The 72,089-nt window shown below is 32.9% G+C and overlaps 4 protein-coding genes and 1 long non-coding RNA gene across 19 annotated transcripts; 1 reads left to right on the top strand and 4 right to left on the bottom strand.

The window, feature by feature from the left end:
* Positions 1 to 10,705: 10,705 nt before the first annotated feature.
* Positions 10,706 to 16,237, bottom strand: LOC125418371 (uncharacterized). Of its 12 annotated transcripts, none has more exons than XR_009634291.1 (8): positions 15,766 to 16,235; positions 15,506 to 15,637; positions 15,257 to 15,332; positions 15,054 to 15,113; positions 14,465 to 14,626; positions 13,289 to 13,350; positions 12,803 to 12,871; positions 11,913 to 12,110 (listed from the first exon to the last, which is right to left on the bottom strand). XR_009634291.1 is itself a non-coding variant. In XM_060811675.1 (6 exons), exons 2-6 carry the CDS (start codon positions 15,616 to 15,618, stop codon positions 12,077 to 12,079), a joined length of 432 nt encoding a protein of 143 aa, XP_060667658.1. In that variant the 5' UTR covers positions 15,619 to 15,637; positions 15,766 to 16,237; the 3' UTR covers positions 11,913 to 12,076. The 12 variants fall into 12 exon arrangements, 2 of the variants coding, with proteins under 2 accessions (XP_060667658.1, XP_060667659.1); XR_009634292.1 differs by lacking the exon at positions 14,465 to 14,626 and having other exon boundaries at positions 15,766 to 15,899; positions 16,029 to 16,234; XR_009634289.1 differs by lacking the exons at positions 11,913 to 12,110; positions 14,465 to 14,626 and adding an exon at positions 10,706 to 11,071 and having other exon boundaries at positions 15,419 to 15,637; positions 15,766 to 16,237.
* A 5,390-nt stretch (positions 16,238 to 21,627) lies between these two features.
* On the bottom strand, positions 21,628 to 22,461 carry LOC125424194 (uncharacterized). Its single transcript, XM_048481007.1, has one exon. It carries the CDS (start codon positions 22,459 to 22,461, stop codon positions 21,628 to 21,630), a length of 834 nt encoding a protein of 277 aa, XP_048336964.1.
* Positions 22,462 to 31,623: 9,162 nt separating this feature from the next.
* On the bottom strand, positions 31,624 to 32,319 carry LOC125424193 (uncharacterized). The gene has a single exon (XM_060811225.1). It carries the CDS (start codon positions 32,317 to 32,319, stop codon positions 31,624 to 31,626), a length of 696 nt encoding a protein of 231 aa, XP_060667208.1.
* Positions 32,320 to 61,797: 29,478 nt separating this feature from the next.
* On the bottom strand, positions 61,798 to 65,019 carry LOC107427263 (G-type lectin S-receptor-like serine/threonine-protein kinase RKS1). 4 transcript variants are annotated; one of them, XM_025077139.3, is made up of 7 exons: positions 63,589 to 65,019; positions 63,391 to 63,507; positions 62,823 to 63,007; positions 62,367 to 62,577; positions 62,166 to 62,231; positions 61,994 to 62,090; positions 61,798 to 61,892 (listed from the first exon to the last, which is right to left on the bottom strand). In XM_025077139.3, the coding sequence occupies exons 1-7, from the start codon at positions 64,973 to 64,975 to the stop codon at positions 61,808 to 61,810; spliced, it is 2,148 nt and encodes a 715-aa protein (XP_024932907.3). In that variant the 5' UTR covers positions 64,976 to 65,019; the 3' UTR covers positions 61,798 to 61,807. The 4 variants fall into 4 exon arrangements, 3 of the variants coding, with proteins under 3 accessions (XP_024932907.3, XP_015893127.4, XP_060676217.1); XR_009640814.1 differs by lacking the exon at positions 62,367 to 62,577; XM_016037641.4 differs by having other exon boundaries at positions 61,994 to 62,231.
* Positions 65,020 to 65,851: 832 nt separating this feature from the next.
* On the top strand, positions 65,852 to 66,669 carry LOC132799524 (uncharacterized). The gene is made up of 2 exons (XR_009634242.1): positions 65,852 to 65,926; positions 66,234 to 66,669. It is a non-coding gene; the product is annotated as an uncharacterized LOC132799524 (long non-coding RNA).
* Positions 66,670 to 72,089: the final 5,420 nt, after the last annotated feature.

Here is a 72,089-nt window from a genome sequence, read left to right as displayed (position 1 = left end):
ACTTTTGAATTCTTGTCTAATGGTTAAGGATATTGAGAAGGGAAACTCTGGTTTTTAGCATACCCCTAAACAAACTCTCAACACATTCTTCAAGATCTTGAACGCACAACTCCAATTTTTCAAAATGGTTTGTGCATTTCCTAAATGAAAGTTATCATATTTCTTCGTCTTGTGAGCCATGAGAAAGTCCAAAGCAGCATCTATCATTGCAAATTCATTCAACTGGGATTCTTCCTCTAGTCTCTTTGGCTGCATCATGAGAGAAATCAATGACCAACCACTTGATTTTGGCCCTGAAATGAAAGACAACAATGGTTCCATTACGCCAAGAGTGATTACTTCAACCTCCCTCATCACCTTAACAATTTCAAGGGTCTCTTGATCTTTGTTGCATTTGCTTGAAATGCATTTCAGATTGGCGATTGCCTTGTGAATTGCTTTCTTTACCGCTCTCCTGGATGTTAAGAATTTCTTAACCTCGCTTGAAAGATCACTTGCACCCCGTCTTTTACGGAGAACAGATTGAAGTTGTTGTGCGGATTCCTTTGTTTGCAAGAGGACATCTTTATCAATGTTGTACACATCCAAGATTCTGAGAGATCCATCCAAGATCTGATCAGCACATTTCTGATGTTGAGATATGGCTCGTTGGTTGAGTGTTAACAAAAGTAACCTATCGACACAATCATGTAGATCTTGAAGTCCGCTTAATCTGCGGCCAAGTGATGTTGATGCTGATGAAGAGGCAGCTTCAGAAGTCCCAAATCTGCACAATTGCTCATCAAATTCGGGAATGAGAGGCTGTGGCCTCGAGGGCAAGCTATTAGAACGAGTGTAATAAGCTGCCATTTTTGGTTTTATTTCCTACAAAAAGGAAGGAGAAAAGCTTTTTGAATGCTGAATTGGGAATCTAGAATTTGCCTACTCTCTGTTGGGATGTACTCTCTATATATATTGGTAAGGGAGACAAAAGGAATCCCATCCTCTTCAAAATCCGAAGAGAGTAACATGATTTTGATTTAGAAATAAAAACGATGTTTATAGTTTGTCTCCCCACCAAAGTACCATCATCTAAGTCACTCAAAGCCATAACATATAAAATATTTATTACAGAAACATAGAAATTTTGTAACCCGCGAGTGGCATTAAATTAACGGACCTAGATTGGAGCAAGGAAGGCAATCCAGATCGGCTTGTCTTCGGATGAGACAAGAATGGTACTGGGATACTCTTTCATTTGCACATGTATGTTTACATAAAGAAATTTCTGGGTTTTGTTTAGCATACAACATCCAACACATTTTACATACACTAGATGCATATATATAAACAACGAGGTTCTTTGATATTGCTTATATATTTATTTTTTTCATTAATTTAATACAAATCTTATTCTCTTGAATAATATTGGGAAATGTTAACAGTACATCATTAATCTCGTCTCGAAATAATCTACTTAAAGTGTAGATGATATATCGACACCAAGAACAAACAAAAAACAAAAACAAAAACAAGAAAAACAAAAAAATAAATAAATAAATAAAAGGAAAAAAAAAAAAGATATTTGACATACAAAAGATTTGTTTGGCTGTAGAATGATTAACGTATTACTCATTCTACTCCATATGTTTCAGAAATAAGGAAGAATATATATTATTTTTTGCTTAAGAAACTTGGGGCAAAATACGGGGCCTAAAAATATATATAATTTAATTCCGAAAATGAATAGACTAATATTTGCATGAAACTTGTCTTGAAAATTTGCAATTAGATGTGAAACTTGATAATTTTAAGTTTGTTAATACAAAACATGTATATTTTGTGAATGTGTGAAACCACTAAATTTTCATGACACACCTTTTTTTAGTAGTAATAATAAGCCATGTTATTTTTCCCATTATAGTCTTGGTTATTACTGTGCTATGTTGAAATTACAATTAAAATAGACTTAAACAAATTGAAAATGCAGGGCTCACATTAACGCCCAAAAAATAAAATAAAAAGGCATTGGCAGCACGGCTCACTTTGATATTGGGCGGCAAAAAAGAGGGCTAAAATTATAGTTAGCCCATCATGTATATAGGACTCGCCCATTATGTATGTAGGACTCGCATGTCATCATCTTAGTATTAGGATCTCCTGTATTAGTTTTTTCAAATCACTTCAGTGTTTAAAATGTAAAAATATACAATAGTCACTTGGTTCACATAAACTTTTATTTTATTTTATTTTTTTCCAAATATTAGTTTCTTTTAGCATTAGTGGTCTGGCACAGTGAAATACTAAACCTTATTTTGGTTAAAGAAAACTCTGCGTATATATATATATATATATGAATTTAAGAATCATTAATTCATTTTTAAATTTCAAATAGTAAAGCAATTCGGGAATTCAAGTGAGCTTGGATATAGATATTATCTACTCGGCGCACTCTGTCAACTAGAGCTAATAATGGCTCCGTAATGATTATTGATAATCGATTTTTAAGTACCCAATAAACTGTCTATAAAGCCAATTGATGATTTCAGTATACATAAAATTTATATTATTAACAAAATACTATATATATTAGAAGACAAGTAACAAGTGGTTTAAGTTCCATTTCACCATATAGATTTTTTGTTTTAATCCGTATTAAATTACCGACATCATTAATCTAAAGTGTCTAAGTAAATATGTCTTCAATTATAATTAAATAGCTAATTTATGCAATAGAATATTCATTATTAATTTCAATATATTAATGAAAATATAGTTAGTAATAATATGCACATTGATATTATCTTCGGATAACTCTGTCCCTTAGAACAGCCCAATTGATATTGACCATCCAGTAATAACCCGTCAAGTTTTGAGTTGAAGGGTCTGGTGATGAAATTTCTCTTTCTAATTTATTTTTTTTTTTAAAAAAGGCTGGGACAACTAACTATTCTAAGTCTAACATCATATATGAATCTTCTATCCTTAAAATTTTTTTATTAATTCTGTCCCATCAATAAAAAATAGACATTTTATTTAAACTGCCAACTAATATATTTTCGTACACTTTCTCTTTCACGTTTTTACATCTTTAACTGTTACTTTCCATTAAGTATACTAATGGAGCCCCACCTCATTAAATTTTTTAAAAAAAAATCCTATGCCATTCTTCTTCCTCTTCTTCTTCTTTTTTTTTTTTTTAATTTCTTGTGCAATTTCTTTGCCATTTTTCTCTCCTACAACCCATAACTTTTTATTTTTTCTTTGATTATTATTATTTTTCTTTCTATTGTGCGGCAGTACTACAACAACCATCAAAGCTTCTTCTCTATTTATCTTTCTACTGTGCGGCATTGCAGTAACCATCAAAGCTCCTTTCTCCTCTTATGTTTAGCCAAGTTGCTATCATCCTATCTATTACCCAAAAAAAAAAAAGTGCCTTCTCTATTTATTATAACTTCGATACTTTATCAGTAGCTTTTGATTTCAAGTAATTATTACTCTCTTCATCAACATTCTTGGCCACATGTGCTAAGTAAATTTATGTAATTATTATATTAAGTTTTGATATGAATTTTATTTATATAGTATTCAATCTCTGCAGTAGAAAAGACATATAAAATACAATTATATTCTTTTTCATTTATATGCTTTGTTTCTATTAATAGAGGGTTTAGAATATGGTATTACATTCTTGCTATATTCTAATATTTTATAATAAATTAAAATATATGAGGGTTCAAAATATTATTCTTTTTTTTTCTTCTGCTTTGATATTATATTTTCTTTTAATATGATTAAGCTTGTCATATAAAATATATATATATATATATGTATAGAGTTATCTTTAATTTTTATGATTTTTATTTTTTTTTTATAATATTTAATTATAGTGCTGAAGATCATGGATAATAATAGTTGTGTAGGTAAAGATATTAATATGTCATTGGAAGATGAAGATAAAAAAGATGAAGAAAACATAACTAGTAAAGAAAAAATAGAAGTGATTCATTCTAAAATTTTGGATGAAATGATACCAAAACTTGGAATGGAATTTGAAAGTGAAGATGAAGCTTATAAGGTTTATAATGCTTATGCTTACAAGGTCGGTTTTGGCATTCGAAGGAGTAAGGGACATAAAGATCAAATTGGAAAGATGAAAACTAGAACTTTTTGTTGTTGTTGTGAAGGCTTTCGGGGAAAGGATAAATGAAATATTAATGCTAAATCTCATCATTTTGAAACAAAATTTGGTTGTTTAGCTAGAATGAAAATAAATTTAGATCAGACTAGTAAATATCGTATTACTGATTTCATTGCCTAACATACAGATGTAAAATCAACTCCCAGTAAAAGTCATTTGTATAGGCCTCAAAGAAAATTAACTTTTGTCCGAGAAGCTGAAATAGATATAGCTGATACTTAGGAACTGCTCCTAAAGCAAGTTTGGAGTTAATGGCTAAGTGAGTAGGCGGATATGAAAATCTTGGATTTATTCGTGATGATTACAAGAATTACTTGAAAACTAAAAGAACAATTCAAATGAAGGTAGGAGAGACAGGTGGTGTTTTGGAATATTTACAATCTATGCAATTGGAATAGCCTAATTTTATTTTATTTTTTATGCAATACAAGTGGATCAAGACAATTTGGTAAGTAATATTTTATGGGCAGATGCAAAAATGATGATTGCCTACTCTCATTTTGGTTATGTAGTTAGGTTCGATACAAATTATAGGAAAAATCAATGTAGTCAACCTTTTGCTATGTTTCTAGGTGTGATCCACCATAAGCAAACTACTATATTTGGAGCTGCGATATTGTATGATGAAAGTGTTGAGACATTTATTTGGTTGTTTGATACTTTTGTAGAAGCAATGCTAGGTAAAAAACCAAAAACTACTCTTACTGATCAAGATCCAGCAATGACAAAAGCATTAACTTCTCAATGGCCATAAACATATCACTGATTGTGTATATGGCACTTGTATCAAAATGCAGCAAAATATCTTAATAGAGTTTTTGAGAAATTTTGAGAGTTTGCCAAAGATTTCAATAGCTGCATATATGATTATGAAGAAGAACAAGAATTTTTTCTATCTTGGAATGCAATGCTTGAGAAATATGATCTTAAAGATAATGATTAGCTTATACGAATCTTTGATTTGAGAAAGAAATGGGCATTGGTTTATGGGAGAGAAACTTTTATGCAGATATGTCTACTACTCAACGAAGTGAGAGTATGAATAATGTGATTACAAACTATGTCGGCTATCAACATAATTTACTGAGGTTCTTTGAGCATTTTTAGAGATTAATTGAAGATCGTCATTATGAAGAATTAAAGGCTGATTTCAAAGCGACTCAAAGTACTCCATCATTATCATTTTGAGTTGAAATTCTAAAAGATGCAGCAAATATTTACACCCCAATAATATTTAAGGTATTCCAAGATGAGTTATGTAAGGCTTTTGATTGTGCCATGCAAATTTTTGGTGACATTGGGACAGTGATGAAGTACAAACTTACCAATCATAAAAAATAATTTCACATACTGTTAAATATGATTTTTCTAATAACATAGTAATTTGCAATTGTAGAAAATTTGAGTCTACAAGAATTTTGTGCTCCCATGCTCTTAAAGTTCTTTCTTCAAAGGATATAAAGAAAATTCATGTACAATATATAGTGAAACGATGGACAAAATCTGCAAAGTTAGGAAATTCTGAATTTGTATTTCCGAATACAATAAATGAAGACCCTAATGCAAGTTTGGCAAGATGTTATAAGGATCTGTGTAGATTGCAGACTCAAGCGGCATTTGTAACACCCCATCCCGAAGTACACCGAAATTTTCTCAAGTTGATCAGGTTTGACAGTCGTTGACCGAGAGGTATCAAACTTTGACTTTTTGTTCCGAATGGAATTCTAGGTTGATCGAGGCACCGTTGTGAAGCACAGATTGACTCGAGTCCGTAGACTAGTAGCACATCATAAACAGAGCTATGGTTTGAGAGTTATGAGCAAAACAAGTTGAGGTCCTAACTATCCAAGGGTGTCAGAGTTGACTTTTTATTCTTGTGAAATTTGGGTTTGAATTCTATATGGTTGAAAAGTATTCATCGATACGAGTTCATAGACTAGTGGCATGCCTGATTTGGACATTTGGTTTGAAAGTTACGAATCCGTGAAGTTTTTCTGAGATAGTAGTTACTATTTATCGATCTGTGAGTGTGTGTGAACAGTATCATCACATGTCAAAATCTAGCCAACCCATGAGTGCACAGTGGCACCATAGGAGGCATTTTGATTGGGTGAAGGGGGGCTAAGGTGGAGGAGAAGAGAGGAGAGAGAAGGAGAAGGAAGAGAGAGGAGGAGAGAGAACTGACCACTGCCGAACAACCCTTTTCTGGCCACCAAAACAGTACACGCACCGGGCCACCGTGATGCCGACCTGAAAACTAGCTGGCTAGCCAAAAATCACGCCAACACACCTGGATCGAGGCATTTTTTGGCAACGGCCCATTTTTCTTCTCCGATCAATTTCTCCCAAACTAGACCTCTGTTTGCTTCACCGGTGGTCCCATTGGCTTACCCATTACTAGATCTACCTCCCCACCAAATTTTACGGCCAATGGTAGCTGGACACATCGCTGGCAATGGCGGATTCCGGTGACCACAGCAGCTCACTAGAAAACCCAATTCGAATGAGTTTCTGATTTTCCCACTTACCCTTCCCCACTTATTTGACCTCCCTGAATCCAAATCCGAGATCGTTTTCCTCCAACTCCCAATGGTTTGTGAGATCCGAGGATATTAAATTCAAAACATTTCCGATGAGATTCCGATCACCTCAGGTCCGATCTCCAGAAGGTAAGACTCAATTCTTAATCCTTGTGTCATAAGCTTCGATTTGGTATATCGTTTGTGAATTTTGGTTAACGTTTGTATTAAATCTCCCGGTACACTTATATAAATTATCCTATTAAAATATTAATTTAATCAGTTTTGGTGTAATATTGATATTTTACGAGCACATGTGAATTGTGGAATCGATCCTGTGGAAGATCTTGATTTAATTGCATGCTCAAGGTGAGTAATCCACCTTCAAAAATTATTTTGGGTGATTAATTATATATATTATGAGTTTAATTGATTAATTGGAAAAATATGTTTTATGTGTTGGAGATTTAATAAACTTGCTATCTAAATTTATATTGCCAATTTATGATAATTTTTAATATATGTTTTGGTGGCCAAAAAAAAAAATATATATATATATATATATTTGGGAATTTAAAGGAATTGTGGTTTTAAATTCTTATTAATTATTGTTATGTTTATTATTGAATTTATGATTCATAATAAATGTATTTATATGGATTTATGCATTGATGATTTTTATTGCGATTTTAATGCAATTTTATTTAAATTGATTTTTGAGAATTTGTGAAAATATTGTTTTAAATTATTATGTTCAAAAATATTTTATGCATTGATTATTGGTGGATTTGATCTGCTATGGTGAAATTGGTGGAGTTTCAATCACGGATTTTAAGTGATGAGATTATGATGATGGTTTAAAGGTGATGTGGACCAATGGATTTGAAAAATGGTAATTTATGAGATTGTTATATTTGGAAAATTATGATTTTGATTTTAGACACACTCATACAGTATTGGTGGTCTGTACTATATTTGTTGATAAGTGTGCAAGTTGGTATACTCTCCTGTAAGATGCTATGGACCTGAAGGCAAACAAATTTTATATAGTACACATAAGCTGACGCCTCCCTCATAACTAGGATGATGGTTATAAGCAGCAGCGTTGTTGGGACGCCAGGCGATCGTATGCAAGTTTCTTTTTTTACAAATTATGTATTGAATTTCACTTTTATACCACATGTCTGTAATGCAAATGTTCTAAATTATTTTATTGTATATTATTTGTGTCTTAACTATTTATTTAATTACCTATTTAATTATTCTCCCGATTTTGGAGTTACAAATATTCGTTTTGTGAAAATGTTTTTGAAAGGAGAACATTTCAAAATAAGTAAACTGTGAGGGTTTTGAGAGAAAACATTATTTTCAACTACTTATTATTTATTTGATTATTTATTATTAATTAATCAAGTTTATTTTATTATTATTATATTATTATTATTATTATTATTATTATTGTATAGAAGATTGGGTCACTCATTGAAATGATTAGCATATCATTTTTTTTTTTAATCTGTTCCCCCAGATCCAGATTAGTAGACGTTGATCGTCTGGGGTGAGCTCAATGTGTTGGTTTGCTGTCGAAGTCCAAGAAGCTTTCCCTTCTTTTCCTCTCTATCTCGTATTATTTCTTTTATCTTTTGTTGTATCAAATTTCATACTTAGTTGTATCTTTATACTGTTCAGTATACTGCTTTGGACATTTTATTATTATATATTGCACTAGTTTCCTGTAAATTTTGAAGTGCTACAATTTGTGAAAATAATTTGTAGTAAGGTGTGAAGAATAAGGAGATATTGTTAGAAGAGTGCTTTCTGTGCAGGAAAATTTGTGGTAAATCCTACTCTTAGAGGCAATGCTGTCGGATTTTCCATTGGAAGATTCAGTGGTGTTCTTCTGGGATCAAGCTTGTTTAGGGTTTCGATGAAGGATCTTGAACGGATCCTGACAATAAAGTTAGCAGAAATAGATGAAACATATAAAATTGCAAGGACTACTCTTGGTAAGATTTTAGAAGATGTGGATGCATATTTTAAAAGACAATTATACTCGGAAATCCATTTCTAATATCACAAAGGCTACAACCGTACCAAGTACTAGTGAGAAAATTAAAGGAATTAAAATAGGGAAAGAGTACGTGGAAAATATACAAGGCCAAGAAATGCTCTTGAAAGAGTTTGAAAGAAGAAAAACGTTGCACTTGGAGAACCATCTCCGTAATAGTCATGTGCTAGTGAAATAGAACAAAATGATGTAAGAATTGAAGTTCAATTCAACAAACTTTATTATTTCAATATTCCAATCTATGCAGGTATAATTATTATCAACCAAAATTTTGTCTGTGTTAACAACATTAGTATTTAATATTCACATATATTTTCACTTTTAGGTTTCATCTAATTTTAATAGATAAAATCTATTAAACTTGCCATTCAACATGGCACCTGGATATCATGGTGATCAAGTAATACTATATTTTTTATTGCATTTTAACTTTATGATTCATATTTGATGTTTCTTTGATGGTAAAAATTATTAATATTATTTTATTTTCTTACCATATATTTTTATCCCTTTATATATATATTAAAATTATATTTACTAGGTTCATAGTCATGTTGCTTCAACAAATTTGATTCAGAATACAAGTATATTGAATATATTAGAACAAGTATTGCAAAAGATTATTAAATATATTTGTTTTTTATTTTTTATTTTAAAGTTTGCACTATTTTTATAGGAAATGACATGTATTTCTATGTCTTTTATAGGAAAAAATCTTCAGTGCAACGGTGGTACCAGGTCAGCTGGTACCACTTCAAGTCAGTACATGACACCTGTTAAAATTCAATGTCAGTTTATCTTCCCAATTTATTATATTCATTATTATTTTTTTTAATTTTTTTTTTTAAGTTTTAAAACCTTTTACAGGAGAAAAGCATGGCCCCTTATTGATGGGTTTATGGTTTATTCCTTCTCTATCACCATTGTGATTAAGGGTTTAAATGAAAACGTAATAATTAAAACAAAGATAAATAAAAGCATCCTCCATGTAAAGCTACATAACTCTCCAAAAACTACATTCCAAAAGCATTAGAACTCTCCAAAATCTTCATTCGGAAGCATTAGAGAGAGAAAGCTGGCCTTCAAAGAGAGCTCCAAAGCTCTTTCTTTTTTTTTCTTTTTTTGTTTTTTGTATGTGTGTTAAAATCATCATGGAAATCTTAGATCCAAATCAAATGGGCACTGACGAATGGAGATAAAGAGATATATTATTCTAATAGACTCACTTATGCAAGATCTCATGTGTTACAGTGCTCGAATGCATTGTCTATCCATCCAATATAAATCAAAAACAATTTGAAAATGAAGGAGTCCTGTGGATGGATCAATTTAAAAGAAAAAAAAATTATAGTTTTGAAGATCTAAAATTGCAGATAAAGAAAAGGACCGTTCATTTACGCCAAGGAAGGGAAGAAAAAGAATCTTTTGAAAAAGGAAAAATTGCCTGCAAAAGTTCTTATGTTTTCAAGAAAAAAAAATAAAATAATGAGTTAAAATGATGAGATGATGTGGCATTTTTAACAGGTGTCAAATATTGACTTGAAGTGGTACAAGCTGATCTGGTACCACCGTTGCACTGAAGATTTTCTCCTTTTATAGGCGCGTGCAATCCCCACGAATATCAAGGATTTGGATTCAATGGCAATCATATCATTGATAATAACAAGAATATATAGAAGTTTGACACAAAGGTATAGAAACATTGAGAAGTTTTATATAATTTGTTTTTACTATTTAATGTACTTTTAGGAACATCTTTTATGTTTCTTTAGAGATAAAAAGATAAAAAGGCATTCTTTTATATTTGGTGATAGATGTGTTGTGTTGAAATTATAAATTAATGTTTCATTATATATAATATACTACACCACTCGTAACAAACCATAAAAGTTTGTGTGGTGCATTTCGTTGTACATATACAGAGCCTTAAAAGGATTGTACTGTTGGAATGACCTTCATTATGGAGTTTCAAATATACACATTGAGTTTATCAAATTAATAAAAGACCAACTTTGCATAGCAAAGGTCTCCAGACTTGGAATTAGCATAAAAATCCATGAGCCTGCTCAATGAAATAATATCTTTTGTAATTGATGAAGAGATCATTAAAGAGTGTAGTTGTTTCAGCTGAACTTAACCGTCAATTTGCAATTTTCCAAGAGATGGAGGAAGGTATGGCAGTGTTTCTTCATGAGTTGTTTTGGGTGACTAAACCCAAAAAACACCACATTGGGTGGACTTTTGAAAAGTCATTCTTTAACGGAGGGTTTAGAGACTAAAAAATGACTACTCCATAATCGCCTAACAAATGGCAAAATTAAATTACATATCAATATAAGAAAAACTAAGACAAATTGATCACGAGTGAAGCATTATTTATTCATTGCATTTGATGAGAAAAACAATATCATTCATTGCACCAAAAAAAAAAAAAAAAATTGACAAATTTATGTTTCTACAGCATTCTCTTATAATGCTATTCCACTTGTTCTTTTACATCTTCCTTTCAATCTCTTTCATAGAAGAACAAATCACTACTCAAAAAAATCCTTTCAACGACAATTAATTTTGGTTGTAAAAAGCCATATATTGGTCATCAAAAGTTTTTAACCAAAAAAACATCGTTACTGCCTGATTGCTTAAACGTTGTAACTAATTGGTTTTAGTCACCAACAAATATTTGATCATTAAAACTAAAAAATTTTAACAATTAGATTTTTGTTGTTTTGATGACAAATTTTAATTTTTAAAGATCTCTAAAAAAGTAACATTTTGATCAAATTTGATAATATAAAACTTTTTAAGTGACCAATTTCACATTTTAAGTGACTATTATTAGTCACTAAAAACAACATTTTGAGACCAAATTGTTTGGTCATTGACGGTCACTTAAAGCAACCAACATGTTAATCACTTAATGACTTTGCATATTTAAAAATATTGTTAACCACAAAAAATTGATCAGTGATACTCTTATTTAGCAACCAAACATTACTAGCTAATAAAATTTTAACTTTTGCTAAGACTTTCAGCAACAAAATTTTGGTCAATAGAAGCCAATTTTTTAGTTTAATCATTTTAAAATTAATATTAATAAATCTTAAATTAATCAAGTAGTGATAACGTAAAAATAGGCAATATGTAAAGCAAGTTATTAAATTTTTATAATTCAAGATATTTAAATAATATTTACAAAAACATTATTACCTCATAAGAAAATAAAATATATCAACACGTGCAGCTAACAGTAATAATGCTGGTGGTGGGAGCAATGGTGTAAGTGGGAGGCGAATTGAACTTGTTGCATTAAACACAGTCTTGGTCTTTAAAAACTTGAAATCTAAAAAATGAAATAACTAATATCAAACAAAAACCTACTATAACAATTGGCTAAAATAACTTCAAGATAAAATTCTAAATGCAACTTAACCTTAATCTATATGGAATTTTAAAACCACCAAATGCCAAAAACGAGTAGTTTCTACCAACCATATACTACATGTGAACAAAAATCTTTCATGTAAGGTTGAAATAAAAAAAGCAATTTTGGTATGCCTTAAGAACAATGAAAACCAAGCTACCACAGGTCTATTTCTTTCTTACGATGTCTCAGTCATAACTCATAAGACTTTATGGTCCACTAGGCATATAAGTAGCAATATAGCAAAGAAGGTGAGTGTTCCACATCCTATTATCCATTAGTCAAAGAAACTCAAGATTAAGTGCTCCAATAATTTATTTTATTCTAAAGAAGTGATGGTAGAGACATGGCAAAAGGTAGAGAACAATAGTTTTTTGAAAAGAAAAATAAAAATTAAAAAATTGTCTCATGGTTTAACTATAAGACCTCCTAAAAAGATAATGACCAATTCCAATGCTATCGAGTTGGTAATAAAGCCATACGATGAAGAGGATCTTAAAAACTTCGCCACAAACATCCGACTGCTCAACAAATCAGGAATAACATATCATGAGAAGCATGTATCATGCCCCTGCAACTAAATTGGAAGTGAACTCAAAAATAAATTTCACCTTCACAGGAGGTTCAGTGCCAAATTGCTCCACATATCCAATTACTTGTCCCTCTATAATAACATTACCCTGTAAATTAAAGAACCAAGTGAACCCAAACTATGGTTATCCAGCCAAGGTGATTTTCAAAAATACGTCTCTCAATTTCCAAATCTAGTATTTTCTGTTCTTTTCTATTTATTTATTTTTTTCTATAAGAAATTGAGATTTCTTAGAATTATTGTTTACGTCATGTTCATCTAAATTAGGATCTTCGAAGAAATGGCCGGAACTACTCCTATCTTTTGAAAGCTTATTTCAGATTTCTCACAATTTTGTCTCCAGAACAAAAAGCTCCATCATTTTCTTAATTGACAATGAAAATACATGAAATTTTAAACCTAAGGACACATATCAGCAGACTGGCTTACAAGGTCATTTTGCTCCTAAAAATCCACAAACATCTAAATATTAAAACGACAACAAGCATTGATATGTAACTGGTACCTCTTTGCATTAGGTGGTTGCCTCTTTTCTTTCACTGTTCTGCCCCTTTGGAATTTGCCAACCTTACAAAGAAGTAAAATTAGAGGCCATATCATAACTACTGATCATAACAAAGAAAGCACAATACTGCCCCTCCCTTCTTAGGAATAACACATATTGTGTCTTCACATACTCTGGTAACTCAATCTATAGCAATGGAAACTTAAGTCAACAGATTCTGATGCACATGAAGAGTAAATAAATCACAAAGGAAATAAATATTGTGCTTCGAAAGTGCACATAATGTACGCAACTTATCCCAGATGTCAACTTCTAAAGTATAAAATATCTTACTAAAACTGGTACATTTTTCTTGTAAAAATTGGGTTTACCTCCATGTAAGTATCTGAAATTACAGTTTTCTTTAAAAGCCTCATAACCTGGGCTTGTGCTCTCTTAGCAGTAACTAATTATTATGAGAATACAAAATTTAAACCCCTAGCCAAAGAAATATATAACTGAAAGAAAAGATCAAAAGGGAACTGCTTATCCTGAATGCCATATGTCCCGTCTTTAGTTTCCAAAAATATTGCTCATAAATAACATGGTACTTAGCTGGGATAAAATCCTTAAATCAACAGAGACATATACTCTCAGATATGGATCCTGAAACTTATGGAATATAGGGAAACACTCACAAAGAAATAAAGACAAGATCTCAGGAAAGTCATAATATTTTGCCATATGTCCTTATAAACTTGCATTAACTGTTTTAGAATTAAGATGAAGTTAAACCTAGTTAGCTTAACACTAGATAGAAGTGACATATTACATAACATACAATTTTTTCCAGAAAATAGCCATTATCTATCCCTTTCTTTCTGGAATATAGGTCCCCATCATATTCTCCCGTGTCAATGGAAACCAAAAATACTAGAAAAAATTAAATTCAGAAAATGGAAGCCAACGTCTCAGGTGCATATATAAAACTACATAACTAGGAATGAAAATTTTGTTGAAACGACAAAAGGAGATCGAGATTAAAAAAAAAAAAAAAAAAAAAGTACTTATACATTTGTATGTACATACATATATGTTTCGTTTTTTAATATTCACAGTAAAATCAAAGATTATGTTTATGTAAACATTAACTGATCTTTATTTAAAAAGAAAAAAAAGGTGGGTGAGCAGATTTACTTTTTACTCTTGGTTTTCTACCGACGTGTCCTTTCATTGTCTCTTTGCTAATGTCTGTTTCAATCCCTTGAAGATCTTCCAAAACCACATAAAGTTCATCACAGATAGTAGCAATGGAACCACAAATACTAACAGTAACCCATATGCGTGCATCTGCTTAACCTATTGTGCGATAGAAGAACAGAAGTCATCTAGTGGTAACTTAGTAAGTAATGATTTCCACAAGAAAACAGGAAAAAATTCCTAGAAATCAAAATTTTCATTTGATAATCCTCGCAACAAATTTATTATGCTACTAGCATTTCATATTCATTGTCTTCCAATTATAATGTTAAACACACATACATAATTTGATTTTCTAATATATCCGTAAATAATGACCATTGTTGCTCTAAAACTTAGCTTGACTCTTTTACTGATACATTTGTACTTGAAGTATGAGGCTATACTATATTATTTAAGTTCCTTAAAAGTGGAGCACTTAATACATGTTAAAGTGTAAAGATAACTCTGTGGAAAATTATTAAGCATTCATATATACAGAGTTTCGTAAGAATTTACAAAGAGAATCACAGGCATATGTTATTACCTCATTGTAATGCAGGTAGACATGATAAAACAGGTACATGAACAAGAGTATTCTGGCAACCTGTACAAAGTTTTAAAAGTATGTTTAAGAATTATGCTCAAAAGTTAAGCCACAAGCTGATATCAACTAAAGGTATCCCATGATAGAATACAAAGCAAAAGAGTATGGGAGCCTCTGAAAGTTATGAACATATATAGACCCACCAGCCAAGAAAAGAATATTACAACCCCATTTATGACATAAGCTCTAGATCCCTTCATACCAGCTGTGTCAAGATACCTTCACAAGCACATTATTAATGTTATATGCAAAGGAAAATATGAAACGTCGCAGAATTTCAAAGTGATTTTAGAAATAGTATACACCATCTTAAGTTGAACCCAGGGGTGGTTGTCTCGGAAATAAGATATCCCAGGGGTGGTTGTCTAAGTAACGAAGGGAAAGAGAAAAACCTTGCTAATTGTGATTCGTAGCTTTCGATCCCACACACCATGTGAATAGGCAGTCGCAGTCCAAACTCAGCTTGCTTTCTCCGCATACTTCCAGAACCTCCACTCTCCCTCATCAGCTACCCCAAAACCCACCTTTCTCAAAATATAAAAACCCAAAAGTCAAAATCAAAACTTTATCACAATGAATATACAATTCAACCAACCAAAAGAAAAAAAAAAAAAAAAAAAAAAAGAAAAGAAGTCGAAAATTCTCAAAGTACCCTGTTGAGAGTCGAATCGACATCAAATTTTCTCAAATCAACCTTCTCCAAGTCCCAAAGATTGAAATCAACATTGGAATTGTACTCGTCATGGCCAAACTTGGGAGGTAAAGTGATAAATAACAATTCCTCCTCTGCCAAAAATTAGAACAAAAACAATCGGCTGGATTAAAGGGGATGGTGAAATAGAGAGAGGTAAAAGGGAAAGAGTGGAATAAAGAAACAGAAAGAGCAAGAAGGGCTGCCGATGGGAGAGCGCACACCGGCAAGGACAACGTCGACGATCTGAGAGGACACTCTGATATGGGGCACAACATCTATTGGGGTCAAGGACCGAATGGATTGGAGACTGGGTTGGAGGCCGCGTGTTCCAAAAGAGCAAACATCATTTGAAAAGGAAAATGAAGATGCAGCGGCAAAACTTCCCTCCCTGTCTAAATGAAAATTTCACTTTACCAAAAATCATATGAAAATTTTATATATGGAGTTTTATACTTCAAAAATAATATATATGTATATATATATATGTATATATATAGAAAGTGTTAATTTATTTTTTTGAATGTTATTTACAGTTAATTAATACTATATAGATAAATGTTTGATAATTTAAAAATATAAAATATATTTTACTAAATAATTTAAAAATATAATTAATATATTTAATTTAAAAATATAAAAATATATTTTACTAAAAAATAAAAATATAATTAAATAAATAATTACTTGTTCATAAAGAATTGGGAAAAAAGATGAATCAATAATTAAAAATTAAAAAATAATGATTTGACCAGAATATTTATAAAAAGTCATATAAATAGTTTAATCATGCATATATTCTAAACCAGGGTTAGATTTTTGTGGGGGTGAATGGAGGGGAGTGCACCCTTAAAAATGCTTGATTAGTTGTCTGGGTGTGCATAAGTTGACCTACATATACTTTAATAGTTAAAATCAAAAAAATAATTAAAAATAAAATTCAAGAACCAATATTTTATAGTTATAATTTTTTATTATTTTTGGAAAACGTATGTGTAATGTTTTTTAAATGTTTATATCGTTCTTAATAAGCAAATGTTATATTTTTTAGAAAAAATCATAATAACTATATAGTTTTCAATCTAATTATATTCTTTAATGATTTATTATAAACTATTTTCTCATTGCTAATAAATATTTTAAATTATTATAATTGTTAAATAGATAATTTTGCTTGTTTATAAGTACCAATAGTCAATATTTTTAATTTTAATGTTTATAAAAAAAATTATATATAAATATTTTTGAAATATTAACGTTATTGACCCTAAGTAATATCTAATTTGCATTTTGTCCTCTTTTGGCAAGCTTATATAATAAAATGACCATCAATATTCGTCTATAAGCTTTGCACATGAATTTTTTGTCAAGAATTTCACATAACATTGTAAACATTTATAAGTTTAGTGAGCTAAATGCTAAAAAATAAAAATAAAAACATTAAGACACCAAAATATAATAATTTGTAAAGATCGGGAAGTATTTGTCTACCCTTTTAATTTTATCAAATTTTTATATAATAGACTTTATTTAAAAAATTAATTATCTATATTTTAAAAGTGTATATCTATTTACCCACATGGATGGATCCATATGTGTACTTTTTTTTTTTTGGGTGTGTGTGAAGGAATGCATAGAAAATTGAAACTTAAAAAAATTAATAAATTAAGGCCCCAAAATATATTAATCTATAAAGTTCGAGCTATTCATACTAATTACCCTTTTAATTTAATCAAATTTATATATAATATTATTATTGATTTATATTTTAAAGTATACATCCATCTATATGGATGGATCCGTACAAGGCCCATGCCTCTTTCAATTTTTCTTTTCTTTTTTTATTAGAAATTTCAAAGAAAATTGTAAACATTTATACTAAAATATAATAACTTATAAAGTTTAAAGGGTATTTGTCCTAAATACTCTAGTTTTAATCTTATCAATATATAATAGTTTTTACGAAAATTATTAAATATAATAATATATATTTAATCTATTTAGTTTTGTTATAAAGAGGGCTGAATGCACACCGTAAAGTAAAAATTTAAAACTAAACATAATTTTGAGAGGGTCAGTCTCTTGCGTCAAAGTGGACACTTTGTAAGATAACATGCCTACATACTTTGCCACAAAATTGCTGCTCCCAAAATAATGTTAGATACTAGATTTTTCATCTTATAAAATAAATTTGATATTTTCTATAGCGAAATGATTATTTATAGTTTTAAAAACTAAACTGATTAAATGTGATTATTAAATTTATCCTTATCTACCATTAGTGACATATTGACATAGCAAGTTAATAGGTTACTAATAAGATTTCACTTTTCCATAATATAAAAAAAAAAAAATGTAATCAATTAATATTTGCCAAGTCAGCATAGGTCCCACTAATCACTAGTGGTGGCAAATAGTATATCTTTATTTGTATGGATACATCGTGATGATATCTTTTTTTTTTTTTTTCTTTTATAAACCAAAAAAGGGGATATTTTAATATTAATTGTAATTGAATTTAAAATTTAAAGATTATCATCAATGTTCATTGTTGTTTAAACCATTCCAAAAGAGCATTTAAGCAAATGATTAAATACTAAGTCTACATAGTTAATTGGTAACTCATAGCATCTAAATATCAGTATGGCTTTTATTATAAAGTGGAGGAAAGTTCCTATTTTATTAAAGTTACATACAATATTTTCTATATCTATAGCTATATTTAAAGTATAAATAAATTTATGTATGTATATATGTACGATAATACATTTCCACACATACACACACACACACATATATATGAATTCAAATACACAAGTACCAATTACAAATATGTATATATATATATATATATAGAGAGAGAGAGAGAGAGAGAGACAAGTAGTTAGTTTTTATATATTATATTCTAAAGAATACAAAAAAAATCTCAAATGACTAATGTTGTTATCACTAAAAGGTATTATCCTTTATTTTTATTTTTTTTTAATTATTTATGCTATCACTTGGTTGCTTATGTTTAGTAGTCAAAGATATACTATATCATCATTTTTTTTTAATTCAAAAAAAATTTAACTATCAACCATTTGATCACTCATGCAACATTTTAACGATAAAAACTTTTAGATGGCTTAAGATGTTATATTTATATTCTACCAAAAAAAACAAAAAGGCCTTATATTCATAATTTTGTTACATTATTTTAATTATTACAACTATATATAACAATTATGTGCTCATCAAAAGTTGCATCTAGTAAGCAACTTGCTTTTGCTCTTTTTAAAAAACCAAACTACATCTACTCACTCATTATTAGTATTAGTGACAAATTCATTGATCACTAACACAAATTTTAGGTGACCAAAGAAAGATCACTAATTTCATGCATTTATATTTATATTTATTTTTAATTATTTAGACTATTAGTAACCAAATATTGATCGATAATAATTAATTTTAGTGACCAATATATTTTTGGTCACTGAAAAATCTTCTTCCCACTAAAAAAGATGCGAGAAAGATTTTCCGCTCTCACATTGAGTAATTAAAATTTAATTGATCACTAAAAATAAAGATTTAGTGATCAATCCCTGGTTGCTGAAAATGGTACCTTATTATTTTTCCAAAATGAGATATCAAATTTTTAATGACTAGCATATGGTCACTAATGTTCACCTTTAACGACCAAAAAATTTTGGTCATCCAACTTTGAATTCCTTTCTTTTCAAACCACTGAACCAGAGCAACCTCAAATGGACAAAAATCCAAACCCCACCAAATCACATTGCTCTACATCTATCTCCCAAACAAGAAATCTAAAGAGAATCATCAAAAACCCATATAATAGAAAGTCTCTCTTCCTTTTTCTTCTCCACCCACCCATCAAAGCCTTCTCATCCAAAACCCTTCCAGATACCCAAACCTCCAATACTTCCATCTCCATTGGCAATTTCTGCAATAAACCAAGTCAATAGTTATAGTGAAATCTTGAGATTAGATGTGATGATGGGTATCAATTAGGCCATTAATTTTCTCTCGTGCAGATAGAAAAAATTAAAAAAAATTAAAAAAAATTAAAAAAAATAAAAACATAAAAAAAGGGCAACAAACCAAATTAAAATCATGATTGAATATCATAATGGATAAAAGTTAAATAAATACTAATTACATAACTATACTCACTACAGGTGGCCGAGAATGTTGATGAAGAGAGTAATAATCACTTGAAATGAAAGGTAGTGGTGAAGTATCCAAGTTAAAATAAATAGAGAACGCACTATTTTTTATTTTTTTTTTCAGATAATATGTAGGATGATAGCCATAGAAAGAAAAATAGAGAAGAAGCTTTGAGCTGTGTCGCACAGTAGAAAGAAAAAATAATAATAATTAAAGAAAAAATAGAAAAGTTATGGATTGTAGGAGAGAAGTACGGGCAAAGGAACTGCACGTGAAATAAAAAAAGAATAATGACGTATGGTTTTTTTTAAAATTTTAATGAGGTGGACCGGTTGTTGTTTTGCATTCATATGGAAAGTTTGCTGCATTAGAATATTTAATGAAGAGTGAAAATTACGGACATGAAAGCATGAAAATGAAAGTGTATGTATGAGAATATATTAGTTGGTATTTTAAATGAAATATCTATTTTTTATTGATGGGACAGAATTGAAAATATAATTTTGGAATAGAAGATCCATATCCATCTAACACCTCCTCTGTTTTTCAATTTTCTTTTAAGAACATAAAATTTCAACCATTAAGCTCAAATGCACGAGTATCATTGACAAATTTTGAATCCATGATAAGAATTAGACAATATGCCTTGAGGACACAACGTTTATTGCTCTGCACACTTTTGCATACCAACGAACAGAAAAGCAATTATATATACTTACCAAAAAAAAAAAAAAAACTAATAATAATTATATACAATAATGAATATACTTGTAATGTAATCGTACATGTTATAATTAAATACGGGTGGCATGTAGTGAATGGAGAAGGCAAGATTAGAATCTTGATGCCTTATGTTTCCATAATAGAAAAGATAGTCTCTGGCTGGTGAGTTTTGATGAATTAATGTATTGGACTGTGTGTCCCCAAACAGAAAGTGAGCCAGCAAAGCTTTTTAATTTTCAAATCCCCATGAGATCTGAGTCGACCATTTTTTTTTTTTTTTTGTTTTTTTTGCTATGCCTTTTGTTATTTACAATGTCAATTTGGTATAAATTTATTTCATGAGCTTCACGGCTAGTATAGTTACCGCAATTTATATGGATGGCTTACAGCCACGCTAGTAAACTCCTTTGCCACAGTATTTAATTTAAAAAAAAAAAAAAGTTAAGGAGAATAAAATAGTTAAAAAAGAATACTTAAAAAATAATGTATATTTACTTGTTGAAAATATATTTATTATATCTCCAATATTTTCATAAAAATTAAGGAGAAAAAAAATATTACTATATAACTTGATCTGTTTTGGGCTTTACCATTCAGAAAATGTTAAAAAATTGTTTGCTCTGATCTTCTTACAACGTGATTAATGAATGTAAAATTGAAAACTAGAATGAAAGGAAAATCGTGAAATTTTGTATTATATCGATAAACATTTCAGCCCCAATTTTGATTGCTCTAGAAGAATAGTTAAATTGCAATATGTACTGTCAAAACTATTTGAATTTGGTATATGAAAGCAATATTATATATTTGTATATAAGTCTCATTCTTCTGTACAAGTAATGGGACACATATCTAATTCCCAGGCTTTCCAATTACTAAAAGAAAATTGGATGCCTATCATGTACTTCCTAATTCTTCTCTCTTTGGCTAGTGGTTAAGGATATTGAGAAGGGAGACTCTGGTTTTCAACATACGCCTAAAAAGGCTCTCAGTACATTCTTCAAGATCTTCAACGCACAATTCCAATTTTGTAAGCTGGTTTTGTGCACTTCCAGCATGCAAGTTGTCAGATTTCTTCAACTTGTTGAGGAAGTACTCCAAGGCAGCATCCACCATTGCAAATTCATTTAGTTGGGATTTTTCCTCTACTCTTTTTGGCTGCATCATGTTGGAAATCAATGACCAACCACCTGATTTTGGTGCGGAAATGGAAGACAGCAATGATTCGAATACACAAATAGTGACTGCTTCAACTTCCCTCAACATCTTAACAATTTCAAGTGTCTCTGCTTGGTCCTTGTAGCCTTTGCATGAAATGCATTTCAGGTTTGCAATAGCCTTGTGACTTGTCTTCTTCATCACTTTCCTTGAGTTTAAAAATTTCTTAACCTCGCTCGAAAGATCAGTTGCACCGCCCCGTTTTCTACGAAGAACAGATTGTAGTTGTTGTGTGGATTCCTTTGTTTGTAATAAGGCATCTTTAGCAATGTTGCACACACCCAAGAGTCTGAGAGATCCATCCAAGATTTGATCAACACATTTCTGATCTTGAGATATGGCTTCTTGGTTGAGTGGAAGCAAAAGCAGCCTATCAATGCAATCATGGAGATCTTGAAGTCCCCTTAATCTGCGGCCAAGCAATGTTGATGTAGATGAAGAGACGGCTTCAGAAGTCAATCTGCACAATTGCTCATCGAATTCTGGAATGAGAGGGTGTGGCCTCAAGGGCAAGCTATTAGAGCGAGTGTGGTGACCTGCCATTTTTGTTTTCCTAGCAAAGGAAGGAGAAAAGCTTGTTGAATGTTGAATTGAGAGTCAGCCTTATAATTTCCCTTGGCAAACTCTCTCTCTCTCTCTCTCTCTCTCTATATATATATATATATATATATTAAAGGTTAAAGGAGACAAAAGGAATCCATCCTCATCAAACCCCAATGAAAGTAACATGTTTTTGATTTGGAAATTAACAAACACTGTTGGTGATGATGTTTATGCTATGTCTGCCCACCAACGGATCATGCTTATCTGATTCATATTGAAAGTCACATTAATGATATGTTACACAATGATATAATACAATTTTTATGATGCACGAGGGGCGTTGACAACTCAGTTTTTGAGACAAGAAAGGCAATAACCACACATATCCAGATCAACTTGCCTCCACATGGTACCTCTAGACTCAGTTTGGAAGAGTAGTGTAAATTTATATGTATAATTTCGATCTGCATCGAAACATTTGCTGGGAATTAGCACGCAATGTTTACGCAATGTCTCTCCACTGCCCAACATCTAACTAATAATTGAATTTTTAAAATGTTATTGTATATATTGAAATGGAGAATTGAGTGATGCACGATCATGATTCGTAGTTGTTTAATCACAAAATTACAATCTTTTAGTAGTGCAAGACCTAATTATTACCATGATTGGTGTGGATGGTACAGGCAAAATCTGCCTACACCACCCTCTCATGATTTTATAATTGAATTTGGAAAATATTTTTCATTAGTTTTGTCTTCATAGATATTATATACACATTTAATTGCATCATGTCTTTGTGCATGCATGTGTATTTCTTTAATTTTTTACAGACAGCAATTAATTTTATCTCATACAAATCGAGATGGTTAATCTTCTGAGGTTTGCAACTAATTTCAACTTCATTCTCAATTCCTGAGCTTGACTCTGTCTTCTACCAAACCAATCGAACCAAAATGGTAAAAAAAAAAAAAAAAAAAAAAAAAGCAGGTACTAAACAATTATTCAAAAGCTAGAAGATAATGTAAAGAAAGTGAAATAATGTGCTTGCATAAATGTGTTTATTGAATTAAATTTATTAGATATTTGTAAAAACTATCAATACATGTTTATATCTCTTTGATATACAAGTATAAAAAGCTAAATCTATAGAATTTATGATGCTCTATGATACTGCATCATTTCCTTATTCTAGCTTAGTGGTTGAGGATGTTGAGGGGGGAAACTCTGGTTTTGATCATACGCCTAAACAGACTCTCAATACCTTCTTCAAGATCTTGGATGCACATTTCCAATTCTTCAATCTGGTTTTTTACATTCTCCACAACCAAGTTATTAGATTTCTTCCTCGATAGGCAGATGAACCACTTCAATGCAGCATTCGCCATTGCAAATTCATTTAGTTGGTATTCTTCTTCATTTTAGTTGGCACGGATTGTGTTGGAAATTAATGACCATCCATTAGGCTTCGAATGTGATTTTGGACCTGAAATGAAGGACCACAATGATTCAGATACTGCTAGAGTGGTTGTTTGAACCTCTCTTAAAATTGCAACACTCTTGTTGTCTTTGTTGAAGGGACTGAAGGTGCATCTTTCAATACAGTTCAGCTCCCCAATGGCCTTCACCACCTTCCTCCACGTTAAAAACTTTCTAATCTCACTTGACAACTCAGTTTTTCCACCAAGTTTTTTGCGGATAGTTGATTGATCTTGACAACTTAATTTCACCACCAAGTTTTTTGCGGATGGTTGATTGAAGTTCTTGTGTGGATTTTTGGCAGTGCTGCAAAACTCCAAAGTAGAAGAGAAGCATCCAAGATTTGATCAACACATTTCTCATGCTCGTTGGTTGAGTGGTAGCATAAGCAACCTATCAACACGATCATGCAGACCTTGACGTCCGCTTAATCAGTGGTTTATGCCAATGATGAGGCAGCATCAGAAGCCCTCAATCTGCACAATTTCTCATAAAAATTCGGGAATGACAGGGTGTGGCCTGGATGGCAAGCTGTTAGAGCGAACATGGTACGATGCCATTTTTGCTTCCTACCACCGGAAGGAGAATAGTATTCCCAATTGGATTTCTTTCAATTGAATCTAGGATTTGCCCATACTTAGTATTAGCATCTACTTTATATATATATAGCAGGTAAGAGGAACAAAAAGGAATCTCATCCTGCTCAATTTTCAATGAAAGTAACATGTCTCTAATTTAGATACTATGAAACTATAGTATTATGTTGTCTATGCTGTGTCTCCCAACTATTATTCATGCATCTCATTATTTACTTTTAGTAATATGCATCAAATACTAAAATTTATGAAGCACAAGTTGTCAGGACTTATTCAAAATTCTTCATTGGAACCTTAGATAAACCCTGATCCCAGAGAAACCCTACCGAACCTTCCTATGGAAAGTTCAGCAGAATCTTCCCTAAGGGTTGAACTTATCTTAAAATTTCCTGCATAGAAAACACACTTCTATAAGCACCATCTTATTCCTCCCACCTTACTACAATTTGATTCCACAATTTCCAGCACTTTAAATAACAACAGGGAATAAGTGAAGTAAAGTATACAGAGCATCAAAGATTTACAAAAAAATTAAACTTATATTAAGGGAATTTGGCATAAAAACAAAAATAAACTCATTATAAAATTTACTAATTAAATCAATGAAATAATCAAAGAAATATTTAGATCAATTTAAACATTTATTTGAAATAAGTGGTAAAATGTAATAAAATTTGTTTTAAAATACCAAATCGATTTAAATAGTAAAATCAAGGTAAAAATGCATTTTTGAATCATCAATTGAAATAAATTATAAAAACACCATTTAACACATTTTAAATACGATTTTAAAATATTTTGTTTTGAAAATCATATCGAGAATTTTCTGACGCACCATACTATATATCAGTGATGCCCGACGGAGCCCAGTGTCCCAAAACACCGCCTAACGGGGAGGTTAAAAGAGAACTTGCATCCGGTTACCATGGTGTCCACTGGGTCGATGCTATCAATAATCATCCTGACCATGGAGGGGGTGGCTGATGCTCACTATGCATTATACCCGGTCAGTCCTTAGGTCCAATGGCCTAATCATGTGCACTAATCATGCAGTACTAGTGTTTTGTACTGTAAATATAGTACAGAACATCAATACTATATAAATGCGTCTAAAAATCCTAAATCATTATATTTTTAAATATTGAAATCTCTTAAATTCCACTTTTTAAATCCGTTGGTTCACATCACCTTTAAACCCATAACATTTTCACATTTCTCTTTTAATCATCCTTAAAAATTCATCACTTAAAACCAGTGATTGACACTCCATCAATAATCAAATACTTAAATAAAATATTTTTAAAGCATAATAATTCCAAATAATATATTTCCTCAATTTCTCAAAGAAATCAATTTAAATAAAATTACATTAAAATCGTAATAAAACTCGCAATGCATAATTCCACAGAAAAATTTTTTATCAAATATAATTAATCCACAACTTACTTCTGCAATAATTTAATAAAATTAAATTCATAATTTCTCAAAAATCAAAACATTTCTTAATGCACAACTATTTTTAATTCATTCAATTTCGGCATCAAAATTTCAAATAGAAATTTACTAAACATTTAACACATGAAATATAATTTCCAAATATATAATCAACACAAAATATATATAATTTACCAACTCAAAATAACTTTGAAGGTGGGTCACTCACATCGAGCACACAATTCAATCAAGATCCTTCACATGATCAGTCACACGACCCACACGTACTCCTAAAATATCAATATTATACAAGATCAAGTAAACTAATATTTTATTCAGGTAAATAATACAGATACCTGGGGAATTAACACAAATGGTATACAAAATTCATAAACAATATACCGAATCAAAGCTTACGACGTAAAGATTACAGATCAGGTCTTACCTTCAAGAGATCGGACCTGTGGTGGCCGAGATCTTGCGGAAAAGTTCTCAGACTTAATGTCATCGGATCTCATAAATCGTCAAGAATTGGGGGAAAAGGACCTTGGATTTGGATTCATGGAGGTTAAATTAGTGGGGAAGGGTAGGTGGTGTGATCAGGAACTCGCTGGAATCAAAGGATGGGTGAACCAATGGGACCGATGGTGAGGCAAACGGAGATCTGGTTTGGGATAAATCGATCGGAGAAGGAAATGGGCCACTTGCCAAAAAACACCCAGATCTGGGTGCTTCGCCTACGATCTGGCCGTGATTTTGAGTAGTCTACTGGTTTTCAGGTTGGCTTCATGGTGGGGCGGCGCAATGACGCTTAACGGTGGCGGGAGGGTGGCCAACCGGTGGTGGTCGGTCCTTCCCCCTATTTCTCTCTCCTCCCTTTCCTCCCCTTTCTCTCATCTAGTGAAAATAGCCCCCGTGGGTGCCATTGTGCACTCACGAGTTGGCCAGCCACTGACATGTGGCATACACGGTTCACATATTTAAAAATAATGTTAAAATAATATGATATTTGGAAAACTTTGCAGGTCCATAACTTTTCAACAAAATATCCAAATTAGGTGTGCCGTTAGTCTATAAACTCGTATTGATGAGTAATTCATAAACATGCATGAGTCAATGCTCAATTTCACAATAATAAAAATTCAACTATAGCACTCTCGGACAGTTCGAAACCTCAATTTGTTTTGCTCATAACTTTTAAATCGTAGCTTCGTTTTCGACGTGCTACTAGTCTACAAACTTGGGTCGATGCGTACTTCGCAATGGTGCCTTGGTCAACCTAGAATTCTTGCCGAGTCAAAAAGTCAAATTTTGATCCTTCTTGGTCAATAATGGTCAACCTCGATCAACTTCGGTGGACTTGAGAAATTTTCAGCGTACTTCGGGATGGGGTGTTACATGAGTGGCAGTGACACTGTCTAGTTCCAAACAAGAAATATGGAATGCCATTCTATACTGTTGATAACAAGCTTCCCTTGAAATGGAAGATCCGTTAAATTACTACTGATTCTAAAAGTGTAAGCTAATAGAAGGTAGATTTTCATTTTATTTATATTTTTCTCTAACAATTCGTTCTTTCTTTATAAAATTGATATGGAAAATTTTTGTTTCCTTAATGAAGCAGCATATATTTTATTGGTGAAGCTCCTTATGTGATCAAAGGTGAGTCCACTAGTTTGGTTATAATTATGACCAGCGTTTGTTTATAATTTCATGGAGACAATTGGAATCTTGACAGATTTGATATTTATTGTCATTCTTATTGATTTCTGTTTCCGTTCCAAGTGACAAAAACACACGTTTAGAGGAACAAATAATCAAATTACTCGTTAATCTTCCTAATGGTTATAATCCTATCCAAATTAATACTCACGTTTTATTTTTTCTTTAATTTTTTTTTACTTTTTTTTATAAATTTTTTTTACCCTTTATCTTTCAGCGCACAAATAAATTTGATATTCTTGATATCCAAGGAGATTATGAGACTAGCTCAAGGTAGGTGGAAGGGATAAGATATTGACCATATCCAGCATCTAAACAAAATTCAAAAGGACGAAAACACAACAATAACAACGACAAAAGAACATCTTAGAGCACAAATAAAAAAAAAAAAAATCTTTGATGAACTTGATAGGGTTCATCAAGTTTGTGAATTTATTTTTTTTCCTGCTCCTTTTTTTTTTTTGGGATGAGGCAGATCAATTAATCTATAATATTCAATAGGCTTTCCAACGATTTTTTTAGCATTTCTATACCACAAGAAGCTTTTATTTTTCGTTTGTGTTATTTTTATTTATTATTTATTGTAATTTTTTTTTTCGGTTTTTAGCATCTATCCTTCCAATTATAAAGTTTTTACATTTTTGATCTTTGATTGTTTTCTTTTTTGGCACTTTGGCTTTTAAATCTCAAATTTTTTTGCACTTTCTGAATGTTGAAATAAAAAATAGAACTTGAATCTTCTTTTATAACCCACTTTTTAAATATATTAGCATTTATCCCCGTGCGATGCATGTTATATCTAATTATCATAGATAATTTTAAAAATAATTTATAATAATTAATTATATTTAAAAGCTTATTTTAAAATTTTATTGTTATTAAGCACATTTGATTTTTTTTTCAATCTATACTATAAAAAGTTTATTAAAAATTATAAATTTGACATCTACATAAAATACTATATAATCATAAAATTCAAATTAAAAAAATATTTACTGATATAATGTTTTTCATATATGGAATTTTCCTATCTAATTTTTTCTATTTATGTAATTTAAATTCAAATTCATTTATATAATTTAATTCAAATTCAAATGTATTTAAATAATATTTTTCATCTATAAAATTTAAATTTAAATTCAAACGTATTTTGATTCCTTGCAAATAATTTATTTCCATATATTAAATACTCATAATATAGTTTAATTAATAAATTAATTATTATTATTATCATTTAAGATTATTATATATTAATATTATCAAAATTTTAAGTGTTTGTTTCCATTGTTAATATATATATATATATATTTATATATATAAATACATCTTAAGCATTTTTTAGAAAATATAAAAAAAAATGCATTATTCACCATAATTTTATTGGTAAGAAAATCAATCTCATTATTAATTACTACATTTTAATACTATTTTTTTATAATGAAATTCTATTTATTACGTATCTATATATGAACATATATTAGTTTATGTAATTATTATGTAAAATATTTTAATAATAAGAAAATCTTTTTTTACGTACATGTTTTTAAATTTATTTTTTAAAATTTAAAAAAGAAACCAAATAAAGATATCAATTTTATTATTAATTTATTTATGATTATATATATTTTAAGGATACTAAATAAAAAAATCAATTTTATAATTGAAATCTATATATTAGAATATTGAAATTCCATTTATTACACACACACACACACACACACATATATATATATATATATATGAATATATATTAGTATATGGCATTTCTATTTGAAATATATTTAATAAAAAGAACATCTTTTATTATATAATAAAATAAAAAAATCAACATTTTCTAAAATTTAAATAGTTTTAGAGTTAATTAAATATGTCAATATTTTTTTTATTAGTAGTTAATTTCTTTATTTTATTTTTTAAATTTTTAAATAGGCATTATTAAAATATATACTAGGTCATAATTCCATTATAATATATAAGTATATACTTTGCCCATAATTCGGTTATAATATATATTAAGACATATATATATATATATATATATTAGGCCATATACATATAATTTCGTTATGATATATGTTATAGTATATATGCATACTAATTAGGCCATAATTAGGCTATAAATATATATTTGATAAATAAGACAAAGTCAAATATTTTATTTATTTTCAATTTATTTCAAAATTATTACCATATGTAATTTTAACAATTGTTTGATGGTTATGGATATTTATATCAAAATTAATTTTATATATATTTGGTTATATTCATAAAAGATAAGATAATAAATAATAAATAATAAATAATAAATAATAAATAAAATAAAGTAAAAATAAAAATAGTGCTTTTTGAAGGAATTTGGAAAAAAGATATACTAATACGGAGCATATACGCTTCTTCTTTTATATATTATATAGATTTATTTATTGATTTGTAATATATGCTTTTTTTTAATTTCTTTTTTCTTTTTACTTTTTGTGGGAACCAAAAAGGGGTGGAATTTCGGGATAAGCACTTCTTTTATTTTTAATTTTATTATTTTCTTTCATTTATTTTTTATGTTTTTACCATTTATTTTTTTTAAAAAAAATTTGCAGCACCTATCCTTTCAATTATAAAGTTATTATAAAGTTTTGTTATGAATTTTAATCGAACAGACCATAAAGCTTCATATTTACTCTCTTGTAACATATGTAACTACTATTAAATATTGATTGAGTCATAGATCAAGACCATTATTTTTTATGACTATAGAAAATAAAGGCTTTGAGTTAAAACAAATACAAGCAATTGTAGAGAAAATCGAACGGTGCAGGGGACAAGAAAATCTCTGGCAATCTTTTCATAAGAATGATTGTTAGCATAATTTTGATTTAAAATCAATTGCTAACTAAGAATTGTCCAAGCTATGTCTTCCCACAATGTGCTTCCCATATTAGATCGTAAAATTCCTGGGTTATCAGATTAAAATATTATACTATGCATTTATATATAGTTCCCAATGGTCTAGTGGCAATTGCTTATGTTTATTGACCTTCCATATGCAAATATATACAATATTATATATATATATATATTTTTTTTTTTTCCTTTTCTTGCTTTCATCAATTAATAATATTGGCGTATCAGTATCATGATGTGGAACTAGACATAAGGAATCTCATCCACTTCATATTGAATAAATAATTAGTAATGCATGGACTTAGATCTAAACTTATGGAGATATGCAGGAAATGCTTCTCCTCAACCAGCTAAACAACTCATGAACCATACTAATTGATGATTAATGAAGCAGGCAAGATCTGCACTTTAACTGAATGAAGTCTTTGTGTTTTGGCTTAGTAAATTAGAATTAGCTACTCCTTTTAACTTTTACAGAAGAATCAATTTTCATCTCATCCAAGTACATTTGAATGATTCACTTTTAATTCCCAACTCGTGTGCTGTGTTCAATCAAACTAGTTGAACCAAAAAGAAAAAATGTATTAGACTATTATCTAAATGAAAACAATTATATGTTAATGCACAGGGTGTAACAACTAACGTTATTTCTAAACTCAAAAAAGGGCAAGGTGAAGAAAGAAAGTGAAATATAATTTGACATTTGAGCTGTAAATTTGAATGCTCTTGATGAGAAGTAAACTATATGATCGCACAAATGTTTGTTCTAAAAGCAAATTTATTTGGTATTTGTAATAGATATCAATACATGTTTATATCTTGTTCATAATATACAAGTATGAATAGCTCGATCTACAAAATTTTGGATGCTCATGATACTGAATCATTTTTTTCTAGCTAGTGGTTGAAGATGTTCAGAAGGGAGACTTTGGTTTTGATCATATGCCTAAATGGACTCTCCAGACCTTCTTCAAGATCTTGAGTGCACAATTCCAATGCTTCAAGCTGGTTTTGTGCATTCTCAACAACCAAGTTAATAGATTTCTGCAGCATCTGCCACTGCAAATTCATTTAGTTGAGAGTCTTCCTCGATCCTATTGTGGCGCATTATGTTGGAAATGAAGGACCATCCACTAGGCTTCGGTTGTGACTTTGTCCTCGAAATGAAGGACAACAATGCTTCAAATACAGCAAAAGTGGTTGCTTGAACCTCCCTCAACATTACAATAGTCTCATTGTCCTTGTTCAAGGGACTGAAGGTGCATCCACTTTCAATTCCCTTTAGATCAACAATAGCCTTTTGAATTGCCTTCTTCACCACTTTCTTAGAGGTTAAGAATTTCTTAACCTCACTTGACAACTCAATTTTACCACCTCGCTGTCTGCGGATAGTTGATCGAAGTTCCTGTGTAAATTCCTTTGTTTGCAACAAGGCATCCCTAGTTATGTTGCACACATCCAAGAGTCTAAGAGATGCATCCAAGATCTTATTAACCAATTTCTCATTATTCTCTTGAGATAAGGCTTGTTGGTCGAGTGGTAGCAAAAGCAACCTATCAACGCAATCATGCAGATCTTGAAGTCCACTCAATTTGTAGCTAATTGAGGTTGATGCTGATGAAGAAGCAGCTTCAGAAGCCCACAATTTGCACAATTTATTTTCGAATTCAGGGATGATTGGGTGTGGCCTGGAGGGCAAGCTGTTAGAGCGAACATGGTAAGATGCCATTTTAGTTTCCTAACACAAGAAGGAGGGGGGAGAATTCTTGTAGTTCAATTTTCAATGGAGTCCAGTTATTGCCTATAATTGCCATCGGCAACCTTCTTTATATATATTACAGGGAAGGGAGACAATAGGAATCTCATCCTCTTCAAAAATCAATGAAACTAACATGAAAATGTTTTTGACTTAGACATTATTTAAATGTCATAGTATATATCATGTTGTTTATGTGATGTCTCCCTACCACAATTTTCGCATCTCATTATTTAGTTTAACACATGCAACACAACAATTAATGATGCATGAGTGGCATTGAAATGATAATATCGTTCCAGACAAAGGAAGGAAGTTTCAGTCTGTCCTTTTCAGCCTGCCTCCCCAAGAGGTGAAAGATCCAAAAAGTGTTGACCTTGTCTTTATGATTAATTGGTAAGTTTTTTTTCCCCTTAATTTTAATTTTGATTAATTATATTTTTATTATTTGCGAGTGTGGCACATATGACAAAACTATATTAATTGTTCAAGTCCTAATAATTATCACCATTGTTGTTGATGGAGAAGGCAAGATCTGTGTACACCACCATTTGTTGAGAATTCTTTATAATATTTTTAAAACATGCCTCATGAGGTTAGTTTTGGAATATTTAATATTCTTTCAATTGATTAAGGATTCATTTGGTATATCTGATGAAAATAGCACTTTAGTTTGTAGAGCTTTGTATAATAAATCTTTTTAAAAAATTATTTTTATTAAAAACTAATAAATGTTTGGTTGTAAATAAAAAAGCTGCTTAAATGCTCATTAAACTGTATTAAATACTTACTAAATTTTCATATAAGGTAAAAGAAGAGAAGCTCAAAATTTAGGCTTCTCTAAAAAAACTTAGAAAAGCTCATTTTTTGATCAATAAGTACTTATTAACTTTTGCCAAATATCTCTATTTTTTGATAAAAGAACTTTTGACATTTCAGTAGAGCGTTTAAGTAAAAAAAAAAAAAAGCCATACCAAATAGAGCCTAAAGTTTTTCTGTTTTGTTTAGTCAATTATAATTTGTTGCTTTAATTTTTTTGCTAAGAAATCAATTTTTATCTTATCTAAGTGTTTATTTTTCTGAGGTTAACTATTTCAATGCTCAATTTTAGTTTCCAAACTAGTGTCCTATTTTTTCACAAACCTAGCTGAACAAAATAAAAATTCAATTTGACTAGTTATTTTGTGAGAGCATGTATATTGATGCATAGGATGAAAAACGAAAATTTGAAATAATGAAAAGAAAAAAAAAAAGACAAAGGTGAAACATCATGTCACAATATTGAGGTCTAAATTGGAATGCTAAAAATGAATTACAAGTAGGACCAAAAGTAACTTTATTTGCTATGTGTAAATACAAGTTTATATCTTTCTGATATAGAAGTATGGATTGTTAAAGGAAATATATTATTCAACCTTTAATATTTCAAGACACTTACCGTATGGAGGGAAGATTCCTATCTTATAGTGGGATTATTAAATTCAAATTGGTCATTTGTAATTATTCCATTCAATTGATGCCGTATATCATGGACGTCAATCAGTTATCTTGTATATCTTTATATCCTTTTGTACTATAATTCTTGTTTGTATAAATTACTTATACATCAATGAGAATGAGAAACAGGTTCCACCAAAACTCTAAACTTTATCATAGTATCAGAGCTTAACGTTACAACCACAAACACGAACATGTCTTCTCCCTCTTCGTAGTTTCCAATAGAACCTACATTTGGTATCCAACCATCTTTCAATGCTTAAGTTTAGTATCAATAGAACTAAAGATGACAAATTATCTTCTATGGCTCTCCCAAATTCTTCCTCTTGTTCAAAGTTTGGAGGTTTATCACTATCTTACCAATAATAATTGTAGTGGTATCAGAGCTTGGCTCTTAGTCTTTTGGGAAAGTTGGTGAAGATTCTTTATCAAGAATTGTGCAACTTCATTTGATCAAAAATGGCCTCGAAGATTGAGGTGGAGATCTTCAATGGCAAAGGGGATTTCTTGCTTTGGAGGAAGAAAATGAAGGCTGTCCTTGTCTAGATGAAGGTAGCAAGAGCCATAGATGGAACATTGTCTGCAGATCTTTCAGAAAATAAGAAATTGGAGATGGATGAGATTGCTCTAAGTACGATCATTCTTCACTTGTCAGACAGTGTGCTAAGAAAGGTAGATGAGGTAACCACCACTTCTGAAATGTGGCATAAACTGGAACAATTGTATCTGGTAAGGTCTTTACCTGATCGTATTCTTTTGCTTGAGTAGTTCTTTGGTTTTAAGATGGACACCAATAAAGATTTAGACTCTAATCTTGACATGTTTAATCGAATAATACTTGATCCTGCAAATTGTAAAGTCACTTTTAGTGATGAACACAATGCTGTGATTTTGTTAAATTCTTTACCTGAATCTTATAGAGAAGTCAAGAATGCCATAAAGTATGGCCGTGATTTCTTGTCTTTAGATATGGTGATAAGTTCATTAAAATCTAGGGACATAGAAATGAAATCTGAGTCTAAGGGTGAAGGGCTTAATGCTCGAGGAAGAAGCCAAACAAGAAACTTTGGTAGTTCTGAATTTAGAGCCAAAAGTAGAGACCATTCTAGATCTAAGTCTAGAACTAGAGGTCGAAAGTGTTATTACTATAAGAGGGAAGGTCATATAATGAAATTCTGCTACAAGAAGAAGAGAGATGACAAAAGTAAGAGTCAGGAGAGTGGTGATTTTGCTGCTGTCACCTCGAGTGAAGATTCTGGTGAGGTTCTTGTGGCTGATGCTGAACAAAATAAGACTGAATGGGTTTTAGACTCAGGATGCTCATTTCATATGAGTCCTATACTTGATGTTTTTCAGTCTTATAAGGAATATGAAGGAGGACAAGTTCTTCTTGGTGATGATCATTCCTGTAAAGTTGTTGGTATAGGTAATGTTCAATTTAAACTTGATGATGGTGCTATTAAGACTCTAAATTCAGTTAGATATGTGCTTGGTTTAAGGAGAAATTTATTTTCCCTTCGAATGCTTGATGATGTTGGTTATACCACTAAAACTGAAAATGGAAAAATGAGGATTTCAATAGGCTTTTTTGTTGCTTTTAAAGGTATTAAGAAAAATGGTCTGTATATTTTGCTTGGTGAGGCTATTTTTGATTCTTGTAATGCTTCAATTCACACTTCTGTGGATAACACTCTGCTATGCATAATAGATTAGGCCATATAAGTGAAAAAGGCATGTATTATCTGAATAAGCAACATGTTTTTGGTAAGGATCAGATAAGCAAATTAGACTTTTGTGAAAATTGCATTTTAGGTAAGCAACATAGACTCAGTTTTAACTTGAGTTCAAATAGAGCCAAAGCTGTGCTTGATTATGTTCATGCTGATCTTTGGGGTCCTGCTAGAGTTTCTACTCAAAGTGAAAACAGATACTTCATGTCTATTATAGATGACCATTCTAGGAAAGTGTGGGTCATTTTATTGAAGTCTGAAGATGAGGCCTTCAATAAATTTAAGGAGTGGAAACTGCTTGTTGAAAAACAAGTAAACAGGACAGTAAAGGCTTTAAGAACAGACAATGGTCTTGAGTTCTGTAATAGGGAGTTTGATAATTTCTGTAAGACTCAAGGAATTGTGAGATACAGAACTGTCAAGCATACCCCTTAGCAAAATGGTATTGCTGAGAGGATGAATAGAAACTTGCTTGATAAGGTAAGATGTATGCTAGTGTCATCTGGCTTGCCAAAGTTGTTTTGGGGTGAAGCAGTTATGACTGCTATGTATCTTGTTAATTTGCCACCATCAACTGCTTTGAATTTTGAGACACCTGAGTATGTCTAGTCTGGAAAGTTGCCAAATTATGATAATTTGAGTGTTTGGATGTGCAGCATATGCACATCAGTAAGAAGGTAAGCTAGAACTTAAAGGCATCAAATGTGTTTTTCTCAGATATCCTTAAAGTGTTAAGGGCTATAGGCTCTGGATTAAGGATAGAAGTGGTTTTAAGGTCATGGTTAGTAGAGATGTCATTTTTAATGAGAATATTATGCCTTGTAAGAACATTAACAATGTAGGTACTGAGAGTGAACAACAACAAAAAATGTCAAGGCAAATGGGCTTAGTAATGCCTGAAATTGATTTTCAAGACAATGAAGAAAGTGCATTGAAGGAACCAATGCCAGAAGCTGAAGTTCATGGAACTCCTGAGTGTTCAGAATCAGGTTTAGATGAAGAAAGGCAAAAACAACAGCTTTCTTCACCTTCAAGAACCATTGCATCACCAGGATACCTATTGACTCGAGATAGAGCTAGAAGGAGGATTATTCCAAATAAGAAATACAGCTATGCAGATTTTATTGCATATGCTTTAGTTGGATTTCAAAAGTTCTCTGATAATGAACCTCAGAATTATAAAGAAGCTATGAAGTCCTCAGAATTAGCAAAGTGGAAGCAGGCAATGGATGAGGAAATGCAGTCACTTCATGACAATCATACATGGGATCTGGGGTTGGCTCCTTCAAAACAAAGAGTTGTTGATTGTAAATGGATTTATAAAGTCAAGTAGGGGTTGACTAAGTTAGATCTAGTGAGATTCAAGGCAAGGTTGGTAGCAAAGGGGTTTACCCAGGTTGAAGGTGTGGATTACAATGAAATCTTCTCACCTGTGGTCAAGTATACTACCATTCAAATCATTCTCTCTTTGGTTACACATTTTGATTGGGAATTAGAACAATTGGATGTAAAGACTGCTTTTCTTCATGGGGATTTGGAAGAAACTATTTACATGAAGCAACCAGAGGGATATGAAGTGACTAGAAAGGGTGGAGAGTTAGTATGTCTGCTAAAGAAGTCTCTCTATGGTCTAAAACTGATGCGAACCCACCCGAGCTCACACCACTAACAACTTGCTGGGGTACTGATCCGATACGGATGAAGATTGGACCCATCACTAGGGCTCAAGCTAAGAGGTTTAAGGATAACCTTGCTACCTTTATCTAGAGAGTAATTCATTCTCAAAAGGGCTTGTCCATACCTGAAGATAAAAGACCTGTTTTAAGTATTCAAGTGGTGGAGGCTGATACATCGGATACTCATACATCGGACATTTTATATCGGACACCCTTGCCTCGGACATCTGATCTCGGACTTCGGACATCGGATGTAACTTAGCTCTGCCAGACACAACTTAGCTCGGATAGACATCAGTGAGCTCGGCCAGATATAACTTAGCTCGGACAGACATCAGTTAGCTCGGTCAGACACAAGTTAGCTCGGGCAGACATCAGTTAGCTCGGATAGGCCATAAGTTAGCTCAGACATCAGGCGGACATAAGTTAGCTCGGTTGAAGACATAATTCAGCCTAGATGTCAAAGTCAACTCGTTACTTAATTTGCGATTGACTTTATTTTTTTTTGGGTTTTTATTTATTTATTTTCTGGACAAATAACTTTAGGAAGGTTTTTATTTTGTTGTATATTAATTAATTCCTAATTTAATATAAAGGAATTAATTAATCAAACTTAGATTAGGAAAGGAAGTATAGTTGCGGCCAACTAGGTTTCTTTATGTGTGTGGTCGGTTTTTCCTAGGATTTTTAGGGTTTATGTTGTTTCTTTCAAAGCCTATTTAAAGGCTTATTTTTCAATAAGAATACAACTTTGATTTGATTAAGAAAATACTTGTGAGATTAATTATCTCTTTGTTCTATGAGAACACCTAAAACACCATTAGAGAATTGGTTGTTTTAGCTTGACTTGTCAATAGGTTTTCCATCCTCTATTGTGACGTCTACATTATACCAAGGTTTCTAACCACAGGTTGGTTAGGGGTTGAGGTCCATTACATTAGAACTTGAACTTAATTGAGATCCAGACTAATATAATACGGGTTTAGGAGCAGGTCGTCCTAGGTTCGTATCAAAAACAGTCATAAGGCAGTGGTACAGGAGGTTTGATACCTTTGTGGTGAAAGCTGGTTTTATGAGAATCAACTTTGACAGTTGCTTGTAGTTCAAGGAGGCAGCAAGCTCAAATGTTGTATTTTTGCTTTTGTACGTAGATGATATGCTGTTATCAGGACCAAATGCAAAAGTTATTGATTCAGTTAAGAAGTTACTAAGCTCAGAGTTTGATATGAACGAGCTTGGTCAGGCAAAAAGGATTTTGGGCATGACAATTATGAGAGACAGAAGAAATAGGAAGATGAAACTTCAACAGACTTCATATGTTCAAAAGATACTCTCCAAGTTCAACATGAGTAGAGCTAAGCCTGTTTCTGTGCCCTTGGGTAGACATTACAAGTTGTCAATAGAACAATGTCCAAGTAATGAACAAGAAAGAGAAGATATGATTACTGTACCATATTCGAGTGCTATAGGTTCAGTTATGTATCTTATGATTAGTGGATTAGAATGGGGTTTTGATTGCTAATCCACAATATGAATTGTGGATAAATAATGACGGCCTTCTCACTTCTTGGCTAATCCAAAATATTAATGAGGAAGTGATGAATATGATTATCGGTCCCGACACTGCTTATGAAGTATGGACTACACTAGAAGAACATCTTCTACCAGTCACAGCTGAAAAGGAAGCTCACTTGAAGGATATGTTGATGACTCTCTCTAATAGGTCTCAGTCTCTTGAAGACTATCTTAAGAAATTCTAATCCATTTTTGACAACTTTGCTATCATTAATAAACCATTGAAAGATCTTGACAAGGTCTTTCAACTTTTAAGAGGACTAAGACCTGCTTATAAGGACTTTCTTATGGCCATGCTTACTAAACCACCATATCCATCCTATACTCAATTTGTACTCTCTCTTCAAAGCCATGAATAGGCCATGATTTCTAAACAAGAACATGCAAAAATTCTTGTGGATCATGACCAAGCATCTACTAGGCAAAAGGGACGTGGTAGAAACAATCGAGGAGGTCAAGGATACTTCAATTGAAGAGGTCGGCGTTTTGCACCCGTCGGACACCATAACGCTCAAGGAGGCACCACTCAAACAAAAGCCAACCCTCACATCCAAAACAATGGAACTGGCCAAAAGTTAGGGGGCACCAACAAGCAACAACAATTTGATAAAAATCAAGGTATCGTTTGTTGCCAAATATGCAGGAACAATAATCATTCTGCTCTTGATTGTTGATCCATCATTATATGTTAACTCTGGAGCCACAACTCACATGACAAACAACCTAGGTAACTTAGAATTTACAAAACCATATGATGACAATGATATTATATTTGTTGGCAACGAAACCAATTACCCATATCTCATACAGGAAATATAAATATTTCTACAAAGAATGGAAATTGTTTTCAAAAGATGTGTTGGTAACTCCACACTTGAAAAAGAATCTATTATATGTGGGAAAATTAACTTTTGATTATCATTGTACTTTTGAATTTAAATCTTCTAACTTTCTCCTTAAGGATCCAAAACAGAGGATAATAGCAAGGAGGCATAAACATGGACAATTATATCCTTTGGATGAAGAATTTCAAGAGACTCTAAATGCAATAAGGAAAAATGGTGCTATAACTTTCTTTATTTGGCATCAACCTTTGTGGCATTTAAACTCATGGCTATTGGCTTTATTAAAAGGAAAGAAAGTTCTTGAGGTTAAAATTGGTCTACGAAACCACCCATTTGTTCTAGTTGCCAACTAGGAAAAAGTCGAAACTTACCTTTTAATTCTAATAATAAAATAGACAATTTTCCTCTTGAAAAAAATCCATTGTGATTTTTGGGGTCCTTCACCCACTCTTCCAAGCCAACAATTTTTGTCTTATTAATATTTGTTGACGATTTTTTAAAGTTCACATGATTTTATCTTTTACATAGAAGATCTAAATTTTATGAATGTTTTATTAAATTTCAAAAATCAGTTGAAAATCAATTTGACAGGAAAATTAAGATTTTTCAATGTCACGGTGGAGGTGAATTTGATTCTACAAGTTTTTTAAATCATACAAATGATTATGGCATACAACTTCAGGTATCATGCCAGGGAACGCTTGAGCAAAATAGAGTTGTAGAATGTAAGCATAAACATATTGTAGAAACTAGGTTTTGCCATGCTTTTTCATGCTAATGCACCTCTTAATTTATGGGTTGAATCCTTTTTAATTGCTATGTAAATCATAAATATATTGCCATCGTCAGTACTACAAAATAATATCCTAGATTGCAAAATTTATAATACATCTCCTGATTATAATGGTCTACATGTTTTTGACTGTCGGTGTTACCTATCCTAAAGGCATCAAACAAATTACAAATTACAAAGAAGTCATACCTTTGTATTTTTATTGGATATAATCCAATTCACAAAGGGTACCGTGGTTTGGAACCACAAACAAAAATGGTTTTTATCTCAAGATACATAGTATTTGATGAAGATACACTTCCCTTTGTACTTATCTCAAATTGCTGAAATAAAAAAGACTTAGCTTTAACGGAATTTCCATCTATGGATGAATGGTGTCCTTCAATTCATGGTAACTCTAGATCCACGCATGGTATATATCCTACACATGGCAAGATAGATGATTCACGGATTCGAAAGCCACCATCCTAAGGTATTAATTATTTTCCATCTTTATTTGATCTTGATTTTGATACAGGTAACGTGAAATCTTCAAACAATTCAACTATCACTCATTCAAAAGGACCCACACTCCAAACAAGTGCAATCACTGATGAGTCCTCAATTTTCGCATCAACTATGGGTCCCATAAATTTTGAAGTTCCTTTTACAAATCAAACAATTCAAGTTCCAGATTACTCCACGCCATAACATTTCCATATGGTTCCCACTGAAGTTGAAGCATCTCAATTTGCCAATAACTCACCTTTCGCTTCTGCCCCACCAATTAATTTCTGTGATCCTGATGGCTTACATGGTCACTTGTCCATTGATTTGCCTATCTTGGACCACAATGCTTATGATGCGGTGACATCCTCTCCTAGATCAAGGATTAATGATCACCCACCTGTGATCAATAACAATACTCATATCACTACAAAAAATTTGAACAATTGCTACACACCTATTTTGTCACACAAGGGCCATTTTTTGTCGCCTTATTGAGTTTAGGTGACAAATCAGTTCATCCATGATAGACCCATCACAAAGCATGGTCGTGATGGACATTTTAGTTTGTAACAAATGAGCATGTAACTGCAACAAAAAAAAAAATATTTCGGCATAGATTGGAGCTTTACCGTGACGTAAGTTTTTGTCACGTAAAGCATTTTTTTTTGTCCTTTTTCATACAATTTTTGTCATTGATACATACGTATGAGCTGGTCAAACTTATCCATCAGTGACAATATATACATTTAGGTGACAAAATATTATTCGTCACTTAAACCATCAGTGGCACATCTGATTTGTCACTTGAAAAAATAGTGACATATCTAATTTGTCATTGAACCCTTCCAGTGACAAGTAAACAACTTTTTTGAAATGCAATTAATATAAAAGAATAATACTTTATTAAATGGTTATCTTGTACTACAACTAATACCATATAATGTGTACCAAATACAGTAAGATTACATTAAAAGAAAAATATAAACAAAAATAGTTTATAATTCTAGGGAAAAATAAAAAGATATACAAGATTGTTACCTATACCCACTAAATCTTTACAATCTCCATCTTCCAATGCAGTTCATTAATATATTCTCCAAGGATCCTGTATAATAAAAAAAATGAACTATTTATAGAAAACTAATTTAATTAACAAAGAGTAAAGAACAAGCTCAAGACTTCTTAAGTTCCTATAAGTTGGCAATCCTTTACTTGTCAAGCATTCCTACCTCTTCTTCAATTCCCCCAACTTTCCAACCACTAATTCCAAATCTATCAATCATACTCATATGAAAATCAGTAATAATCCCACTAATCAGAGTATAAAATGCCATCAATATTGAGAACAATCTTTCAAAAGCAATAAGAACAATTCTTAGATGAAAAATCTCCAATTGAAAACTAGGCCAGGACAAGAAAACTTTTAACTTCTTTTCTGCAACTAGTAGCATAATAGAGGAGGACAAATATTTCATTGAACTTACTCTTTTCAAGGCATTTGGAAAAAAAACTGAAGGATAAAGTTAGCTTAGGCATTTACCTTGTCTTTTATATTTAAATAAGGTCTTTGCAAAATTTTAAATGAATAGGAATAACTTGCTTTCAAAAACCTGGAAAAAAATTTTAAAACAGAAAACAAAAGACACTTCCTTTTCATCAATAATGAAAACCAAACAAATAGCTAAAAGCTACCATATATCTAGATATGGTGCAATAATACTATCTAATCAAAATTAATCAAAGGTCAGGGTGGTAGCTTTAGTAGCAATGATAAAACCAATTTTTATTAAAATGATACAAGTATGCCATCCTAACTAGCTTTTTATGAATGGAACTAATAAATTAAAATCCATTTGAGCCGTCTTAAACATAGGCAAGAAATTTTGTGTGGAAAGTAAACTGTGTTTCTGGTTTACTAGTTTAATTTATCAGTCTATCATCCAAATCAACTTACCAACACTTTTGCAGCCATTGCCTAAATTTTTGTAGTTCTCTTTAATGGAGAAAAAGGTGAACATTCTAAAAAGGAGAAAAAAAATGAACAAAAAAAAAATCTCATTTCAGGGATGAGTAATGTGCATGTGGGTGTCTGAGGAAAAAAATAAAATATAAAAAAAGAACAACGGTGGGAAAAAAGGGAAAATCCTTTGCTTCCTATTGTAGCTCCCTTCAAAGCATATATAACTTTGCTTCCCTTTCCTGTTCACCACCAAATTCTGATATAAAAACATTGCTAAATTTGGTAGTTTCACAAGCAAACACTTCCATTGGAAAACAAAAAACAAAAACAGGAAATTGGACAAATAAATCATCTGCAGCAATAGTTTGTGGATAATGGATTCTTTAGTTAAGCAGAAGAGGTGTACATCTTGTGACCCCTAACTGATAACTGAGGCAATATTTTAATTCATTCATGCATCTTAAAATCCATTTCTACAAAATTATGTTGAACTTATTAAACAAAATTTGGAAATACATACATATAATATAGTACATATATATAAATATACTTATTGAACTTTGTTTCTTTAAAATTTGTTCTATTTCTGCTAATGCTATTATGAACCAATGTTTACAGGAATATTAACATTTGGTTTATTAGAACGAAATAATATGTCCATGGAGGAGATAAACAAGAAGATAGTTATAACAGGCCAGTCCACCCGCATGAGATTGGGCCCAGCCCACACGGTTTTAAAAGGCCTCTCAGTGATTAAGGGTTCCGGTGACAGCCTAGACCGCCCGCATGTGATATTAACCTCTTTGGGCCTGGGCAATCCTCTTACAACCCAACCCTCAAGGTTTTAAAAGGCCTCGCACAAGTTAGGGGTCCCACCTACTCAACAACTCAGGATATTGTCCTCTTTGGCTTGGCTCACCATAACCTCAAGGTTTTACATTCCCACATGCGAAGGCCTTGCAAGGGAAATGTGTCCACACCCACTTATATGGAATGTTTCGTTCCCCTTTTCACCCGATGTGGGACTTCACAATCCTCCTTCCTCGGGGCTCAGCGTCCTCGTTGGCACACTGATCTAGGTCTGGCTCTGATACTAATTGTAATAGCCCAATCCATCCGTATGAGATATTGTCTGCTTTGGGCCCAGCACACACGGTTTTAAAAGGCCTCTCAATGATTAGGGGTCCCACCCCTTCACTTGCCAGTCCCAATGGCCTGGGCCTCCCAAGCTTAACCAAGATGTTGTCCGCTTTGGCCTACCACCTCACGGCTTTGCTTCCTCACAGGAAGGCCTCTCAAGGGAAAGGTATCCACACCCTTTTATAAAGCATGCTTCTTTTCCCTTTCCAACCGATGTGGGATCATGAAGTCCCACATTGGTTGAAAAGGGGAACGAAATACTCTATATAAGTGGGTGTGGATACCTTTCTCTTACGAAGCCTTTCCATGTGGGAACGTAAAACCTTGAGGTTATGGTAAGCCAAGTCAAAGAGGATAATATCCCGAGTTGTTGAGTTGGTGGGACCCCTTACTTGTACAAGGCCTTTTAAAACCTTAAGGGTTGGGTTATAAGAGGATTCTCTAGGCCCAAAGAGGATAATATCACATGCGGGTGGTCTGGGTTGTCACAGATGGTATCAGAGCTAGTACCCGGATCGATGTGCCAGTGAGAACGCTGGGCCCCAAGGGGGGAGGATTGTAAAGTCCCACATTGGTTGGAAAAGGGAACAAACCATACCTTATAAGGTGGTGTGGATATCTTTTCCTTACGATGTGTTTTGACAAAACTGTGCAGGCTAGGCCCAAAGCGGACAATATCATATGTAGGTGGTCTGGACTGTTATATAGTGATGAACACTTTGCCACAGCAATTGTAGCAGCTACTTCTGCAGTTCATTCATTGGAAGAAGCAGAACTTAAATATCAAGAAACAATGAAGGAAGGTTTTGGAATCTCAAGGACTAACACAAAAACTAGAAAAGATGGCATGCTATGTTCTGGTATGGTAACCAGGAGATTATGTCACAGTACCATCAGATAGAGATTATGTCTCCTCTTACATTGGCATTCTAATCTTTGGTCACTGTCACAGCCTACTATGTCAGAAATTTCTAGTATTTCCTATTATGCACTTGTGAAGGTCCAAATTCTTTAAGTAATTTTACCTAATCACTTGAAAAAAAAAATGGTATTGCATTGCATTTGGCAGTCATTCTCGTAAACAAAACACATAGAAGAAAACTTAACTATCACTACAAAAACATTAAAATTTTGTATAAAGATATATTAACTATGTGATAGTTTGCATATTTTCCTTTAGAAACTGACTTTCATCTAAATTGATGGAAAGCTCAAACACTCCAATACATTACTAATATATAAATACACATAATCGGAAAAGACAAGTTAACAACATTATGCACATAAAGAACCAAACAAGAGGCAAAGATAATATCAAATTCTTGACCACAAAAGAGTATTCTTTAATAAACAAATTTAGAGCCTATTTAGAGCTTCATTATCATAGAAGACAAGTTCTAAGTGAGAATATGACTGTTGTCTACTAGTAGACGTTATCAGCAAAACCTTGAGGCCAAAAATGAGAATATATATACACGAACAAGAAATAATAAAATGTGAATGCTCGTTTGTGCAATACTCAGGAATAATAAAATAGAACTAAATCGATGATAACAAACCTTCCCTTTGGTTACCCATTTGGTTTCCCTTTAAGCAAATTGGATGGCCAAAATGAAAGAAGCTTAGTAAAGAAAAATAGAGAGCTACATCAAATAAATAATAAATCGGAAACAACTCACAAAAGTATACCATGGAACAAAAATTCAATACCCAGATCAACTATAAGGTTGCAAAATAGAGAGCTACAAGGAATCAAGAAAACCCACAAAATCAATAGCTGGAAAAGCCTAATATCAATGTTAAATCCCATAAAAATCAAATTTCATCACAAATAATCAAAAACCAACATACTGAACCTCATCGTAGCTAATAATCCTGGCCAAATCAGCATTCACCACCTTAGCTCTAGGCAGAACATACCCATTCTTCTTCTCCAATGGCTTCTCATGATAGAACCCACCCCGGGAACCCTCCCAGGATCTCCCGGGTGGTCTCTCCTAGTGAAGTTCCATCGGACAATCCCTAGAGAATATCCAATAGAACTTCACCTTAATACGTAGACAATGAATACCAGCAATATCACTAATACCTCAATATATAAATATAAAATAAATCCACAACAGAACAAGTCCATAACCAGCCTATAGTACCACAGGCCATAACTACACACATCAATACTATGATCTTTACTAAGTCTCATAATTAAATCAGAGCATTTTAAGAGTGTCAACAAAGTTTAGGAGCACAAATAAGTAATAAACGAGTCTGGAAAGATAAACAAAAGATTAATACTGCTGCTGTCATGGAAGAAGCAAAGTGACAAGCTGTACACGAGGTAGCTGCTACTAGCTGCCTGAGCCTAGGGGAACGAATTTAAAACAATAAAACGTGATATAAGAAAATCTCAATGAGTGGAATAGTATAATAGAAAAATATTAATTTATTTCCATAAAAATCTTTCTCTCAAGATCTCTCGTTTCACTCGTTTGAATAGTTTCCCTTTTAAAAATCATTTTACAAAATCCGAACTTGTACCCCAATTTAATATCATAAAACCGATGATTAAAAGTATAAAGTGAACAATCATTGTAATATTATAAAATGTCTTAATGAAGATATAAATATTGGGCATAAAATCTTATAAATATATTTCCACGAAATAAATAAGAAAATGCAGAGATAACCACAATATTTAAAATGAACAATATATTCAAATGCATACCATGTATCATTTGACGTACCAATCTATAAACAGTGGGATACACGCACCTCGTGATCCTTAATATCCAAAAGGTATCATGGAAATAGTAAACCGTCGGAACGTACCCAACCTCACGGTTTGTGGCAATAATATCCTATGGGCTGAATCCAACCTCACGGTACCATGGCAATAATATCCTGTGGGCTGAATCAAAACTCACGGTCCATGGCAATAATATCCTATGGGCTGAACCCAACCTCATGGTACTGTGGCAAAACCCGTGTACTATAATATAATACTGATCCCAGATATTAGTATTACATGGTACATCAATTTTAAAAATAACCAATACAGTATCCTTAAAACACTTTTGTAAGATGATATATACTTTTCCCAAATGATACTGTATCATAAATCATAATTTAATATTTAAATTCCATCGCTTATTTAAATATTTTAAAATTTTCAAATGATCATTTCATACGAAAACCAGAAATATCACAGTGAATATGTTCACCATAAACCGATTTGAAGTACTTAAAAATTATAAAATATTTAAACATGCTTAAAATTATATAAATTTTCAATCTGCTCCTCAGATAAACTATTTTCCAAATGATCTAAAATCTCAATTCAAATACAAGAATATTTAACTAACATAATTCTCAAGTTCACTATGAACTCATCAAAATTAGAAATCATTAAAAATCTTATTAAAATCCTCATAAAATGATAACTCGTGTAAGTGAAAGTAGAGATTTTTATATGCATAAAGCAACCATTTCAATCAATTTATACATACGTAAAATATCCAAAACACACACATATATTATTCTATATACCCAAAATATTTTAAAAATTATAACCACTCACAGTAGTACAGATGCTCACTCTTGATCCTTTGTAGGATCGCCTTTAGGCTCAACTTGAGTGCCTGTAATCTAATAAAATATTCCTTAGGCTCCAAATAACTAAACCAAAGATATTTGTATGACCCCGATGTCTTAAATTGATTTATACTACTATAAAATTACATAAATTGGACACCGAACTGTCCAATACTACCGCATATCCTTAAGACTCGGTAGAATTGGATAGTCACAATTTATCCAATAATTAACTAATTGACCTAAAAATAGAAAAATTATCAAACGACCTCCAAAATTCATAAACTTAATATCAACGGAAAAGCCCAAGAGACAAGAAGCCCATCAGTATGCTCACCTTGTCCAAAGGTTCCTCTGGTGGTCGAAAAACTTAGTTGAAGCTTCGACCGAACTCCTTGTTGTCGTATCTTTTAAACTGTGAAGAATATGGGCAAAGTAACCAGAAAATGAGCTCAGAGGGCCCAAAATGGTAGGAAAGGTCTATGGGTTGGCCTGAAATGGCCGAAAAGCATGAAAATCTGGCAACCCATCCCACCGGCAGCCGCCGTCTTCTAGGGCCAGGTTCGAGCTTACAGTCGCCATTCGCAGTGAAATTTCACGGCCAAGCTCGCCTCAACGTAGGCTTCCTCCCTGGATGGCACAGTACAAGGTTGGTGGCTGGAACAACAAAAACAGCAATGACTCAATTCATCGTTAAACTGGTCAAAACGATCCAGTTCGGACCCACGGGTCTAGGGGGAGGATTTCTCGGGTTTTGAGGATGAAATGGGTATTTGAGATTTTTCTTTCTATTTGGCTCATTTACTAAGGCTTATATAGAGCCTTGAGTCACTAACAGACAAAAACTAGGGACTGGTTTGGACACTGATATAAAATTTATGCTTAAAATTTCTCAGAACCATAACTTTTGATCCGTAACTCAGAATTTGGTGTGCCGCAAGTATATGAACTTGTATCGACGAGATCTTCACAATGGTACCTCAGTCAAACCAAAAATATTGACCATTGAAAAAGTCAACTTGGACCCACATATTGTTCACTTGGTCAAACTTAGTCAAACTTGGTCAAACTTGTTAAAATTTGTGTATTTTTTGTACGAGTTGTTACAACCTACCCCCCTAAAAAAAACATTTCGTCCATGAAATTCGTACCTTAGTTTTGGAAGAGGTGAGGATATTGATTTCGTATTTAATCCTCTCACTCCCAAGTTGCCTCCTCAACAAAGTGATTTCTCCAAAGAACCTTCACTAAAGGTATAGTATTGTTGCGAAGCCTTTTCTCTTCCTTTCCTAAAATTTGCACTGGCTGCTCCTCATAAGACAAGTTGTCCTGTAGTTTAATCTCCAGTGTCACCAACACGTATGATGGGTCTGAGATATACTCTCGGAGCATAGAGATGTGAAATACATCATGGACTCGAGAAAGCTTTCCTGACAAGTCGATCCTGTAAGCCACTAGACCTATCCTCTCTACTATCTCATATGGTCCAATATAACAAGGACTTAGCATCCCTTGTTTTCCGAAACATACTACACCTTTCCAAGGAGAGAGCTTAAAAAATACTTGATCACCAACTTCAAACTTGAGATCCTTCTTACGCATGTCCGCATAGCTCTTTCGCCTGTCTTGTGCTGCTTTCAATTTGGCCTATATAATATTGACCTTGTCCACTGTCGCCTATACAATCTCACGGCCTAGAAGTTTCCTTTCACCTGTGTCATTCCAACATAATGGAGTTTGACATTGTCTCCCATACAATGCCTCATAAGGTGACATCTCAACACTCGAGTGATAACTATTGTTGTAGGTGAACTCTGCCAAAGGTAGATACTCATTCCAATTTCCCTTGAATTGTAGTACACATGACCTCAATATGTCTTCCAAGGTCTGAATAGTCCTCTCAGATTGTCCATGAGTCTGAGGGTGAAAAGCGGTACTCAAATTTAACTTGACTCCAAGTTCATTCATTAATCTTCGCCAAAACCTCGAAATGAATCATGGATCTTTGTCCGATATAATCGATACAGGCACACCATGTAAGCTCAATATGTGATTCATAAAGAGTTTCGCTAACTTCTGAGGAGAAAACCTCTCACGGACGGGTAGAAAATGTGAGGACTTGGTAAGTCGACCCATGATCACCCAAATACCGTCATGTCTCTAAACTGTGGGGGGAAGCTTGAATACAAAATGCATCGTGATGCACTCCCATTCCATTCTGGGATGGGTAAGGATTGTAGAAGTCCAGAAGGCTTTTGTCTTTCCGCCTTCACTTGCTAGTAAATGAAACACTTGGATACATACTCAGCAACTTCTCTTTTCATCCCTACCTACCAATAATACTTTTTTAATGTATGGTACATCTTGGTGCTTCTTGGGTGCATAGCATAGGTAGAACTATAGGCTTCTTCCAGTATTTACCTTTTCAACTTTTCATTTGCGGGAACACAGAGCCTAGTACCAATCATCAAGGCTTCATCACCTCTAATAGCGAAGTCTGATTGTCCCCCTTCTTTAACTTCCTTCCTCATGCTCATCAAGTAAGGATCTTTGAGCTAGGCCTCGAGAACGTGATCCATAAATACCGGTTATAGTTGGAAGCTAGTAAAAAGTGCTCCAGAATTATGCATCTGCAAATTAACACCTAACTCTCTCAACTTAACCATCAAAGGAAGCTGTATTGTCTGCATATAAGCTAGTGAGCATGTAGACTTCCTACTTAATGCATTGGCTACTACATTTGCCTTGCCTAGGTGGTAATCAATAGTGCAATCATAGTCCTTGAGAAACTCCATTCATCTCCTTTGCCTTAAGTTCAACTCCTTCTGAGTAAATAAATACTTAAGGCTGGTCGGTAAAGATTTAACAATTAGCTCCATATAAGTAGTGCCTTATAGTCTTCAATGCGAAAATCATCGCAGCAAGCTCTAAGTCATGAGTAGGATAATTTAGCTCGTGCTTCCTCAATTGCCTAGATGCATATGCAGTAACTTTCTTACGTTGCATCAAAATGCAATCCAATCCCTGATGTGAAGTATCACTGTAAACCTCAAAACCTTCATTGCCCTCTGGCAATGTTAGAACAGGAACTGAAGTAAACTTTTCTTTTAATGTTTTAAAGCTTTCCTCACATTTTTCAGTCCACTCGAACTTAACTCCTTTCCTGGTCAAATAGTGAAGTGGTCCTGCTATCTTGGAGAATCTTTCGATGAACCTGCAGTAATATCGTACTAAACCTAGAAAACTCCGTATTTCTATCACCGTAGTAGGTTGCTCCCAATTCAATACTGCTTCTACTTTTTGAGGATCCATATAAATGCCATTAGTATAAACTACATGTCCGAGAAATCCCACTCGACTTAACCAAAACTAACATTTGCTGAACTTAGCATACAATTGGTGTTGCCTTAGGGTCTACAACACCAAACTTAAATGCATCCCATGCTCTAACTCGCTCCTCGAGTACACCAAAATATCATCAATGAAAACAATAACGAACCAATCTAAATATGGATGGAAAACCCAATTCATCAAGTCCATAAAAACTGTAGGGACATTGGTGAGTCCAAAAGATATCATCAAAAACTCATAATGCCCGTATCTTGTCCTGAATTCTATATTAGGAATATTCGATTCCTTGATCCTCAACTGATGGTATCCTGACCTCAAGTCAATCTTGGAGAATACTTTAGCACCCTGTAGCTGATCAAATAGATCATCAATCCGAGGCAAAGGGTATTTGTTTTGGATGGTGGCCTTATTCAACTACCTAAAATCTACGCACAACCTCCAAGTACCATCTTTCTTCCTCACAAATAGCACCGGCGCACCCTAAGATGAAACGCTAGGCCTAATAAATCCTCTATCCACTAACTCTTGCAGCTGAGTCTTTAACTTTTTCAACTCAGATAGTGCCATCCGATAAGGTGGTAAAGAAATAGGAGCTGTACCAGGGACTAACTCAATAGGAAAATCTATCTCCCACTCAAGTGGTAAACGTGGAAGGTCATCAGGAAACACATCTGGAATATCCTTCACCACTGGTAGATCCTCCAACCTCACCTTACTAATTCAAGTATTAACTATGTAACCTAAATACCCCTTACAACCTTTCTGAAGTAAACGTTTAGCATAGATGGCAAAAATCAAACCTGAAGATGTTTTCCTTTGCTCTCTGTAGAAAACCACTACTGGTAGACCCGGTCATCTAAATATCACCTCCTCACAGAAGCCGTCCACTGAAGCATAATTTGAAGCGAGCCAATCTATGCCAAGTATCACATCCAACCCTTGGAGATCTAACAAGATTAAATCTGCCTCAATAACTAGGCCCTCAATGCAGAATAGACTGCCTCTAAGCATCTGACTAGGCCATAAGGACTCTCCTATGGGTGTGGCAATCACCAAACTACATCCCAAAGGGACGGGAGTCATCCCGACTCGTGCAACATACTCATCTGAAATAATAGAATGTGTAGCCCCTCAGTCAATGAGTACACGTGCATTATCACCAAAAATAGATAAAGTACCTGTCACAATGTCAGAGGTGGCCTGTGCCTCCTGTCTGGTCATGGCATACACCTTGCTTCTAGTTGGTGGTTGTCCCCTCTGACCTATGCCCCTAACTGTGGGTGCAAACTACTGTCCCGTACTGGTGGAACCTCCTGAACTCTAGCCTGTATGAGTATCTTGTCTTACATACCCACCAGTTTGCTGAAACTGAGCACCTAATCCTGAGGCTCTAGCCTAGCTTTGATCTCGTAGGGGCAATCCTTCTTGAAATGTCTTGACTATCCACACTAAAAACATGATTTACCCCATTGGCATGGTCCATCATAAAGCTTGCCACAAAGGCTACATGTAGAACGGAAATTGTCTCTGCCTATGGACCCATGAAAATGACTGCTGCCACTACTCACTGATCGAAATCCAGAACCCTGGGTGTGTCCACCTCTTTGAAACCTCCTGCCACTGACATCATGCCTACCCCCTCTAGATCCCCTGCTAATCGAAGACCCTAAATTGAAACTACCCCTCTTAGAGGATCCCTAACTAGGGCTCCTTGAGGATAAGCCATCATATGATCGGTGCTTAGTCTTGCGCATCAAGGTCTGTCTTTCTACCACAAGGGTAGCATCTCTCGTCAACTGATACGTGGGGTGAACGACACCTGAGATGCTCAATGCTATAGGCTCACTCAATCTATCGAGAAACCTCCTCTTCTTGCTGACCTCATCCGTAACTAAAAGGGGGTAAAACTCCGATAGCTCTCTGAACTTCCGCTCGTGCTCAGAAACTATCATGCTACCATGAGTGAACGCCTCAAACTCTAGTCTCTTTGTCTTAATAAAAGCTGGAGGGCAGAACTCAGTATGAAAAGTAGTCTTGAGCTATGCACAAGTGTGACGTCTCCTAATTGTCTCATAAGCCCACCACTTCCTTGCATTACCCTCTAGCATAAAGCTAGCTATCCTGACTCTGTTCTCATCCGGACACTGCATATCCTCATTCAAAATCTTCTCTGTGTCATCTAGTCAAGATAGGACTACAATAAGGTCCTTGGAGCCATCAAAACCCACTGATCCAATTCTACGAGCTTAATCGACAATATATCCAGTAAACTAACTCCTCTCGAGTGATCGAGCCAGGTGCTCGACAAGATGCTCCTCATAAGTGGGCGCATTTATACTTTTGGTTGAAGCCTACTAAGATTTATGTCTACCTTTGTGCGCCATCAGGAAAAAAGAATTATTTCCAAGAATAAACAAAATGAATCAATTTCAAGAAATAGTTAGGTCAGTATACAAAACACAGGATAAGTTACACAGTAATGCACAACCCTAAGGAATTTAGAACCTAAGGCTCTGATACCAAGCTGACAGGACCCGTCCTGGGAACCCTCCCAGGATTTCTTGGGTGGTCTCACCTAGTGATTTCCACCAGATAATCCCTAGAGAATATCCAATGGAACTTCACCTTAATACATGGACAATGAGCACCAGCAATATCACTAATACCTCAATATATAAATATAAAATAAATCCACAATAGCACAAGTCCACAATCGGCCTATAGTACCACAGGCTATAACTACACACATAAATACTATGGTCTCTACTAAGTCCCATAATTTAATTAGAGCATTCTAATAGTGTCAACAAAGTTTAGAAGTATAAATAAGTAATAAAAGAGTCCAGAAAGATAAAGGTAAGATAAAGAAAAGATAAGTACTGCTGCTGTCGTGGAAAAAGCAAAGTGACAAGCTGTGCGCAAGGTAGACTGCAACTAGCTGCCTGGGCCTAGGGGAACGAATTTAAAATAATAAAACATGAGATAAGGAAATCTCAATGAGTGGAATAGTCTAATAGAAAAATATTAATTTATTTCCGTAAAAATCTTTCTCACAAGATCTCTCATTCCACTCGTTTGAATAGTTCTCTATTTAAAAATCATTTCATAAAATCCAAACTTGTACCCCAATTTAATATCATAAAACCGATGCTCAAAAGTATAAAGTGAACGATCATTGTAATATTATAAAATGTATTAATCAAAATATAAATATTGAGCATAAAATCTTATAAATATATTTCCACAAAATAAATATGAAAATTCAGAAATAACCACAATATTTGAAACCAACAATATATTCAAATGTATACCATTTACCATTCGATGTACCAATTTGTAAACCGTGAGATATAGCCACCTCACAATCCTTAATCTCCGAAAGGTATTGTGGAAATAGCAAACCGTTGGGATGTACCCAACCTCATGATCCGTGGTAATAAATGTCCTGTGGGCTGAACCCAACCTTATAATAACATGGCAATAATAACTTGTGGGATAAATGCAACCTCATGGTCCGTGGCAATAATAACCTGTGGGCTGAACCCAACCTCATGGTACCATGGCAATAATAACCTGTGGGATAAACCCAACCTCACGGACCCAACCTCACGGTCTGTAATAATAATATCCTGTGGGCTGAACTCAACGTCATGGTACCGTGGCAAAACCCATGCACTATAATATAATATAATATAATACTGATCCTAGATATTGACATTACATGGTACATCAATTTTAAAAATAACCAATACAATATTCTTAAAACACTCTTGTAAGATCATATATACTTTTCCCAAACGATACTGTATCATAAATCATAATTTAATATTTAAATTCCACCGTTTATTTAAATATTTCAAAATTTTCAAATCATCATTTCATATGAAAACCAGAAATACCACAGTGAAATATATTCACCATAAACTGATTTGAAGCACTTAAAAATTATAAAATATTTAAACATGCTTAAAATCATATAAATTTTCAATCTGTTCCTTAGATAAAATATTTTCCAAATGATCTAAATTCTCAATTCAAATACTAGAATATTTAATTAACATAATTCTCAAGTTCACTATGAACTCATTAAAATTAGAAATCATTAAAAATCTTATTAAAATCCTCATAAAATGATAACTCGTGTAAGTGAAAGTAGATATTTTTATATGCATAAAGCAAAATATCCAAAACACACATATATATTATTCTATATACCCAAAAGATTTTAAAAGTTATAACCACTCACAGTATTGTAGATGCTCACTTTTGCTCCTCTGCAGGATCGCTTCCAGGCTCAACTTGAGTGCCTGTAATAGAAGAAAATATTCCTCAGGCTCCAAATAACTAAATCAAAGACACTTGTATGATCTAAATGTCTTAAATTGATTTATACTATTATAAAATTACATAAATTGGACACCAAATTGTCCAATTCTACCGTATATCTTTAGGATCCGGTACCCAAAATTGGGAATTTTCACCTAAAGCCTAATATTTGGAAATTCAACCTCCTAATGGGTCTTAATAATTTCCAATTTCACTAATCTAACTTCAATTTTAACTAATTTGACCAATTTTGTCCAAACACAGTCCCAATTTATCCAATAATTAACTAACTGACTTAAAAATGGAAAAATTATCAAATGACCTCCAAAATTCACAAACTTTATATCAGCGGTAAGCCTAAGAGACAAAGAATCCATCAGTATGCTCACCTCAGTCCAAAGGTTCCTCTGGTGGCCAAAAAACTCAGTTGAAGCTTCGGCCGAACTCCCCATTGTCGTATCTCTCAAACGGCGAGGAATCTGGGCAACGTAACCATGGAAATGAGCTTATAGGGTCCAAAAATTGTAGGAAAGGTCTATGGGTTGGCCTGAAATGGTCGAAAAATGTCAAAATCTGGTGACCCACCTCGTCGGCTGCCGCTGTCTTCTCAGACTAGATCCGGGTGGGTCTGGCTGCCGTTCGCTGTGAAATTTTACGGCCAAGCTCACCTCAATGTGGGATTCCTTCCTGGCTAGGATGTGTACAAGGTTGGTGGCTGGAACGGGCAAAAACGACAATGACCCGGTTCGTCATTAAACGGGTCGAAACGATCTAGTTCGAACCCGTGTGTTTGGGGGGAGGATTTCTTGGGTTTTGGGGATGAAATGGGTATTTGGGGTTTTTCTTTCTATTTGGCACACTTATTGAGGCTTATATAGAGCAGTCACTAATAGATAAAAATTGGGGACTGGTTTGGACACTGGTATAAAACTTATGCTTAAAATTTCTCTGAACCATAACTTTTTATCCATAACTCAGAATTTGACGTGCCGCCAGCCTATGAACTTGTATCGATGAGATCTACACAATGGTACCTCAGTTAAACCAAAAATATTGGCCATTGAAAAGTCAACTATGACCCATATATTGTTCACTTGGTCAAATTTAGTCAAACTTGGTCAAACTTGTTAAAATATGTGTAGTTTTTGTACGGGTTGTTACATCTCAAGCGACCCATAAATGGAGTCCAGCTTCTCAAAAGCCGATTTGGTCCAAATCTTTGTCGGCTCATTCTGTTAAAATTGAATGGGGCCATTGCTTTGCCACCACTTGGTTGCACAACTTCGTGTTGTGATTGAGGATGCACTGTAACAACTTCATGCATAAGCAAAGTAGCATCACCACCATCATTGATTATCGAATCGAATCCACCACCTGGGCCTCAATCAAGGGAATTTTCGGTACACCATCGGTACTCCTCATGGAACGAAGTCATGTTCGATGCTGCCGGCGGCAGCAGTTTGGTATTGAGAGGAGAAGATTTTGCAGGTGCAACAACAAACCTTGTTGAAGGCCTTGATGAGTACAGCGGTCTAGATGGTCATGTGATCATGAGAGAAGAGATCAGGAGGGAGAGGGATAAGGAGAGAAAGATGGAGAAATTTTTGAAAATTTTAGGGTGTTTTTTTAAAATCAGCATGGTGTGGTTTGGCTCAATTTTCCAAACGGCACCGTTTTAAGTTGACATTATTTTAAATAATAATGTGGGAGTATTATGTGACACATGTACCTTTGTCAACGTAAAATGAATAATGTAATACTAATATATTTTTAGTAAATTAGTTACATAAAATTTTTTTGTCACTAATCGCCTATATAAAGTGATAAATGTTTATTTGCCACTAGCATTTTCGTAGTCATTACCCAAATTTGTGACAAACAAACTTGAACATAAAAATAAAATAGATGGCAATTTCTATTTTTGTCATGTAATATATATGTTAAGTGACAAATTTATATTTGTCAGTAGTAATTTTGTAACGATTGTACAAATTTATTGTGGTGCTATAATAAGAACATATGATTGGGTTGATAAGAGCATAAACGTCTTGAAATGAGCCAAGTGTTATTTACTTATTGTAAATTTCTCATTGCGGAAGCCAAAAAATGAAAAATTGCTTCAATTTTTTTATAATGAAACAGTGCAAAGACAGGGGAAGTGCCCTTATGTGCCAATAATTACAAGCGCAATTGACAAGTGCGCTTCTCTTTTTCTTTTCTTTTTTAACTCACTTACTTCGTCCTTATATGCTTGAATTCTTGGTTTGGAACTCAGGCTTTTTGATGCTTTGATGGGTTATATGTTCTTGTTGTAGGTAAGTGAAAATGAGGAATGAAGGACTAATTTTTGTGGAAATGTTGGGTATTTGAAGTGAGGCTTCATTAGCAACTCTATGGGTGCTCAAGTTGCTAGCTTGGTGAGCTATCATGGCCAACTTACTACCATTTGATGCAACTTGCTGTCTAGCAAGCCAAGCTTGCTAAATCTCACTCAAATACACTCCAACTCGCCATCAAGCACACCAGCAACTCATGCTAAGTCCAACTAGCACTCTAAGCTCCTATCGTGTAAGCATAGCAAGTTTCGTCGCAACTCAAACTCGCCATGTTCTAATTCCCCTCGTTTTTGGCGTGCTTAAGTCAGAAGGTTTAGCAAGCCAGCTTGTTATGTGTCAAGTCCCAATTGTTGTCCAGATTTTCTCAAAGCAAAAGCACATGCTCTTCTTCCCAAGTCACATGCCAAGTTAATTTTTGATGATGTGGCAATTTATGAAGCCTTGATGAAAAATTAAGGAATGTGTTAATTAAACAATATATATTATTTTTATTAGATCGGACGTGACAATTCATAACTGGTTGGATGAAATTAGAATTTTAGAAACTTAATTATCTTCCAATGCGAAAAAAATTATATTTGATTGCTTTAATGAAATTTGACTGGACTAGATTGGATAGGCGGATTTGGTTAAAGAATAAAACATGCATGGTGATCTGCTTGGAAATGTGTAACGATTTGCTGAATCACAACCCGGATTCTTATGTATTAGATCATCTAGTTTACATTTTTTATCATGGAAATTGCTCATTAACGTAGTCTAACCCAAACAACTAAAAAATTGCTTGAAAGTTTTAATACTGAAAGAGAGCTAAACAGGGGAGCTGCCTGAAATTTTAGCAACTTTCATTGGAAATGCAAATACTATAATTTTGTTTCTCATTATTAGAGACGCTCTAAATAATTGTTGGCCCTGTTCGCAATGAGCGTGAGCTTGTGGGCCACATTACAGAACAATGCTATAACTACACACTATATATAAGACATTTTGCTTTTACCCCAAAAAAAAAAAAAAAAAAGAGGAAAAAGATCGTTTGCTTTTAGTCGCCTAAAAGACTTTTAACTAGCTATTTAGACAGCTTTTCTGTTTTTGTTTTTGTTTTTGCTTTTGTTTTCAGATTTTCAAGTATATGCGTCTGTAGCGTTAGGTCATGTGGTGAAACACTCGTATCTATAGTGTGTGGTGAATCAATCCCCCAAAAAAATTTCCAAAAACGCAGCTGGTTTTAAATATTAGCAAAATGGCAATCAAATTCATAGATCGGGTTCTCATAGGATGCCGACCAAATTCATGGACAGGTTCAGAGTGAGAAGAAGAAGACTGACTGAGGAAGAGTTATTCTCTAGTTGTGCAGGGGGTGACTTAGTATGAGAGCCATCCACTTGACGCTGTTAGGTCAAATTGGGACTTGTTGGCAAAGAAAAAGATGTGTTTAGTTGGTGAGCTGGTGGGGCCAGAGTTGGTGTTGTAGATGCTGAAGAATGATCATTGGATAAGAGTTGTGGAGGAGATGAGAGAGGCTGACCAGGTTTGGGAAGGAAAGGAATAAACGTGTGTGTGGGACCAGCGGAAGAGGAAAGTGGTGTCACGGTGGAAGAAGTAGTGTTGGAGTGTGATTGTGAAAGAGTTTGATGAGGAAATACGGGTTCTATGAATTTTACATGTCAGGTTTGAAAAAATTTAGATGTGATAGGATCAAAGCAAATATAACTACTATGATTTTGAAAATATCCTAAGAAAACACATGAAATTGAAAATGATTCTAATTTGTGATGGACATATCGTTTTATCCAAGGAAAACATAAACGTCCAAAAGTTTTGATGTGAGAGTAATTTAGACGTTTGCCAAAAAGCTTTTGAAAAGGAGACGACATTTTTGACGTGGGAGTAAGCATCCGGTTAATTAAGTAAACAACTGCCTTAAAAACATATGTCCAGAAAAGTGATGGTAAATTTGCTTGAGATAATAGTACGAGACCATTTTCCTTGATATGGTCAGAGGTTTATGGTGGAATAAGAAAATGTGTAATGCCATGTAAGATGGGCTGGGTTTATATTATAAGTTAATGAAAAGGAATGTGTTAATTAAACATTATATATGATTTTTATTAGATTGGATGTTGTCATTCACAACTGGATGGATGAAATAAGAAGTTTAGAAACTCAATTATCGTCCAATGCTAAAAAAATTATATTTGATTGATTTAATGAAATTTGACTGGACTAGATTGGATAGGTGGATTTGGTTAAAGAATAAAACACTCATGGTGATCTGCTTGGAAAGGTGTAATGATTTGCTAAATCACAACCCGGATTGTTATGTTAATATCATCAAGTTTACATTTTTTATCATGTAGATTGCTCTTTAAGGTAATCTAACCCGAACAACTAAACAATTGCTTGAAAATTTTAATACTGAAACAGAGCTAAACAGGGGAGGTGCCTTATATTTTAGCAACTTTCATTGGAAATGCCAATACTATAATTTTGTTTCCCGCTATTAGAGACGCTCAATTGTTGGTCCTGTTCGTAACGAGCTTGTGGGCCACATTACAGAACGATGCTATAACTCTTACACTCTATATATAAGACCTTTTGCTTTTAGCACCAAACAAAACCAAAAAAAAAAAAAAAAAAAAAAAAAGAAAAAAAGAAAAAAAGAAAAGAAAAGATCTTTTGCTTCTAGTAGCATAAAAGTCTAGTATCTAGCTATTTAGACCCTTTTTCTTTTTAGTTTTTGTTTTCAGATTTTCAAGTATATGCGTCTATAGCGATAAGTCATTTTGTCAAACACTTGCATCTATGGTGTGTGGTGGATCAATCCCCCAAACAAAATTCCAAAAAAGCAGCACTAAATTGGTGGTTTCAAATATTAGCAATTTTTCCACAAAATTGATACAACCAGTATGGACTTGTCGGGTTAATTGGTTCAGTCAAAGGTGGAAAGCCTAAGCAACACGTGTTCCAATTAGTTATGGAAATCTTTTTCAACAAAAAAAAACTTAAAAGTCCATCTTATAAACAAATTAAGCTTACATTTTTTCCCCATTTATTAGTGGATGGCAAGAAAGGATGAGTTCCAAGAAAATGATATCCAATTACCAATATGTTAAATTGGACCGAATGAAAAGTAATAATAATAATTATTAAAAAAAAAAAATCAATGCCAATGAAACATGAACCATGTATATATAATCATAGTTGAAAATATCTATAATTTCTTCGATGCTTTTTCAAAATTTTTATTTTTCCGACATGTCAATAGAAAATATAAATGCCAAAATGAAACATATGAAATTTCTGTAATTTTCATTAAAATTTTTGATGTTCCTATGAAACTTTCAATTTATATTTATCAATATCAGTTCTTTCACATTTTGATTAAAATTTTTATAATACATATCGGTATTTCTAGAATTTTCATCAAATATATTTTTTTAAATTTTTTAAAAATATCTATTAAATTTAATTTTTGATAAAAAATTTAAAATATTACTAATATTTAGTTAAGTTTACAAGAAAGAATATTGTATTTTAACCTAAATTAATCATTAAAAGATATAATATTTTGAATATTTCTTCCATATTACACATCTAAAGAGGAAGAAAACAGTATTTTTCTACTATTAAGGAACTCTATGTATTGTTTTTGAGATGATATTCATATATCATAATGTAATTAGTGACATCTATATTATATATTTTAATTAATAAATAATTTTACCATATATGTATTTTTTTTTGCTTATTTCTTTTATCAATAATATTATATCAATATTGTTAGTGCTTACTATAATTCCATTAATTAAGAAAATATAATATACACTCAATTTTGTTTTTCAATTTTTATAGTCAAATTGATCATTTGATTAAATAAATTAATCCTTATGTTTCAATAAAATTTTTTATTTTGTTTTCTCCATAAGTTTCCATCACTTTTTCATTATTTTTTTTTTGTAAGTTTTTATCGATATTTTATAATCTCTTATATTTCCGTAGATATTTTTGTATTTTGAATATTCGATATTTCTGTCGATACGAATATTTAAAACCTTGTATATAATTAACCAATCTTTCATCAGGATATCTTAATGAATTTCTTTTATCAGTCTATAGATTTTTTTAAAAGTTAAAATTTAAAAATACATTTAAGACTTATAGTAGCAAAACACCGAAGCTGAATACATCTGATTTAGTTGAATATAGCCCTTGCATTGCATACTCTGGTGACATGTAACCACTGCAGTAATATAAGGACCCAAAAAACAAAAAAAAAGAACGTATAATCTTAGTTCAGCCTTTGTCTAAGTAGGTGAATCATGAATGAATTTGATCACTTACTATGTACCGACTACTTTCTTTGTTCTTGCTTGAATTTGGTCTTCACTAAACATCCTAGCCATTCCAAAATCTGAAATTTTTGGATTCATTGTAGAATCTAGTAGAACATTGCTAGCTTTTAGATCCCTGTGGATGATTTTTAGTCTGGAATCTTGGTGAAGATATAAGATACCTCGAGCAATTCCAATAACAATTTCGAACCGCTTTGTCCAGTCCAAATTTGACCCTCTTCTTGCATCTGGAACATATAACAGTAAAGCTTCAGTCTGGAATGCTCAATTAAAAATGTACATGCATGATGGGAATGATAATGTTCATGATTTTTATCTGCGTGGCCTTTAGTAAACTGGTAGTTGTTGTAAAATATTCTTACCAAATATGAAGTAGTCCAAGCTTTTGTTTGGCAAGTATTCATATATTAACATCTTCTCTTCCTTATGGATGCAACAACCCAAAAGGCTCACTAGATTTCTGTGCTGTAGCTTTGCTATCACTGTGACTTCATTCTTAAACTCTTCCATTCCTTGTCCCGAATATTTTGATAATCTTTTCACAGCTATATCTTGTCCACTAATTAGTTGACCCTAAAATCACATGCCAGTTTATATATATTTATATGTATATATATACATATATATGTCATTAAAATCCTCTCTCCCTAGCTCTCTTACTCTGGCTAATCAAACTGTTTCAGTTCTCATTAGACACAATTTGCCCTTGTAAATGTGGTACTAAATATTAGTCAAAGAGCACTAAATGGAAGCCAAGAGAAACGAAAAGAAGTAATATGATTTTTAAATACTTCTCAATATTCTAGAGTAACTATTACCTTATAGACTGAACCAAATCCACCCTGTCCAAGCTTATTTGTAGTAGAGAAATTGTCCGTGGCAGTAATTAAGGTTCTTAGATCGAAAAATGGTAAATCCAGATGACTTTTACTCTTCCCAAGATTCTTTTCCTTGGAGGATTCTCCAGAAGCAATGTTATCATTGAGGAACAAATTATGTTGTCCTTGAGACAAAAACAGAATTATCACACACATTTCAGCCCTTTTTTAACAGAACAAGTGATAACAGAGAAATAATAGATTAGATAATTTAATATATATATATATATACATATATATATGTCCTGGCTTTCCTTTTTCACTTGAAGATTGAAACCTAGAATTTACTTTGTGTCGTTACAGTAATTTTCACCGGCTAAGAACCAAAGGCCATAGAGCAAATAAAACACATAATCTTCCAACATAAAAGGGTAAGCAAATTAAATATTGTTTAGGATACAATGACTTTTGACCTATTGCTCAGTTGTTGCATGAATTAGAAAGTGAAAAACAGAAAGGTTTGCAATCTTGGTATAAAACGAAAGTGTAACAAAAATGTTTGACATACCTTTTCTTTTCCTCTTTAGAAACCAATATGCAAAAAAGATGATGCTGAACAAAATTGAGACACCAGAGACTACCAATATGGTGGCAAGCAAACCTTTAGATCTCTTTGTATATTTGGCTGCATAAAAACTATAATAATTAGTTAAGAATAAGAATGCAATTAAATATAAGGAAATTTAGCATGCTCAGACGAAAGTACCTAAATCATGCTCATCAACACGAACGTATAAATCTTGACCACCATCAGCTGGGAGCTTTCTGGTATCAATTAAATTGCCATGCCAAAGTATACATCCACTGCCTTTTTCACTAATGTTAGCTTTGGCATAAGCCGTGCAATTGCAGTTCCTCAAGCACTCCTTCTCACATGCTTTCAAGCTCAAACCACTGCTAATCACTTCAACTCTAGACGTATCAGGAACTTTCACATTTGCCACGTTCACAAACCCTTCACCTCCCCTGCAAATCAATGACCCTGGCTTCCTTGCACAGCCATGGTTTGCATCTCTCATATACCACTGAGTAGGAAATCTGGGTTCGTATCCCGGCAAACAAGTGCACTGAAAGTGTTCAGCATTGCCAGTATCACAAAGACCAAATGCACCGCAATGCCTATATGGGTCACAGTGATCTGCTGGTGCTGACCACATTTCATTCCATGCTCTCTGACTTCCCTTGTACCATATAAAAAGTTGAACAATTCCAGACTCATTTACAACAATTCGGGACAAGATTGAGGAATCCAGCATATTCCACATATAACTAATCTCGTTGTTGTCGTTCACAAAACTCGCATTGAAGGGGAATTTAACCGACGTGGCGGGCAGACCACTCCATATAATGCCATTCCAGTGACCAGCTCTCCACCATGGAATCTGACCTTTGTACAAGATCAGTTGAGGGGACCCACTTGGGTCAATACTGTACGAGTAATTTCCTATTCCTGGATCATCTTCAGACTTCCAAGATGTCAGGAACCGGTTCAGTCCAGTTCTTCGATCTAGCCCAAGTTTCATGTTTGGAAGGATTGTGTTTGTTGGGTAGTCAAAACTCTGCCATATAACCTGTTTTGTGATGTTATGGAGCAAAACAAGGTTGCTTGAATCCAATAGCTGAGCTACACAGCAACTTGCTGGTGAACACGCTGAAGAAGAAGCATTTGTGGACCAGACAACCTCATCTGTTTGATTAATATTGCTGTTGTGGTAGAGTACAAGGTTTCCATTTGTTGTATCAATGGAGAGAAAACCAGAGGAATCGGTTATAGGATTATCTCTGTTAGCAACCCAGACAACTGTTTGGCCTGGAATTTTGTGATACCAAATTCCAACATAGCGATAATTTGGTTTGCCGAAGAATCCAAGTGCAAAAGTTTCTCCGCTAGAGACTAAAACTGTCTTGTCTATGTCTCTAATGGGATTGTATTGTATTGATATTTTGTCTAAGCAATTGCAAAGTCTGAAAATCAGGAACAGAAGCAACTCATAGTGAATCATAGCATGTGTAAAATAATTCATAACAATATGATTTAAATGGATTGGAGAGCTTTTTGCTGAAAATATTTGCATACGAAAGTTGTCTTTCATTAATATTATATTAGGCTTAATTAAGGGGAGCCATAGATGTAAGAAAAGGTCATGACTCAACTGAGTCCATGAATATTACTTTTGCATCTTCTTATTGACAATTTCAAACCGTTAGTAACGTCGCTGTGCTGTCACCAAAACTTGACGTTACAGGTCGACAATCCTTTTTTTGTTGTCTACTTCATATTCTGAGCGTCCAAAAATTATTAATTATTAATATTAGTTAAATTATTTATTATTTTTTTTATTAAAAATTATCAAACAGGATAGACAAATTCAATTGGTCTAATTTTGGACGGTATGATGGTCAGAACATCCCTTTCCTCGCTATTATTTTCCTTTGCATTATACTTTATTATATATATTATCAATAATAATTTAACAGGCTTTCTAGTTCACATTTATCATTGGTTATTTATGAGTAGAATTAGAAAATTATATATGATAATATTAGTTTAATATTTCTTTATTTTTGTTTTTTAAATTAAAAACCTAGTAAGGAAAAATGAATCCTTTAATTGAAATCAATTAAATTTTCAATTTATGTGGATTTTTATTTAAAAAAAATTAAAAACTATATCAGTTTTCTTCTTTGTCCCTATTTGTTTTTATATCATATTAATATCACTAATATCTAACACCCATAAGATGGACTAGATAGTCCAGTAGAACAAAACATTATTGCCTCCTCAACTAGTGAACCTTGAATATATGAATATATATATATATATATATAATGACAATTTAAAAGATTATTTATTAGAACTTTACTTATCAGCAATCTTTTCAAAAATTGAGATTTAAATATGTATTTAAAATTTTATTTAAGTCTACTGAAATATTAATCTTAGGAGAGCAAAGTGAACCCTATTAATACTTATAGAGATCATTACTGGTAGAAAGAATACTGATTATATCAATGGAAGCCCATTCCCGAATCTCATTGGACATGTAAGTTTTGTTTTTCTTAATGTTCATTTTGTGATATCTATGTTTTTCATTTTGGGATTATGTTCTTTAAGTACTTTTCTTGAAGTTTTTACTTCTAGCTTTTGTTTCAAATTATAGTTAGGGAAAAGCTTAAAAGAAAAAATAATAATAAGTGCACATAAAGAAATTATGTGCAAACCATTGCAAACTATTTATGAAAGTTAATCTCATTTTAGCAGACCTTGGTCACTTAAACAAATGAACATAGTATTAATTGATCATTTTGAGATTCATACTAAAACAAAGTTGATCTTTTTGAGTAATATAGATGTGGGAGTTATGGAAGGAAGGAAGAGTGTTGGATATAGTTGATCCAACACTGTGTCAGCCATTTTCAGCTCAGGAGGAGGTTTCAAAATGCATCCACATTGGGCTACTATGTGTGCAGGATGGTGCAACAGACCGACCAACCATGTCCGAGGTTATTTCCATGCTGACTAATGATACCACTCTTCCTCCACCTAACACACCTGCATTTATTTTCCAACAGCAGACCTCTCACAATCCCAACTCTTCAACATCAAGATCAGGAGAAGCTGTTTCTTTGAATAGCGTTACCATAACTACACTTGAAGCTCGTTGAGCTCAATATATATATATATAATATATATTATTTAAAAGTGTGACCTTATTCTTCTTGATCTTGCATCTCGAGCATATTATTGAGACTATGGATCTATCATTAAAAATATCTTCTTACTTGATCCATATTGCGCGTGACAATTCATACTAAATCGATGATGCTTGATTTTAAAACTTAAATATGGGCCGATTTGATCTTGGTGTTAGTGATGAGTCAGATATGTGAAAATGATTTTCTAAATCACAACATTCAGATTCTTGTAAATTAAATCATCTATGTTGGTATATTAGTCAAAAAAGATTAATTAGTAAAGCATCGCATAATTAACATAATATTTATATTTTCTATCTATATATAAGTATTGATTATATATTGTTATGGTTTCTTGTCATACCATAATTCTCTCTTTCCAAACTATAATTTCTCCTGCGGCTTCTACAAAGGAATGAAAAAAGCATTTATTTGTCCTTATATGTGTATAGCTGCATTGATCATAGAATCTATAACACCAACCTTTTTTTTTTTTTTTTAAAAGGAAAAAAAAGGGAAACCAATTGAATGTTAAATATTTAAATGCAATAGGTGTGCAAGCCCACTTAAACAAAATTATATATATATATATAAGAATTTATTTCATGCATCAGACCTTGAAGCACACTGGGCAACTTATTGCTATTAAGTTGAGGAGGGAAAACTAATAAGTATTTTCCAAACAGGATTAGATTTGTTCTAGTGCTGAAACTGAGATATGGATCGAATTCTAAAAGCAATTATATCTTGAAATTTCATGCTATTGAGTAGATATTTATAAATGATTAAAAAGATGGGTTAAAAGCTTAAGAGAGTGCCAAATTGAACGAGGCCACTGATTTGCTGCCACCCGGTTGCACGACTTCATGTCGTGATTAAGGATGCGTCGTAATAACCACCATCATCGATTATCGAATTGGATCCACCACCTCGGCCTCAATCAAGGGCATTTTCGGTACACCACCGGTACTCCTCTAGGGTCTCAATCTTCCAGGCAAAGAAGGCAACAGAGTCATGCTCGATGGTGCTAGCGGCGATGGTGTAGTCCTGGGCGGAGAAGATTTTACAGGTGCAACAACAGACCTTGGTGAGGGCTCTGATGAGTACGGCGGTCTGTATGGTCATGCGATCGTGAGAGAAGAGATCGAGAGGAAGATGGAGAAATTTTTGAAAATTTAGGGTATTTTTTTTAAAAATCAGCATGGTGTGTTTGGGTCAATTTTTCAAACGGCGCCGTTTTAAGTTAACATTATTTTAAATAATAATGTGAGAGTATTATGTGACACATGCACCTTTGTCACCGTAAAATGGATAATGTAATACTAATATATTTTTAGTAAATTAGTTACCAAAAAAAAAAAAATTGTCACTAATCACCTATTGAAGTGACAAATTTTCATTTACCATTAGCATCTTCATAGCCATTGCCCAAATTTGTGATAAAATTTCGTGACGAATAAGAATTTGTCACATACTTGAACATGAAAACGAAATAGATGGCAATTACTATTTTTGTCATGTAATATGTATATTAAGTGACAAATTTATATTTGCCAGTGAGAATTTTGTAGTGGTTGCTCAAATTTTTTGTAGTGCATAATGGTCACAAGACAACAAGCCGCTGTTGATCCATCCTTCAAACCCACTGAATTGTTTACTGCCATTCTTGACAAACCACTTGTGGAACCAAAAATACTTCATGCTACTCTTAAGGATCCAAATTAGGTTAATGCCATGAATGAAGAGCTCACGGCTCTCCACAAAAATAAAACTTGGACAGTTGTTCCTCACCCATCTTATGCAAATTTTGTTGGTTCAAAATGGATATTTCACGTCAAATACAAAGAGGATGGCTCTATGGATCGCTACAAGGCCAGACTTGTAGCTAAAGTCTTCTCCCAAATCTCTAGTCTTGATTATGATGAAACATTTAGTCTGGTTGTTAAATCAACCACTATTCGTCTTGTCATCTCTTTATCTCTAACAATGAATTGGACTCTTAGACAATTAGATGTAAAGAATGCTTTCTTGCATGGTCTCCTTAACGAAAGCATATACATGGAGCAGCCACTGAGTTTTATAGATTATTTCTCAATAGATCATGTGTGTCTACTGGATAAATCCTTATATCGTCTTAAAGAAGTTCCAAGAACCTGGCTTGATATCTCTCTCAGTTATTCCTTCATCTTGGTTTCTTTTGTAGTAAAGCTGATTCTTCATTGTTTATCTATCGTAGTGGTGATATTACTACTCTTTTTCTTGTCTATGTTGATGATATTATTATGGCTGGTAATAATAATACTTTTATTAATAATATCATTCGGCATCTCAGTCAAGAATTTGTTATTAAAGATATGGGAGCTTTGCATTACTTTTTGGGAATTGAAGTCAAAACTTTTAAAGGTAGTTTTTATCTCTTGCAATCCAAATACATTAATGACATGCTTATACATACTGGTATGGTGGATAGCTCCTCAATTTCAACTCCTTCTATTCTTAAAGAAAAGCCTAGTAGTTTTGATCAGGATCTTGTTGATGCTTTTACATATCAAAGTCTTATTGGTGGCTTACAATATTTGACTTTCATTAGACCTGATATCATTCAGTATGTTAATCAATTTTGGCAACATTTTGATAATCTCACTTTTGCTCATCTCAAGGTCGTCAAACGCATTTTGCGATATCTCAATAGTACATAAAATTTTGGTATTTGATTCTCACTCAAAGTCTTAGATCTCTTTATGGTTTTTGTGATGCAGACTGGGCAAGGTGTCCTATTACATGACGAAGTACCACTAACTTTTGCATTTATCTTGGAGCCAATTCTATCTCTTTGGTTCAGAGAAGCAACCAACAGTGGCATGGTCTAGTTTAGAGGCTGAGTATCATTCCATGTTTTCTACAACTGCAGAATTGACTTAGATATCAATTTTAAAAGATATTGGCATTACTTTACCTCAACTCACTCAATTATTTTGTGATAAAATAAATGTTATTTACATGTCTTTAATCCAATGTTTGATGCCTGGACTAACATATAGAAATAGACTATCACTTTGTAAGGGAAAAAGTTGCACATGGTAGTCTTATAACTCATTTTATACATTCTTTCTCTCAACCAGCAGATATCTTGACTAAACCATTACCTAAGACGCTTTTTCATCTTCTTTAGAACAAGTTCGGAGTTCATTGCCTTCCTACTCCAACTTTAAGGGGCATGTTAAATGAAATATATTATTTAACCTTTAAAATTTCAAGAAACTTACCATATAGAGGAAGATTCCAATTTTATAGTCGTATAATTCAATTCAAATTGGTCATTTGTAATTACTTCATACAATTGATGTCGTATATCATGGACATCAATTAGTTACCTTGTATATCTGTATTTCCTTTTATACTGTTATTCTTTTTTGTATAAATTACTTATACATCAATGAGAAAGAGGTTCCACCAAAACTCTAAACTTTATCATTGATATCTAGGTCTACATAAACTTTGGATGCCTTTTCATATATGCTGCATCATTTAATTTCTTTCTAACTAGTGGCAGAGGATATTAGAAGGGAAACTCTGGTTTTGATCAAATGCCTAAACAAATTCTCAAGTCCTTCTTCAAGATCGTGAATGCTCAACCGAATTCTTCAAGTTGGTTTTGTGCATTCTCAATAAACCAAGTTATCAAATTTCTTCATTTTTTGTCTAATGAGCTACTTCAATGTTGGAAATGAATGACCATCCATTAGGCTTCAAGCATGATTTTGGCTCCGAAATGAAGGACAACAACGATTCAAATACAATAAAAGTGATTGCTTAAGCATCACTTAATGTTGCAACTATTTCATTGTTCTCGTTGAAGGTGCATCCACTTTTAATTCCCTTCAGATCACCAATAGCCTTGATCATTGTCTTCTTCACAACTTTCCTTGATGTTAAGATTTCCTAACCTCACTTGACAACTCAATTTCACCACCTCATTTTCTTCAAATAGTTGATTGAAGTTCTTACTTAGATTCCTTCGTTTGAAATAATGCATCTTTAGCTATGTTGCATATGTTGAAAAGCCTAAGAGATGCATCCAAAATATGATTAGTACATTTCTCATGCTTCTCTTGAGAAAAAGGCTTGCTGGTTTAGTGGTAGCAAAAGCAACCTATCAACACAATCATGCAGATCTTGAAATTCACTTAATTTGTAGCTAATTGAAGTTGATGTCTGTGAAAAGGTGGCTTCAAAAGATCTCAATCTACTTAGCTTCTTGTCGAATTCAGGAATGAATGGGTGCAGTCTGGAAGGTAAGCTATTAGAACAAACATGGTAAGAAGCCATTTTTGTTTCTTTCCACAGGAAGTAGAAAAGAGTTCTAGAATGTTTAAATTTTTTGAATTGATTCTAAAAATTCCCCTAACCTACCTTTGGCAATCTACTATATAGATATATATTGGAGGCAAAGGTAGAAAAAAGGCATCTCATCCTTTTCAAAACTCAATGAAAGTAATGTTGGAATCATACATACAACGTAAGCCTGATCAAGATTGAATAAAGCATGTGATAAATTATGTCACTATCCATTATATTTTACTAACCTTTTGTGCAGGGATCTTCCAAACTATTCTCCAAGTGACAGATTTGTGTTTGGGTGCACTTGATCACAAAAGAAACAAGAAGGTTAATGAGAAAAACACTCGGAAACTCACAGTTTCTATTTTTCTTTCAAGGTGTTTTATCGTCTACTGAGATTCACACTCTCTAGAAAATAATATGTAAAAACTTTTATCTAGAGGCTCGTAAGCAGTGTATTTATAAACTGATAACCCTAATCTTTCCAGGGTTCCATAACATCTTGGGCCAAATTAATGGGCTCCTTATTGTATCTTAATAATCAGTTAAATGGACTTTGTCATTTAATGAGCTAGTTTGGGGATCTCACGGCCTATTATTAATCAAGGCTCCTGATCATGGATTAGCTTGCTTTAAGAGCATAAATCCAACAATCTCCCACTTGTTCTGAGTAAGCCTGGAACTTTGATCTCATATAGTGCTACTGCATTAAAGGCACAGATGTGAACTCTAAGATTAATAACGTTTATATTAAATGTATTTTTCCTTTGTAAAATATCAATAATTAATTGATAATAATTTCTGTCAATCAATTAATTATTTATTCTCTTAACTTATCAGTTTCGCTAACGGGATCCAATGCACTGGCCAATGACTTTCAATACCTGAGTACCAAAACATGTTAAGAGTATATTTCATACAAATTCCACTTTATATATTTCATAAATACTTAGTAATCAAAGGATGATAATTCCTAAATCACCAAGATATTGGCCGTTCAAAATAGACCTTACTTATTGATAACTCAAAGAATCATAGCCACTTAATTACCTATTTATAATATACTCAGGATTAAGAAAAAATAACATATCCAATATTTCTTGAGATTTAATTCCTTTTACAAAAAATTATCCTTAATTAAATCTCTTTCGATCCTCTCAGAATAACTAT

The sequence above is a fragment of the Ziziphus jujuba genome, chromosome 9 (assembly GCF_031755915.1).
Source record: "Ziziphus jujuba cultivar Dongzao chromosome 9, ASM3175591v1".
In the NCBI taxonomy this organism is placed as follows: Eukaryota; Viridiplantae; Streptophyta; class Magnoliopsida; order Rosales; family Rhamnaceae; genus Ziziphus; species Ziziphus jujuba.
This window is presented reverse-complemented; position numbering and strand designations above follow the sequence as displayed.

Coding starts and splice junctions, on each gene's coding strand:
- LOC125418371 (XM_060811675.1), bottom strand. CDS start 15,618: ATGAGGGAGAGTGGAGGTTCTGGAAGTATGCGGAGAAAGCAAGCTGAG. Junction 15,114..15,256: donor TAATATTCTTTTCTTGGCTG/GTGGGTCTATAT, acceptor AACTTTGTACAG/GTTGCCAGAATACTCTTGTT. Junction 12,111..13,288: donor CAACCACCTAATGCAAAGAG/GTACCAGTTACA, acceptor TTCATTTTTTAG/ATTTCAAGTTTTTAAAGACC.
- LOC125424193 (XM_060811225.1), bottom strand. CDS start 32,319: ATGGCATCTTACCATGTTCGCTCTAACAGCTTGCCCTCCAGGCCACAC.
- LOC125424194 (XM_048481007.1), bottom strand. CDS start 22,461: ATGGCAGGTCACCACACTCGCTCTAATAGCTTGCCCTTGAGGCCACAC.
- LOC107427263 (XM_016037641.4), bottom strand. CDS start 64,975: ATGAAAGACAACTTTCGTATGCAAATATTTTCAGCAAAAAGCTCTCCA. Junction 63,508..63,588: donor TGTTGATGAGCATGATTTAG/GTACTTTCGTCT, acceptor GTTTTTATGCAG/CCAAATATACAAAGAGATCT. Junction 62,232..62,366: donor CTTGGACTACTTCATATTTG/GTAAGAATATTT, acceptor TATATGTTCCAG/ATGCAAGAAGAGGGTCAAAT.